The 72089-nt window shown below is 38.1% G+C and overlaps 2 protein-coding genes and 1 long non-coding RNA gene across 3 annotated transcripts; 2 read left to right on the top strand and 1 right to left on the bottom strand.

Moving 5' to 3' along the window:
* Positions 1–23045: 23045 nt before the first annotated feature.
* Positions 23046–47863, top strand: LOC119083393. Its single transcript, XR_005088853.1, has 3 exons — positions 23046–23055; positions 35927–35940; positions 47409–47863. It is a non-coding gene; the product is annotated as an uncharacterized LOC119083393 (long non-coding RNA).
* Positions 47864–52767: 4904 nt separating this feature from the next.
* Positions 52768–55031, bottom strand: LOC119083394 (sprT-like domain-containing protein Spartan). The gene is made up of 4 exons (XM_037193110.1): positions 54836–55031; positions 54425–54763; positions 54035–54347; positions 52768–53238 (listed from the first exon to the last, which is right to left on the bottom strand). The coding sequence occupies exons 1-4, from the start codon at positions 54854–54856 to the stop codon at positions 53063–53065; spliced, it is 849 nt and encodes a 282-aa protein (XP_037049005.1). The 5' UTR covers positions 54857–55031; the 3' UTR covers positions 52768–53062.
* Positions 55032–59376: 4345 nt separating this feature from the next.
* Positions 59377–65314, top strand: LOC119083392 (protein FAM151B). Its single transcript, XM_037193108.1, has 6 exons — positions 59377–59583; positions 59664–59768; positions 64267–64517; positions 64581–64790; positions 64855–65079; positions 65153–65314. Exons 1-6 carry the CDS (start codon positions 59544–59546, stop codon positions 65276–65278), a joined length of 957 nt encoding a protein of 318 aa, XP_037049003.1. The 5' UTR covers positions 59377–59543; the 3' UTR covers positions 65279–65314.
* Positions 65315–72089: the final 6775 nt, after the last annotated feature.

Below are 72089 nucleotides of genomic sequence, written 5' to 3'. Positions count from 1 at the left end.
CCAACTTCCAAAACAGCCGCTCCACAATTTAAAACATTTTCCAGACCCTCAAAAAAACGCATAAAACCCACCCTATCACCTCCCAATGAAAAGTTAGAAAAAAACTTTCTTCTGCAACTTTGTTCACCGCAATAAACGGAACATTTCTTCTTCCCCCACCGACGCTCCATCTCTCAAAATAACCGAGTTATTCCGATTCTGCCATTTTCCACCTCCCCACAGTCATAACTTCACTATCTCCGAACAGACTTTTCACCGGACCACGTTTTCTCCACGTTTCAGACCATTCCCTACAACATATCAAAAAGTGTTTTTTTTTTTTTTTTTTTTTTTGCTCTGAACTTTCATTTTGACGGTAAATAGCGGACAAACAGAAAGACAGACAAACATCTCGTCATTATAATATAGTACTAGTCTGCATCCTGTGGCACTTCGTGCCACGTCGCATCCTAGCAAGCTAGACCGGGCAGACACCTGTTAGAGACTAACACCTGTTACAGACAAACAGAGAAATTAGAGACGAACATCTATTCGAAAGCAACTCTAAGTCTGCTAAAGAGCTATACGAAAATAGCTTCGCTCCGCTCAAACATTCTTATGAAAAGTTAGTCCAAAACATCACCTTCTTCTTTTGTAATGCCTAATATCGTCTTTTCATTATTTATTTATTTTTCATGCCAGGGGGCTGCCGCCCCCTGGACCCCCGCAATCACCACTCTCACACCTTTTCGAACAAAACACCTCTTCCCGTGTCACACTCCCACATTTTTACAGTTATGTTAGCCCGAAACAATAACTTCTTCTTTTGTAACGCTTAATATCGTCTTTCCATTATTTATATTTTTCATGCCAAGGGGCTGCCGCCCCCTGGACCCCCGCAATCACCACTCTTACACCTTTTCGAACAAAACACCTCTTCCCGTGTTACACTCTGCTGAAAACCATCAATTTTTGGTGAATCCCGTACCCTTCTACAACTCATGCCACAACTCCTGTTTCAATACCGAACAACTTTGCCGAAGAAACTACCTTTCCATCTGCTTCACACAAAAAGTTACAAAAATCTAGGGGGTGGTCACTCACACACAAAAGCGTACACTGTGGTCACATTCAGACAACAACTCTTTCAATAACCAACAACTTTGTCGAAGAAACCAACTTTCCATCTGCTTCACACAAAAAGTTACAAAAATCGAGGGGGTGGTCACTCACACACAAAAGAGGACACTGTGGTCACTTTCAGACGACAACTCTTTCGATAACCAACAACTTTGCCGAAGAAACCAACTCTCCATTTGCTTCACATAAAAAGTTACAAAAATCGAGGGGGTGGTCACTCACACACAAAAGTGTACACTGTGGTCACTTCTGCACAACCACTGTTTCAATACCCAACAACTTTGCCGAAGAAACGAACTCTCTATCTGCTTCACAGCCAAAGATACAAAAATCGAGGGGGTGGTCACTCACACACAAAAGCGTACACCGTGGTTACTTCTATTCAACCACACCACTCACCTCTCAAACCCATACAACTTTCCCCGAAAACAAATCCATTTCACCGAAAGAAAAACTCAAAATCATCATCGATCACTGTACGTTGGAGTAGCTCAAAAATGGCCCACTTGGAGAGCTGTCACTCGCTCGAAATTGATCCGAATTTCCTAAATTTTTTTTTCATCGATTCGTACAATCCATACCTTTCATTGAAACTCTCACACGCCCCTCTAGCTTCTAAAACAGCCGCTCCGCAATTACAAACGTGTTCCCGTTGGTGGTCAAACACCCTACTTACCACCTTAACTCCAACAAATTGAATCCAATTTTTTTCCAGTTTTTTTTCTTCGCTTCGTACCATCAATACCTTTCATTTGAGCCCGCTCACGCCTCACCACCTTCCAAAACAGCCGCTCCACAATTTAAAACATTTTCCAGACCCTCAAAAAAACGCATAAAATCCACTCTACCACCTCCTGATGAAAAGTTAGAAAAAAACTTTCTTCAGCAACTTTGTTCCCCGCAATAAATGGAACATTTCTTCTTCCCCAACCGATGCTCCATCTCTCAACATGACCGAGTTATATCGATTCTGCCATTTTCCACCTCCGCACAGTCATAACTTCACTATCTCCGAACAGACTTTTCACCGGACCACGTTTTCTCCACGTTTCAGACCATTCCCTACAACATATCAAAAAGTGTTTTTTTTTTTTTTTTTTTTGCTCTGAACTTTCATTTTGACGGTAAATAGCGGACAAACAGACAGACAGAAAGAAAGAAAGAAAGACAAACATCCCGTCGTTATAATATAGTACTAGTCTGCATCCTGTGGCACTTCGTGCCACGTCGCATCCTAGCAAGCTAGACCGGGCAGACACCTGTTAGAGACTAACATCTATTCGAAAGCAACTCTAAGTCTGCTAAAGAGCTATACGAAAATCGCTTCGCTCCGCTCAAACATTCTTAGTTAGTCCAAAACATCACCTTCTTCTTTTGTAACGCCTAATATCGTCTTTTCTTTATTTATTTTTCATGCCAGGGGGCTGCCGCCCCCTGGACCCCCGCAATCCCCATTCTTACACCTTTTCGAACTAAACACCTCTTCCCGTGATACTCTCTGCTCAAAACCATCGATTTTTGGTGAATCCCGTAACCTCCTACAACTCACGCCACAACTACTGTTTCAATACCGAACAACTTTGCCGAAGAAACTAACTTTCCATCTGCTTCACACAAACAGTTACAAAAATCGAGGGGGTGGTCACTCACACACAAAAGCGTACACTGTGGTCACATTCAGACAACAACTCTTTCCATAACCAATAACTTTGCCGAAGAAACCAACTCTCCATCTGCTTCACACAAAAAGTTGCAAAAATCGAGGGGGTGGTCACTCACACACAAAAGCGTACACTGTGGTCACTTCCATACAACCACTCTTTCAATACCCAACAACTTTGCCGAAGAAACCATCCTCCCATCTGCTTCACACAAAAAGTTACAAAAATCGAGGGGGTGGTCACTCACACACAAAAGCGTACACTGTGGTCACTTCTGCACAAACACTCTCTCAATTAACAACAACTTTGCCGAAAAAACCAACTTTCCATCTGCTTCACATAAAAAGTTACAAAAATCGAGGGGGTGGTCACTATTACCTAAAAGCGTACACTGTGGTCACTTCCATACAACCACTCTTTCAATACCCAACAACTTTGTCGAAGAAACCAACTCTCTATCTGCTTCACATAAAAAGTTACAAAAATCGAGGGGGTGGTCACTCACACACAAAAGCGGACACTGTGGTCACTTTCAGTAGACAACTCTTTCGATAACCAACAACTTTGCCGAAGAAACCAACTTTCCATCTGCTTCACATAAAAAGTTAAAAAAAATCGAGGGGTGGTCACTCACACACAAAAGCGTACACTGTGGTCACTTTCAGACGACAACTCTTTCGATAACCAATAACTTTGTCGAAGAAACCAACTTTCCATCTGCTTCACATCAAAAGTCACAAAAATCGAGGGGGTGGTCACTCACACACAAAAGTGGACACTGTGGTCACTTTCAGACGACAACTCTTTCGATAACCAATAACTTTGTCGAAGAAACCAACTTTCCATATGCTTCACATCAAAAGTCACAAAAATCGAGGGGTAGGTCACTAATACCTAAAAGCGTACACTGTGGTCACTTCCATACAACCACTCTTTCAATACCGACCAACTTTGTCGAAGAAACGAACTCTCTATCTGCTTCACAGCCAAAGATACAAAAATCGAGGGGGTGGTCACTCACACACAAAAGCGTACACTGTGGTCACTTCTATTCAACCACACCACTCACCTTTAGAACTCATTCAACTTTCCCCAAAAACAAATCCATTTATCCCAAAGAAAAACTCAAAATCATCATCGATCACTGTACGTTGGAGTAGCTAAAAAATGACCCACTTGGAGAGCTGTCACTCGCTCGAAATTGATCCGAATTTCCTAAATTTTTTTTTCCTCGATTCGTAGGATTGTTACCTTTCGTTGAAACCCTCACACGCCCCTCTAGCTTCTAAAACAGCCGCACCGCAATTACAAACGTGTTCCCGTTGGTGGTCAAACACCCTACTTACCACCTTAATTCCAACAAATTGAATCCAATTTTTTTCCACTTTTTTTCCTTCGCTTCGTACCATCAATACCTTTCATTTGAGCCCGCTCACGCCTCACCACCTGCCAAAACAGTCGCTCCACAATTTAAAACATTTTCCAGACCCTCAAAAAAACCCATAAAATCCACTCTACCACCTCCCGATGAAAAGTTAGAAAAAAACTTTCTTCTGCAACTTTGTTCACCGCAATAAATTGAACATTTCTTGTTCCCCACCCGACGCTCCATCTCTCAAAATAACCGAGTTATTCCGATTCTCCCATTTTCCACCTCCCCACAGTCATAACTTCACTATCTCCGAACAGACTTTTCACCGGACCACGTTTTCTCCACGTTTCAGACCATTCCCTACAACATATCAAAAAGTGTTTTTTTTTTTTTTTTTTTTTTGCTCTGAACTTTTGTTTTGACGGTAAATAGCGGACAAACAGACAAACATCCCGTCGTTATAATATAGTACTAGACCGGGCAGACACCTGTTAGAGACTAACACCTGTTACAGAAAAACAGAGAAATTAGAGACGAACATCTATCTGCTAAAGAGCTATACGAAAATCGCTTCGCTCCGCTCAAACATTCTTATGAAAAGTTAGTCCAAAACATCACATTCTTCTTTTGTAATGCCTAATATCGTCTTTTCATTATTTATTTTTCATGCCAGGGGGCTGCCGCCCCTGGACCCCCGCAATCACCACTCTTACACCTTTTCGAACAAAACACCTCCTCCCGTGTTACCGAACAATTTTGCCGAAGAAACTAATTTTCCATTTGCTTCATTAAAAAGTTAAAAAATCACTCACACACAAAAGCGGACACTGTGGTAACTTTCAGACGACAACTCTTTCGATAACCAATAACTTTGCCGAAGAAACCAACTTTCCATCTGCTTCACATAAAAAGTTACAAAAATCGAGGGGGTGGTTACTCACACACAAAAGCGTACACTGTGGTCACTTTCAGACGACAACTCTTTCGATAACCAATAACTTTGCCGAAGAAACCAACTTTCCATCTGCTTCACACAAAAAGTTACAAAAATCGAGTGGGTGGTCACTCACACACAAAAGTGTACACTGTGGTCCCTTCCATACAGCCACTCTTTCGATAACCAATAACTTTGCCGAAGAAACCAACTTTCCATCTGCTTCACATAAAAAGTTACAAAAATCGAGGGGGTGGTCACTATTACCTAAAAGCGTACACTGTGGTCACTTTCAGTAGACAACTCTTTCGATAACCAACAACTTTGCCGAAGAAACCAACTTTCCATCTGCTTCACATAAAAAGTTACAAAAATCGAGGGGGTGGTCACTATTACCTAAAAGCGTACACTGTGGTCACTTTCAGACGACAACACTTTCGATAACCAACAACTTTGTCGAAGAAACCAACTCTCCATCTTCTTCACAGCCAAAGATACAAAAATCGAGTGGGTGGTCACTCACACACAAAAGCGGACACTGTGGTCACTTCCATACAACCACTCTTTCAATAATCAACAACTTTGCCGAAGAAACCAACTTTCCATCTGCTTCACATAAAAAGTTACAAAAATCGAGGGGGTGGTCACTCACACACAAAAGCGTACACTGTGATCACTTCCATTCAACCACTCATTCAATACCCAACAACTTTGCCGAAGAAACCAACTTTCCATCTGCTTCACATAAAAAGTTACAAAAATCGAGGGGGTGGTCACTATTACCTAAAAGCGTACACTGTGGTCACTTTCAGACGACAACACTTTCGATAACCAACAACTTTGTCGAAGAAACCAACTCTCCATCTTCTTCACAGCCAAAGATACAAAAATCGAGTGGGTGGTCACTCACACACAAAAGCGGACACTGTGGTCACTTCCATACAACCACTCTTTCAATAATCAACAACTTTGCCGAAGAAACCAACTTTCCATCTGCTTCACATAAAAAGTTACAAAAATCGAGGGGGTGGTCACTCACACACAAAAGCGTACACTGTGATCACTTCCATTCAACCACTCATTCAATACCCAACAACTTTGCCGAAGAAACCAACTTTCCATCTGCTTCACATAAAACGTTACAAAAATCGAGGGGGTGGTCACTCACACACAAAAGCGGACACTGTGGTCACTTTCAGACGACAACCCTTTCGATAACCAATAACTTTGCCGAAGAAACCAACTTTCCATCTGCTTCACATAAAAAGTTACAAAAATCGAGGGGGTGGTCACTCAAACACAAAAGCGTACACTGCGGTCACTTCCATACAACCACTCTTTCAATAACCAACAACTTTGCCGAAGAAACCAACTCTCTATCTGCTTCACAGCCAAAGATACAAAAATCGAGGGGGTGGTCACTCAAACACAAAAGCGTACACCGTGTTCACTTCTATTCAACCACACCACTCACCTCTCAAACCCATACAACTTTCCCCAAAAACAAATCCATTTCACCCAAAGAAAAACTCAAAATCATCATCGATCACTGTACGTTGGAGTAGCTCAAAAATGACCCACTTGGAGAGCTGTCACTCGCTCGAAATTGATCCGAATTTCCTAAATTTTTTTTTCCTCGATTCGTAGGATTGTTACCTTTCGTTGAAACCCTCACACGCCCCTCTAGCTTCTAAAACAGCCGCTCCGCAATTACAAACGTGTTCCCGTTGGTGGGCAAACACCCTACTTACCACCTTAACTCCAACAAATTGAATCCAATTTTTTTTCAGTTTTTTTTCTTCGCTTCGTACCATCAATACCTTTCATTTGAGCCCGCTCACGCCTCACCACCTTCCAAAACAGCCGCTCCACAATTTAAAACATTTTCCAGACCCTCAAAAAAACCCATAAAATCCACTCTACCACCTCCCGATGAAAAGTTAGAAAAAAACTTTCTTCTGCAACTTTGTTCCCCGCAATAAACGGAACATTTCTTCTTCCCCCACCGACGCTCCATCTCTCAAAATAACCGAGTTATTCCGATTCTCCCATTTTCCACCTCCCCACAGTCATAACTTCACTATCTCCGAACAGACTTTTCACCGGACCACGTTTTCTCCACGTTTCAGACCATTCCCTACAACATATCAAAAAGTGTTTTTTTTTTTTTTTTTTTTTTTGCTCTGAACTTTCATTTTGACGGTAAATAGCGGACAAACAGACAGAAAGAAAGAAAGAAAGACAAACATCTCGTCGTTATAATATAGTACTAGTCTGCATCCTGTGGCACTTCGTGCCACGTCGCATCCTAGCAAGCTAGACCGGGCAGACACCTGTTAGAGACTAACACCTGTTACAGACAAACAGAGAAATTAGAGACGAACATCTATCTGCTAAAGAGCTATACGAAAATCGCTTCGCTCCGCTCAAACATGCTTATGAAAAGTTAGTACAAAACATCACCTTCTTCTTTTGTAATGCCTAATATCGTCTTTTCATTATTTATTTTTCATGCCAGGGGGCTGCCGCCCCCTGGACCCCCGCAATCTCCTATAATACACCTTTTCATGCAAAACACCTCATCCCGTGTGACACTCCCACATTTTTACAGTTAACTTAGCCCGCAACAACACCTTCATCTTTTGTAACGCCTAATATCGTCTTTTTATTATTTATTTTTCATGCCAGGGGGCTGCCGCCCCCTGGACCCCCGCAATCACCACTCTTACACCTTTTCGAACTAAACACCTCTTCCCGTGTGACACTCCCACATTTTTACAGTTAACTTAGCCCGCAACAACACCTTCTTCTTTTGTAACGCCTAACATCGTCTTTCCATTATTTATATTTTTCATGCCAAGAGGCTGCCGCCCCCTGGTCCCCGCAATCACCACTCTTACACCTTTTCGAACAAAACACCTCTTCCCGTGTTACACTCTGCTGAAAACCATCAATTTTTGGTGAATCCCGTACCCTTCTACAACTCATGCCACAACTACTGTTTCAATACCGAACAACTTTGCCGAAGAAACTACCTTTCCAAATGCTTCACACAAAAAGTTACAAAAATCTAGGGGGTGGTCACTCACACACAAAAGCGTACACTGTGGTCACATTCAGACAACAACTCTTTCAATAACCAACAACTTTGCCGAAGAAACCAACTTTCCATCTGCTTCACACAAAAAGTTACAAAAATCGAGGGGGTGGTCACTCAAACAGAAAAGCGTACACTGTGGTCACCTTCAAACGACAACACTTTCGATAACCAATAACTTTGCCGAAGAAACCATCCTTCCATCTGCTTCACACAAAAAGTTACAAAAATCTAGGGGGTGGTCACTCACACACAAAAGCGTACACTGTGGTCACATTCAGACAACAACTCTTTCAATAACCAACAACTTTGTCGAAGAAACCAACTTTGTGCCACGTCGCATCCTAGCAAGCTAGACCGGGCAGACACCTGTTAGAGACTAACACCTGTTACAGACAAACAGAGAAATTAGAGACAAACATCTATTCGAAAGCAACTCTAAGTCTGCTAAAGAGCTATACGAAAATAGCTTCGCTCCGCTCAAACATTCTTATGAAAAGTTAGTCCAAAACATCACCTTCATCTTTTGTAACGCCTAATATCGTCTTTTTATTATTTATTTTTCATGCCAGGGGGCTGCCGCCCCTGGACCCCCGCAATCACCACTCTTACACCTTTTCGAACTAAACACCTCTTCCCGTGTGACACTCCCACATTTTTACAGTTAACTTAGCCCGCAACAACACCTTCTTCTTTTGTAACGCCTAACATCGTCTTTCCATTATTTATATTTTTCATGCCAAGAGGCTGCCGCCCCCTGGTCCCCGCAATCACCACTCTTACACCTTTTCGAACAAAACACCTCTTCCCGTGTTACACTCTGCTGAAAACCATCAATTTTTGGTGAATCCCGTACCCTTCTACAACTCATGCCACAACTCCTGTTTCAATACCGAACAACTTTGCCGAAGAAACTACCTTTCCAAATGCTTCACACAAAAAGTTACAAAAATCTAGGGGGTGGTCACTCACACACAAAAGCGTACACTGTGGTCACATTCAGACAACAACTCTTTCAATAACCAACAACTTTGCCGAAGAAACCAACTTTCCATCTGCTTCACATAAAAAGTTACAAAAATCGAGGGGGTGGTCACTCACACACAAAAGCGTACACTGTGGTCACTTCCATACAACCAGTCTTTCAATAACCAACAACTTTGCCGAAGAAACCAACTTTCCATCTGCTTCACACAAAAAGTTACAAAAATCGAGGGGGTGGTCACTATTACTTAAAAGCGTACACTGTGATCACTTCCATACAACCACTCTTTCAATGCCCAACAACTTTGCCGAAGAAACGAAGCTTCCATCTGCTTCACACAAAAAGTTACAAAAATCGAGGGGGTGGTCACTCCCACACAAAAGCGTACACTGTGGTCACTTCCATACAACCACTCTTTCAATAACCAACAACTTTGCCGAAGAAACCAACTTTCCATCTGCTTCACATAAAAAGTTACAAAAATCGAGGGGGTGGTCACTCACACACAAAAGCGGACACTGTGGTCACTTTCAAACGACAACTCTTTCGATAACCAACAACTTTGCCGAAGAAACCATCCCTCCATCTGATTCACACAAAAAGTTACAAAAATCGAGGGGGTGGTCACTATTACCTAAAAGCGTACACTGTGGTCACTTCCATACAACCACTTTTTCAATAACCAACAACTTTGCCGAAGAAACCAACTCTCTATCTGCTTCACAGCCAAAGATACAAAAATCGAGGGGGTGGTCACTCAAACACAAAAGCGTACACCGTGTTCACTTCTATTCAACCACACCACTCACCTCTCAAACCCATTCAACTTTCCCCAAAAACAAATCCATTTCACCCAAAGAAAAACTCAAAATCATCATCGATCACTGTACGTTGGAGTAGCTCAAAAATGGCCCACTTGAAGAGCTGTCACTCGCTCGAAATTGATCCGAATTTCCTAAATTTTTTTTTCCTCGATTCGTACAATCCATACCTTTCGTTGAAACCCTCACACGCCCGTCTAGCTTCCAAAACAGCCGCTCCACAATTTAAAACATTTTCCAGACCCTCAAAAAAACGCATAAAATCCACTCTATCACCTCCCGATGAAAAGTTAGAAAAAAACTTTCTTCTGCAACTTTGTTCCCCGCAATAAACGGAACATTTCTTCTTCCCCCACCGACGCTTCATCTCTCAAAATGACCGAGTTATATCGATTCTGCCATTTTCCACCTCCCCACAGTCATAACTTCACTATCTCCGAGAAGACTTTTCACCGGACCACGTTTTCTCCACGTTTCAGACCATTCCCTACAACATATCAAAAAGTGTTTTTTTTTTTTTTTTTTTTGCTCTGAACTTTCGTTTTGACGGTAAATAGCGGACAAACAGACAGAAAGAAAGAAAGAAAGAAAGACAAACATCCCGTCGTTATAATATGTTACTAGTCTGCATCCTGTGGCACTTCGTGCCACGTCGCATCCTAGCAAGCTAGACCGGGCAGACACCTGTTAGAGACTAACACCTCTTACAGACAAACAGACAAAGACCTATTAGAGACAAACATCTATTCGAAAGCAACTCTAAGTCTGCTAAAGAGCTATACGAAAATAGCTTCGCTCCGCTCAAACATTCTTATGAAAAGTTAGTCCAAAACATCACCTTCTTCTTTTGTAATGCCTAATATCGTCTTTTCATTATTTATTTATTTTTCATGCCAGGGGGCTGCCGCCCCCTGGACCCCCGCAATCACCACTCTCACACCTTTTCGAACAAACCACCTCTTCCCGTGTCACACTCCCACATTTTTACAGTTAAGTTAGCCCGAAACAATAACTTCTTCTTTTGTAACGCCTAATATCGTCTTTCCATTATTTATATTTTTCATGCCAAGGGGCTGCCGCCCCCTGGACCCCGCAATCACCACTCTTACACCTTTTCGAACAAAACACCTCTTCCCGTGTTACACTCTGCTGAAAACCATCAATTTTTGGTGAATCCCGTACCCTGCTACAACTCATGCCACAACTCCTGTTTCAATACCGAACAACTTTGCCGAAGAAACCAACTTTCCATCTGCTTCACACAAAAAGTAACAAAAATCGAGGGGGTGGTCACTCACACACAAAAGCGTACACTGTGGTCACTTCTGCACAAACACTCTCTCAATTAACAACAACTTTGCCGAAGAAACCAACTTTCCATCTGCTTCACATAAAAAGTTACAAAAATCGAGGGGTCGGTCACTCACACACAAAAGCGGACACTGTGGTCACTTTCAGACGACAACTCTTTCGATAACCAATAACTTTGCCGAAGAAACCAACTTTCCATCTGCTTCACATAAAAAGTTACAAAAATCTAGGGGGTGGTCACTCTCACACAAAAGTGTACACTGTGGTCACTTCCATACAACCACTCCTTCAATACCCAACAACTTTGCCGAAGAAACCAACTTTCCATCTGCTTCACACAAAAAGTTACAAAAATCGAGGGGGTGGTCACTCACACACGAAAGCGTACACTGTGGTCACATTCAGACAACAACATTTTCAATAACCAACAACTTTGCCGAAGAAACAAACTTTCCATCTGCTTCACATAAAAAGTTAAAACAGATCGAGGGGGTGGTCACTCACACACAAAAGCGTACGCTGTGGTCACTTCCATAGAACCACTCTTTCAATACCCAACAACTTTGCCGAAAAAACCAACTTTCCATCTGCTTCACACAAAAAGTTACAAAAATCGAGGGGGTGGTCACTCACACACAAAAGTGTACACTGTGGTCACTTTCAGACGACAACTCTTTCGATAACCAATAACTTTGCCGAAGAAACCAACTTTCCATGTGCTTCACATAAAAAGTTACAAAAATCGAGGGGGTGGTCACTCACACACAAAAGCGTACACTGTGGTCACTTCCATACAACCACTCTTTCAATACCCAACAACTTTGTCGAAGAAACCAACTTTCCATCTGCTTCACACACAAAATTACAAAAATCGAGGGGGTGGTCACTCAAACACAAAAGCGTACACTGTGGTCACTTCCATACAACCACTCTTTCAATACCCAACAACTTTGCCGAAGAAACCAACTCTCCATCTGCTTCACACAAAAAGTTACAAAAATCGAGGGGGTGGTCACTATTACCTAAAAGCGTACACCGTGTTCACTTCTATTCAACCACACCACTCACCTCTACAACTCATTCAACTTTTCCCGAAAACAAATCCATGTTACCCAAAGAAAAACTAAAAATCATCATCGATCACTGTACGTTGGAGTAGCTCAAAAATGGCCCACTTGGAGAGCTGTCACTCGCTCGAAATTGATCCGAATTTCCTAAATTTTTTTTTCCTCGATTCGTACAATCCATACCTTTCATTGAAACTCTCACACGCCCCTCTATCTTCTAAAGCAGCCGCTCCGCAATTACAAACGTGTTCCCGTTGGTGGTCAAACACCCTACTTACCACCTTAACTCCAACAAATTGACCCCAATTTTTTTCCAGTTTTTTTTCTTCGCTTCGTACCATCAATACCTGTCATTTGAGCCCGCTCACGCCTCACCACCTTCCAAAACAGCCGCTCCACAATTTAAAACATTTTCCAGACCCTCAAAAAAACGCATAAAATCCACTCTACCACCTCCCGATGAAAAGTTAGAAAAAAACTTTCTTCTGCAACTTTGTTCCCCGCAATAAACGGAACATTTCTTCTTCCCCCACCGACGCTCCATCTCTCAAACTAACCGAGTTATATCGATTCTCCCATTTTCCACCTCCCCACAGTCATAACTTCACTATCTCCGAACAGACTTTTCACCGGACCACGTTTTCTCCACGTTTCAGACCATTCCCTACAACATATCAAAAAGTGTTTTTTTTTTTTTTTTTTTTTTTTGCTCTGAACTTTCATTTTGACGGTAAATAGCGGACAAACAGAAAGACAGACATCTCGTCGTTATAATATAGTATAATATAGTATATGTTGATTCTTGCTCCCATTGTTATACTGCTGGCCAATCTCGACAAGACTCCAACCTTCTTTGCCACTTTTTTGCTAACATATTCCACGTTTTCCTTGAAATCCAGTTTGTGATCGATCATGACCCCAAGATATTTGATGTAATTCACAAATTCTAACTCCATCAACCATAATTCTGTTCACTGCCGATGCCATTGAAGAATTCCTTAGTACCATCACCTTTGTCTTGGACACGTTGAGTTTGAGTTTGTTCAGCCGCAACCATTGATTGATTTTGTCTAGTTCACAATTCATACTGTAGCTGAGTTCATCGATGTTGGTTCCGTGTAGGTATATCAGTGTATCATCCGCGAACAGATTTATGAAGGCGTTCGTCAGGTGGGATGGCATGTCGTTGATATATAAGATGAATAAAATCGCTCCCAGAACTGAGCCTTGAGGCACTCCAAGCTTGTTTGGCGTGGTGTTTGACAAGTGTCCCTCCACCTTCGTTCTTTGCCTTCTATTGTTTAGGTAGCCTTCAAACCATGCTAACGCTTTCGGCGAGAATCCTAAAACTTTTAATTTTCCAAGAACCTTCCTCTGTCGATCGTCTCAAACGCACGCTTTAGGTCCAGAAAAACCGCCAGGATAATATCGCCATTTGAACTAATGTCTTTCCACTTCGCTAGGACGAAGTTTAATGCAGTCTCGCAGGAGTGTTTCGCCCTGTATCCGGATTGGAATTTCGATAAAATGTCGTTGTCCTCGATGTACGATATCAACTGATCTTTGACTACTGTTTCCAATAGCTTCTCCAACGTTGGCAGCATGTTTACAGGACGGTAGTCTTCTGCTCTTTTAGGTTGAGTGACTTTAGGTACAGGTACCACCGTAGATACTTTCCAACAGTCCGGCATCGTTTCTTCCAATGAATGATTGATTATGCTGGTTACTGATTCCGCTATGATAGGCCAGGCGTCCAACAATATTTTCGGGCTAATGTGGTAGATGTCCTTTTTATTGCTCATTTTCCTTAAACACATTTCCAGATTGGTTGCATTTACATTTTTCAGCTCGAAACTGGGCAAGGCCGGTGTTATCTGATCATTTTCCTGACGCCAATCCCCTTGTTAATTTCTTCTACACTGTTTACATAGAATTCGTTTAATTTATTCGCTATTTCCTTCGTCTCTTGTATGTTAACACCGTCAATATTGACTGTCCCGATTTCTGCGCACCGTTTGCCATTCAGAAGGGTTTTCAGTATTTTCCAAGTCTCCTTCGAATCTCCACTTGCCTTATCCAATTTCTTTTCAGTGTAACGTTGCTTTTTATTTCTAATCGCAGGGGAGGGCTGTATTACCCACTTGTCAAATAACAACTTGGAACCTCGTAAGTACAATGCTTTAGGTGATTAGGCAATTAATGTAAAATTTTTATTTCAATTCATTCTACAATGTACATTATTATGTCGGCATAGTGAAATTCATACAAAAATTAAATCAACGTCACTGGACGAAATAGATTTCTTCCAACGGCGTGCTTTTCGGAATACTTGAGATTACACACATTGCATTTCCGTGTTGGATGGCTAAGGGAACGCGCTGAAACAGGAAGTGTTTCGCTTTTGGTTCACCAGATATTCGAATGAGATCGCGGCCAATTTTGTTCAGAAGGTCAATCGATTCTTTAGCCCAGGGCCCAAATGATTCAACAGCAAATGCGACGAAGTGATAGCTTCGTTCAATCCTGGAATATTTCGTGTGTTTGCGAACAGCGGCCTTCTCAGATGCCATACCCGGTTGCTTCGTCCTGCCAATCATGTTAGATTTTGCCAATGAGTCGGCACAAGTGGCATCCCACACTAAGGCACGACCCTTTTCCCAGGCGGTGTATGTGATACCATCTGGGCGTTTCTTGCCATCGTCGCGTTATGGACCTTAAAACAACTTTAACGGAACAAAAAAAAACGTCAAGTGTAAGAGGAAAATGTTCAAAATTGAACTTTCAGCTTTATTAAATTTGTACAAATTTTGACAGAAATGCAGCGCTCACACAGTGTCCTACTTTCCTACTTTGTCCTACATTTTGAAAATTCGTCCCACTTGTCCTACTGCCCTGCGAAGGACATTTTTGCTAAACCATTCTCATACATTTTTATAAAAATAAAATTTTTATTCGGTTTCTACTGTAGTCTGCAGTCGAATTTAATGACCAAGGTACATGGAGAGTCAACTTGTTCGTGAAAACCACAATCTCCCTAATAATCTGTTAAAGAGCTTATCTTAGAGTAGATCTGGTAGATTCGGATAAAGACACGAGAATTCCTCTCCTGTGACTAACATTTTCCTTCTCGTTCGTGGAATGAACAATTTTGCGACAATGTGTGAATGGTATTGTTGTAAAGGTTGATCGGATTCACACATTGTATGAATAATTCCCAAAATTGTTCGACTTTGAGAAGTAGAATATAAAACATAGTCAACAAATGAATCTTGTTCAATGTAGTCATATTTGACTGTTCATGATATTGGATATTGTTGAGTTTGTAAAAAAATTTAAGTTTTCATCATTCCGAAAGTAATCCGTAAAAGTCTTAAAATTAGTGATTGTCAGCACAAAGAAGTCAAGTCTGAGGAACAAGAAAGGTAGAATGTATATTAGTTAGGTCGGGCACCGAAATACAAATAGAAACTATGAAGAAGTCCTATCACTTTTGATGTGAAAATATTGTTTTACATGTCCTACCGAAGGACAGGAAATTTTTAGTGAGTTTTAAGTTAAGGACCACTGGAAATGTATTTTTAGTGAGTCGTCAAAGTTCGTCAACCATGAAAAATTGTGTGAATTGCTCGAAGAGGCTAAAATTGTTGGGAATGTTGAAGACATTCCAAAAAGTAAAAGTATCTGAACATCGCTATTAAAGTGTTTTTTGGTGTGTGTGGCTATTTGGCCGAAAATTGAGCAAAATGATTGTCAAAATTATTTGAATAGTTCATGTCGAGCAGCAAGTGACGCTAATTAGTAGATTGAATAGTTTCTTTAACTTCAACCGAAGCAAATGGCATTTACTGCTGGTGAATATTTTATACAAAGTCCTCAATCGAACGAAATCATTCAAATCGTGTCTTTTTGCTTTGCGGTCTTGGATACATAAACATACCTCCTATGTTGTTTAGCGGAACGAGATCGTTTCGAGTTCAGTTTAGCTCTAAATTGTTCAACATTCGCAAACGAGACATACAATCTTCCTACAAAATCAACAAGATAGTCAGCTGTGACTAATAGCGGATACATTACCGAAAATATAACAACATAATAACAAGCGAATATTTGACGAAATTTCATGAGATAGAAATCAACGGATTGTATGGAAAATGCTAACGAGTACCAGTGACGAAAGTCCCCTTACAGTCAAAAAATGTTGATTTGCGTGGAGGACCTCGCGTCGAAACGTGGGAACTCTCTTTTCCGAAAAAAAGAAGAATTTTTCACGTAATTCCGAGATATCGGCGAATGAAGGCTCAAATTCTTTCCACCTCAATAACTTCCCAGATATGTCTTGTACAGCATTAGTCTGGCAGAAGCGAAGGAGTCGACAGTGTTATGTGTTACCATGGTCACGAACTGAAATTGGGTTGGGCAAAAAGAGTCATGGAACGAAGTATGCTCGGTAATACGTTCGGGAGATAGAATGATAAATCAATTTTGAACAGAAAACAAAAAGGCGTTGATGTCATTGAGTCTCTTAAGTGTAGCTGGACAGTATGGCGCGAATGACAAATGAACATTGGACCAAAACCACTGGACTGGAGACCACCTACGCAAAATATAGGGACAGACTACCAGAGAGCTGGACAAATTCAATCAAGAGAATAGCAGGCACAAATTATTGATAAAATTTTTGCTTTAAGATACCTAAAATGGTATCAGTTGTTTTGGAAAGAATCCACAGGGACTTGCGTCACAATTTACTCTGTTAAGGTTTTTTTTTTGACTGATTACACTTGAATTTTGGAGTGATGTGGCTGCTCTATTTATATTTTATTGACACGTAGATTCGAGAACTCCAATTGAGATGGTAATTGCAATTCGTAGTTCGTCGTTGGTTCTGTTGGTAACAATTATGTTCTTTAATTTCGGACCATCCATCGAGGATTTTTTTCCTGTTTCACACAATACTGTGAGTAGACCCAATATACTAAGAATGTTTTGTTAAAATGAAAACTATTTTTTCTTTATCCCAAGAAAAACTTTTTCATCCTCGAACGCGTTAATTGTAGAACGAACAGCAGTAAAGCATCGGCTATCCGATGTCTCGTCAAATACATTGACCGAAATCATATAAAAGCATTACTAATACTAAATCTAACTGGACCAGTTTCTGGTCTATGGCTCCACGGAACCATTTCGTACAAATATAACACGTACATGAAAATTGCAAATGAATTGTGGGACGATCTGTGCGGCTGGTTGGCTGGCAAACATAAATCTTTCTTTTTGGACTTTTTACGGCCACTGTATTTGAAATACTCAAATTTCAATCATTCGTGTCCCTATTCGGAATTTATATTAGCAAAAGCAGATAATATTTCCGCTCAGCATCTGGCATTTCCACAAATAATGCCGGCTGGGCGATATCGAGTGGACTTTAATGTGACGCATGGTGGCCGGAAAAACATTTTGTATAGCGGCTCCATCTATTTCGCCATTTCGGATCATCGCATTGAGATTGTTTGAAAATAATTAGTGTACGTTCTTCTATCCGGTATGATCACCCCGGTAAAGTGCATAGAATGCTCTTACCGTGCAAAAACTTGCTAGAACAACAATCTTACAAGCAAGGACCTAATTTTCTGAATTAACAAAAATAATTTACACTAACGATTGTTTCCCTTCACGCTATTGCTGTAAACATTGAATTTGTTTGTATATTACGCCACTTTTATTAAATGTTTGAAAACATGCACCGCAGCAAAAGGTAATCTTGTAACGAAGGCACATGTCGTTAGCACCGCCACCATTTTGTACCCAGACCTTACCAGAGGAGATGCTGAAATGACGGCTGGGACGCCGTTTCAATTGATCGTGGCATCGTTAGAAAGGTATGACCTCTGCCATAAGATAAACATTAATTTTGTAATTTAAAGTCGGATTAGCTCAGTTTATTCTTTTATAAAGAATAAACTGAGCTAATCCGACTTTAAAATACCAAATTATTGAAGAAACTAATCAAAAACTACAAAAATAAACATTAATTTCGATCAAAATACTTCCACTCACTGAACTTTTGTGACAAAACGGTTTAACGACATGTCCTGCAAGGCAAGTTATAATATTTAAAAAAAAAGGTTTAGGACGGGTGCACGAAATTTCATGAAAAAAAAAAATTGTATGGGGAAGGAACCCGGCTGATTTTGTTGAATGTTTTGATTAATTTAATATTTGAATTACATTCCATAATTTACATCAATTTCCATTAATTTATATTCGATTTCTGCTTGGGCAAAAGATAAAAGATTTCTTCAAGATCATTGGTTGATGGCAACGTTCCTAGTACAGACATAGCTTTGCCGCGTTGTATATCAAAACTAATTCTTTGTTTAAGATATAACGTTGACCTCTTTTCGTTTGTTGCTATTGAAATTCTTTTACCCAAATCATCAATGAATTTTTTGGCGTATGGATCCCATGGACCCATTGTTTCGAAGCCAGCTGGAACGAAAATGTATTGACCGAGTAATGATCGATATAGTGAGATTTTCTTTTCTTCAGCTGTTAACGCAACCCAACCAACGTTTCGTGATGTGTATTTAATGTATGATTTAGCGACAGCATCTCCACAAGTTTCGTCCCAAAGCAAACATTTACCGGCTGACCAAGGAATTAATGTTATACCATCCGGACGCTTCCGTCTTCTCTTACAGTTCCTGGAGGTTCTCGAAGTGCTGGTATTCCAGCAGACACCAGGCCTCTACGAATCGTTTCATTGAAAGAATGATGTCGAGGATGACGACCAGAGGATTTTAAACAACTTAAACTAGGTCTCTGAATCGATGTGCGTTTTTAGTTTTTGAGTGTATTTCGGAAAAGCTTATTTTTTGTTGAGGACTGTGTGAAAATGAAATCTCATCTCTTGAATGTGTGTGTTTGCACCTCTATGGTGTAAAATCGAAATCAGTTTTTTCGTGGGTTCTATTCCTTTCATTCGTTCCACAAGAATACCGACATTCTTGACAATTATATAAACCAATTCAAAGTTTCTAGTTTGTTCGACTGTTATTTTCTGGAGCATAGTCTTCTTTTAACCGAAAAAGTATTGTCTCGGTAGGATATGTTCCAAGGAATGTAGTCACATTGCCAAGAAAGTCGCCAAAAAAAAATATTTACGAAAGCTAGGCTATGGTGTAACGCAAATGCATTGTTTATGTGTCTGAATCTCATATCGAACACACGTATGCCGTGGTAGAGCTGCCGATGAAAATTTAATGCCTGACACCTACAACCAGACGATGTAAAAGTAGCTGAGTTGTGAGTACCAGGGGTACATACCAGGTCACTAGCTCAAAAATTTATCATCTTGAATGTTAGCCATCCAATTCGGAAAAGGAACAAGTGGATCTGAATCGGAATGAAAATAGGAACGATGATAATGATCCGAACCGATATTATCTCAATCCATAATAACACTAGAATAAGTCCAGGTGTGCCTGAACCAAATTTAAACAAAAATGTTTGCACCTCTGATTTTTCTTCTTATTTCCCTTTTTTGGGTCATAACAAACAACTTTTGTTCGAGGGGTTGGTTGGCACAGCGGGCGCTTTTCGAAAAAATTCCGAAAACGTCAACTGAAGTCCATTATTTGGCCGTTTCCAGCACTTTTAATAACTGTTGTGGGCTAAATGACTTATTATATAAATTTTAGTAAGTCATCTGATCATTGAAAGTGATCAAGAATACTGTCTAGTAGTTATAAGAACTTAAGGTGCCACTAAATGTGACAATTATGATGGGATTCTTCGATATATGTGAGCAGCGCTCCAAAATTTCGGAGTAGCCGTACGTAACAGCATTGTAGGACCAATCAGAGTTCAATATGACAACAGTTTCCTAATGTTAGTATCTTTTCGATGTCTTTGAGGTACATAAAAGCGATTCTCCATTTAAATTTTATATTTTTCGTTACGAAAGTGTCGGCTTTGGTGGTTTCGGTTTCACGGAGGTCCTTTAACTTAGCTACATTTTTTCTTTAGTGTTGCAATATTGGACACAAAGACGACTAGATAACATCACAAAATGTTTTAATATGTTCGGAATGGCTAGAAAAATGTATGACAAAAAATGTCACTCGAATCTTCAAAAAATATAGACGTATAGGCACACCGTGAAGTATTTAGATGAAATTTTCAACCGATTCAACTATTCGTTAATTTTGGAAACTACTTCCCTCTTTGTAATGCAAGAACAAAACCTTTTCAGTTAGAATTTTTACTTCGAATGAACTAATTTCGGAATTTATATTTGAGCTATGTGATTAAACAATGGCTATCAGCATTAATCTTCGGAAATAGTGAACCTAATTTGTACAACCTTTACAAAACAAATATTCGTCATAGGTATACGTTAAAAAAACAAAGTCGTTAGATTCAATTTAAGAGTTAACAGTTTTAAATTTTCAATAGCAAATAAATATATATATAATCATAAATTATAATATAAAATAAATCTCCTCCAAGTTGCGACCTGACTCGAAAGTACCGATGATACTAGCCGCATTCCCCCTCAGAGTCAATTCGCCAAAACTTTGAACAGCTTATATGGAATCGGGATTCAACCCGACGGCGACCCAATAAAGCTATGGCTCAAAGGAATCGTCGTTCAATTCTGATAATATCGTGGAACAACTTTTTTCACGAAAATTTTTTGTTGTGCTGTCATGGTCCTTAGAAAATGTTTCTCCGAAGTGGTCGCGAAAATCGTTTTTTATCAATTACTCCAACATGCGAAATGTGAATAATGTCAAATTATGCACGTTTATAAAGGTCAATGAGCTGAATGTTATTGACCAACAAACGCCGATGTTCGGCCCACCCAGCCGCCGCAACAAGTGAAAAACCTCGAGAAAACAGAAATTTTTGAATGGCTCTGGGTGGCTGGGAAAGTTAGTAGCAGGAAACTCTAACCCGTAGATTTGTAGCTTGCTTCAAGCTCTATCAATTGACACCCCGCTCGACGATACCAGGGCCTAATTTCTAGAATTTTTTTAGAAAATTTTAAAAAATGTAGAAATTTTAGAACGTTTTAGAAATTTCTAGAATTTGTAGAATTTTATAGAATTTTCAAGAAATTTTTCTAGAAATTTCTACAATTTCTAAAACTTTTACAAATGTAAGTTTGTTATAAATTGGAAAAATTCTAAAAATTGTAGAATATAAGAAAAATGCATGAACCATGAAGCGTACGCTTTTGTCAAACCCCCCCTCTCCCCTTAAGAGTGTGCGTAATTTGTGAATGGCCCCTTTTACAAATGTAAATTTTTTATAAATTAGAAAAATTCTAAAAAATTGTAGAATATAAGAAAAAATCTACAATATTCTGTAATTTCTGCAAATTCTAAAATTTTTAGAAAATTGTACAGTCGAGGAAATTTAGATTTCGGGTTTTCCAAAGGTATTAATCTTATTTAACCCACACTTTATCCCACAACAATGGAATCCACAAATTTAAATTTAGTTAACACAACGGTCACAATGACGGCGCTGCAGTCACGATTTCAAAATGTGATATAGGGTGGATAAACTAAATTTTGGTTTTGGTTACATTTTCTCTTGGTTTTTAATTATTACATCAGGCTTCTAAATTAAGAGTACCTTTATGCAATATAAACCGTTTGAGTTTGAAAAAAGATGTTTTGTGTCAGTGAACGATATAGGAAAGCGTTCAGTACGTCTCAACATACAAAAGAACGTAAAATATAATTGTACATTTAGCCACCCTACGTCCGTCATCGCTTCTATTGTCTTCAAAAACATATTGTGTGCTTGTCATGATAATTATCAGACGTTTGTTTATTTATGTGTCTCATCTAAAATGCTGGCCAGCAAAATTTTGATCATTAAATTCAACGGCAAAATTGATCTAAATGTTAAAGTAATTGTGAATAATAGTGAAGTTAATGTGGTTTAGTTTTCTCTTCATAAAGGAATTTGCATCAGTTCGATGTAAAGTGCGGAGCACCATTGGAAAAAAAACTTGTCGCTGAAGAATGATCAAAAAGTTGCTGGACGCAATAGCTTCAACTAATGCTTTGCAGGATATAGAATCGAAATTAGAGAAACACCAAGAGCCGTCCATTTGAAATCTTCATCATCATCATTTCAACTAAAGGTTTTTTTTAACGAAACGGAAGTTCGCTCGCAGATTCGGATCGGAACATCTCATTCGTTTTCGCTAAAGCTCGTAGCCGTCATTAATCATGATTCCCATGAAGAATCGCCAAAAATACAAAATTGGCAAGGGATGAAGAAACGCCGGCAAAAACAAAGAATGATAAATTTGTCTTTGTTGCGTTTCTTCACACTTTGGCGATTCTTCGTGGTGATTAAACAAATCCTTGGAAATTTATCCTTTTACGAAATTTATCTAAAAGGCGTTATTTGTTCGAAGCTAGTGAATCTATCCTTTTATAAAAGTTACGAAATGCTGCCTGGTTCGATCCTAAGGAAACTCTTATTTTACGTCAGGTAACGGCATCTTGTTCGACACGGTGAGCTTGAAAAATTTTTTATTCGACCTCCCGTGGACATGGGATATTTTTATGGGAATATGCTCAGGGACCTCCCAGGATGACGAAATGACTATTCCCAAAATATTTCGATGGGAAAATTTTGAGATAGGGCGACCCAAATTTGGAGTCAGGCACACTGGAAAAAATATTCCGTGGAAGTAATACGTAAGTCATTTTTTGGATGCGACATCCACTTCTGTGCAATCAGCGACATCTCTGCTTTCCATAGATACCATATACACCATGTCCCGTATCCCTTGAGTATGATCAATAACGTATTTTATCTATTGAAGTACGAATTCAAGCATATTTTTCGATTGTTCAAGAAAAAATACGCAAAACTTAACAAAACACACCCACACAAACAAAATATACACAAAGCATTAGTCGACACAAGCTTAAAATTAGTTCCGTTGAAGCTGTTGTATAAAATGACTGAAAAACATAACAAAAATCGCGAAAAATTGTGTTTGTTTTGCTTAGAAAAAGCTCCAAAATGTGCTAAACGTTCCTTTGCAAAGATATTTCCAAAAGGTGAACTCGAAGTCCTGATTAATTCGCATTTTAAGTACAACGCTTATGACAAACGCTTGCCGAATGCCATTTGCCAAGGATGTCGGCAAAAATTGTACAGAGTAAAAAAAGGCTCTCTGGCATCGATAAAATGCCCAGATTTGAAACCATTTTACAATGAGAAGTTTCGAATAGCCGAAAAGTCCTGGATGCCCTGTAATTGCAGGATTTGCGAAATTGTACAGACACCTTTGATTCAACCATCCACTGGAGATAAATTTGTTGTTCATCGTCGTAAAATTCGAAAACCGTTCGATTGTGAGTTATACCTTCCGGTTGTTAAAAAAAAATAAAATAAAAACGAAGAACATTGTCCTCCATAGGGATGCATCGGAAGGAAGCAACAAAAAAAGTTTGCAGCAAATGTTATGGCAAACTTAAACAAGGAACAATGCACAAATGCAGCAGATCATCTTTATTGAAAAACGTGACTTCGATTATTAGAAAGACAAAAGTGTCTGATCATGTTGTTTCCGCTTTATTGAAAGATAAAGCAAAAGAAGCTAAGAATGGGAGTTTATCCATATCTGGAACAGTGGGAAGACCTTTAACGCTTTCTTTAAGATCTGCAAAAAAAACAATGCCCAAAGACAATGTTTTGTCAGTGAAAGACATTCAAACATTGCAATCAAATTTGGGACTATCGCAAAGAGATACGCTACAAGTTGCGTCCGTTATCCGTACTACGACCAAAAATAGGAAGGCGATTGAAGTGAATCTTAAACAGAAGCTTAAACTTGGACTACACTCGGTGGACACGTTTTTCACTACCAAACGATTCGATTTTACAAAAATAAAAGCAAACAAAGAAGTTCTAACCAGTCAAGATGCTGTCTACTGCAACAATCTATCTGGATTGATTGAGGCCATAAAACAGAACCGTTGTACCTCTTTTCCTCACCTAAAAATTGGTATCGACGCAGGAGCTGGTTCTCTGAAACTGACTTTGTCAGTTCAATCAAAATTGAACGATTCAACGACTTCGAGCTCTCGGCAGAAGTATGTGGATGGTATCGTATCAAAAAAATTCTTGGACTCAGGTGTTAAAAATTTTTCGTTATTGGCATTGCTCCATCTGTACAGGAAAACTACAAAAATGTTTCTCTGTTGTGGTCTGCGATCAATATCAATTCGGTCAATGCTACGTTTGCTGTGGATCTGAAACTGGCTAACATAATATGCGGCCTGATGCCTCATAGCAGTACTCACCCATGTACTTATTGCCACGCTTCGAAGGAAAGCTTGGATAAATCTGCCGATCCAAGAACAATTGAAAATATATTTGAAAACTGCGTCTTGTGGCGCGCATCAGGAGGTCAACGTACTGAAGCGAAGAAATTTATGAATTGCGTTGAATCTCCACTATTCACGCGAAATGACACTGATACCCCCATTCTACATATTATACCTCCGCCAGAACTTCATTTACTCTTAGGTGTCGTTAACACTATTTTCAACCATATGCTACGCGAATATGAAGATGAAGCTATGAAATGGGCCTCCCTTTGTCATGTTCAACGTCAAATAACAAATGGAGGAACTGGCTTCAATGGCAATGGATGCAAGACGTTGCTACAGAAGGTTGACATACTACGGTCCAATTGTTCCATTGGTTGCATCAAATTCGTTCAAGTCCTTAGTGACTTTCAACAAGTTGTCAAATCTTGCTTCGGAAACACTTTGGACCCAGACTACATTTCATACATTGAAAAATTTAAACAAAGCTATTTAGACTTGGGAGTAAATGTGACGCCGAAAGTCCATTCGGTATTCTACCATGTTAAAGAATTTTGTTCCCAAAAGCAGGAGGCATTAGGCTTTTATTGTGAGCAATCCGTAGAAGCGACACATTTTGAATTTAATAAAGTATGGAAAAAGTACATGGTCGGTGGTGGTCATCCCAAATTCAGTGAACAATTGTTAAAAGCAGTGTGTGAATTCAATAGCCTCCACATGTAACCATATATTTAAAAATGAATTTATTTTTTATTTTGTTAAGTTTTGCGTATTTTTTCTTGAACAAGTCATACTCAAGGGATACGGGACATGGTGTATATGGTATCTATGGAAAGCAGAGATGTCGCTGATTGCACAGAAGTGGATGTCGCATCCAAAAAATGACTTACGTATTACTTCCACGGAATATTTTTTCCAGTGTGCCTGACTCCAAATTTGGGTCGCCCTATCTCAAAATTTTCCCATCGAAATATTTTGGTAATAGTCATTTCGTCATCCTGGGAGGTCCCTGAGCATATTCCCATAAAAATATCCCATGTCCACGGGAGGTCGAATAAAAATTTTTTCAAGCTCACCGTGTCGATCCTAGGGAATTCATACTTTAACAAAAGATCCCGAGGACACTATCATTTTACGAAAGATAATGTAGAGACATTTCAAAAACGTATTTTTACACTTTGGCGTTTCCTCACACTCTGGCGATTTTTCTCTTCTTCTCTTCACACTCTATCGATTTTTCTTGGCAATTCATCATTATGAGGTTCCGAGCCTACGCTGAAATTGTAGCCTATATTTCTGCGTTTCGAAATTTTTGATCGCTGATATCTTTTTTCGAGAGCCCTTTTTGAAAAATGTACGACCACATTTTCGAGTAAAAATATGTCAGCTTTGAATAAAAAATAAAATTGTCTGTGAAAGTTCCATTTGCTTTGGAACTTTCACAGACAATTTTATTTTTTATTCAAAGCTGACATATTTTTACTCGAAAATGTGGTCGTACATTTTTCAAAAAGGGCTCTCGTAAAAAGATATCAGCGATCAAAAATTTCGAAACGCAGAAATGTAGGCTATAATTTCAGCGTAGGCTCGGAACCTCTTATGGTTGATTTGTTAAATCAACAAGAAAAATCGCCATAATGTGAAGAAAAACCAAGAAATATCGCCAAAGAGTAAAGAAACTCCAAGGATCATAGAGAATTGAAAATTTGTCTTTATGGCGTTTCTTCACACTTCTGAGACTTTTCTTGATGATTTAACAAATCAACTAAATATGATGAATTGTCAAGAAAAATTGCCAAAGTGTGAAGAAACTCCAAAATATGACAAATCGCCAAATAATACAATATTGTCGATTTGACTATAACTTTTATTTAGAAAAAGATTGTACGGGACAGCAATGAAAGTAAATAGATAGGTATGGCCAAACGTTCAAATTTGTTCTAGCTGGAGCACATACGGACTTGCATGGCGCCACCTCAAACAAACTCATTTCTAGTGCAAATTTCCACTAGAAATGAGTTAGTTTGAGGTGGCGCCATGCAAATCCGTATGTGCTCCGACTTGTATGGACTGGCCATACCTACTTATCTACTTTCATTGCGGGACAGTATGTACTGCATATCATATAATTCCTCTCTCTTGTGTTTATCTGTGTTCTACGAAGCCAAAATATAATTTCGGACTACAAGTAAACCGTCTCGACCAGTAGTTATTTTCCTAAGTTCTAGGGATGGGAGACGTTCCAAATTATCGATAATATCAATCGAAAAAAATTATCGATAATCGATTAATCATATCGTTATCGATAATTTAATAATTATCGATAATTATCAAAATATCGAAATTCGATAATTATCAAAATATCGAAATTCGGTAATAATCAAAATATCGATATTTTGATATTTACCTGAAAATTCATGACAATATACTTTGCAATTACATGTTATTGGGGAAAGTTACAGATTCGATATGCAAATACATTTATGGTGCGTCTTTATGTGCATTAAATAAGAAGAGTGGTGGAATTCGGCCTATTGCTGTTGGTATTGCTTTACGAAGACTGGTGTCTAAACTATGTTGCGCTCATGTTCGTGATGACCTTGGTGATTACTTACGTCCGAAACAAATAGGTTTTGGTACCCCACAAGGATGCGAAGCAGGTGTACATGCAACGAGAGCTTTTGCAGAGAATGAGAAGAATTTTCAGAAAATACTACTCAAGATTGATTATAAAAATGCATTCAATTCATTCGAAAGAGACGCGCTGTTGTCAGAAGTCCGTACTGTTACACCATCATTATTCAAATATCTCTGACAATGTTACGCGAACACGTCTTATCTCTCATTCAATTCAGTAATTATCGATTCACAAGTTGGGGCACAGCAGGGTGATCCTACTGGTCCATTGACATTCTGTCTGGCAATTCACCCAATAATCGAAAAGCTCAAATCTGAACTGAATTTATGGTACCTTGATGACGGCACCTTGGGTGATTATGCGGATATGGTTCTGGCAGATTTTACCTTGCTGATTGAATTATCAAAGAAAATTGGGCTAGAAATCAATCCTTCAAAATGTGAAATATTTTTCTGTTCTGGAGTAGTTGATGACGAAGTTGTAAAGAAATTTCAGTCAGTGGCACCTGGAATTCGTGTGACATCGAAAGAAGAGCTAAACCTTTTGGGTGCTCCAATTCTTGATGAAGGCTTCAACAAAATGTCGACAGAAATTTCGAATAGGATGCACGTTATGTTCGATCGATTGAAAAATTTAAATTCACACACTGCGTACGTTTTACTGAAACATTGTTTTGCAATACCGAAATTGACGTATTTCATGCGCACAACGCCCACTTGGAAATTCAGAAACTTTTTATTAACAATTGATAACGGGCTCAGACAAACACTAGAAACAATCATGAACGTTAGCCTAAATGAGACACAGTGGTTGCAAGCATCATTACCAGTCAAATTTGGTGGCCTAGGTATTCGGCGTTTTCAAGATATTTCATTTCCTGCCTTCCTCAGCTCAATCCATGGAGTAAGCGTTCTTGTCTCTCATATTTTACAAAATCCAGATGAAAACCTTACTTACATTGCGAATGATGCATTACTGGAATGGAACTCTTTCAACAGTGAGATTCCTGAGGCAAAAGAGTATCAGAAAAACTGGGACTTAATAAACACGAAGCGTATAATCACCGAAAACTTAACATTCACACTGCCATTGGACATAGCAAGATTTAATGCGCTTCAACACAAAGAATCGAACGCTTGGTTGAATGCGTATCCGTCTCCAAACATAGGAACTTTCATGGACAACAGCACATTCCGTATATGTATTGCTCTTCGTCTGGGTTGCAAAGTTTGCGAAAAGTTTACTTGCTCTTGTGGTTCAATCGTTCATGAAAATGGATTACACGCTCTAAGTTGTCCAAAGAACACCGCAAGCTGGATTGCAAAACATGGAGAAATGAACCATATCATTCATCGGTCTTTAACGTGTATCAATGTGCCTTCGAAATTGGAACCGACTGGGCTTTCGAGAGACGATGGGAAAAGACCCGATGGTATTACATTAATTCCATGGGAAAAAGGACAGTCAATGGTTTGGGACGCCACTTGTATCGATACAGTAGCTGACAGTTACATACACCTATCTCTAACGCAATCAGGTTCAGCAGCAGAATTTGCGCAAAATCGAAAGCATGGGCTCTATTCGTATATAAAATCTCAAAATTATAAGTTCGTAGCATTTGCAGTGGAATCTTTCGGACCATGGTCAAGCGATTCGATCAATTTAATTAAACAAATCGGCAAGAAATTAATTCAAACGACTGGAGATCGCCGCTCAAAGAATTTCCTAATTCAGCGAATTTCTTTGGCAATTCAAAGGGGAAATGCCAGCTGTGTCCAAAATATCCTTCCGTCTTCAAATGCATTAAGCGAGATTTATTATTTATAAACGAAATATAAATATTTGTACTTGTTGCCAGATTGAGAAATAAACATCAAAATATCACCATGACAATATACCGATATATCGGAATATACCGGAATATATCGATAAATATCGGATTTTCGGACCGAAATATCGATATATCGAATTATCGATATCTTGATAATTATCAAAATATCAATAATTATCGATTATCGATATTTTTTTTGATAATTTTCGATAAAAAAACTCGATAATTATCGATTATCGATAATCGATAATTATCGATAATCATTCTCATTATCACCCATGCCTACTAAGTTCCTAATGAGTGCAAAAAGGCTATTTCAACATTAGTTAGGAAAGCATAATTTTTATGTGAATGTTTCTGAGGTTTTCAATCTTAATATTTTCATGAAGTTACAAATAATCCACAGAAAATTTTATTATCCTAGAACGAGGTCGGAAATACATCAAATAAATCAAATAGAAAACAGACTTGGAAATTGTTATTTTGTCTAAAAGTTGATATTAAAATTCTTTGGAAATCGTAAATCGCATAATTGCATGAGCAGGCATCTCAGGGTTATAAATCAGGAACTTTGAAGTTCGTCATATATTCATATTCTTATCTTATTCCTGACCAGATTCTGTTTTCATGATTGAGCTCAATCATGAGCTTCACTTATACAAAGAGTTGAATTGATTTCCTATGCCAAATTGTAATTTGGCGAAAAAGAATGTTCCGAATCTGCGTTTCGTTAAAAAAAAGCCTTTAGTTGAAATGATGATTGTGAAGATTTCAAATGGACGGCTCTTGGTGTTTCTCTAATTTTTATTCTATATCCTGCAAAGCATTAATTGTAGCTACTGCGTCCAGCAACTTTTTGATCATTCTTCAGCGACAAGTTTTTTTTTTTCTAATGGTGCTCCGCACTTTACATCGAACTGATGCAAATTCTTTTATGAAGAGAAAACAAAACCACATTAACTTCACTATTATTCACAATTATTTTAACATTTAGATCAATTTTGCCGTTGAATTTAATGATCAAAATTTTGCTGGCCAGCATTTTAGATGAGACACATAAATAAACAAACGTCTGATACATATCATGACAAGCACACAATATGTTTTTGAAGACAATAGAAGCGATGACGGACGTAGGGTGGCTAAATGTACAATTATATTTTACGTTCTTTTGTATGTTGAGACGTACTGAACGCTTTCCTATATCGTTCACTGATACAAAACATCTTTTTTCAAACTCAAACGGTTTATATTGCATAAAGGTACTCTTAATTTAGAAGCCTGATGTAATAATTAAAAACCAAGAGAAAATGTAACCAAAACCAAAATTTAGTTTATCCACCCTATATCACATTTTGAAATCGTGACTGCAGCGCCGTCATTGCGACCGCTGAGTTAACTAAATTTAAATTTGTGGATTCCATTGTTGTGGGATAAAGTGTGGGTTAAATAAGATTAATACCTTTGGAAAACCCGAAAACTAAATTTCTTTGACTGTAGAATTTTTTAGAAAGTTTCAAAAAACTTTTTCTAGAAAATATGCCTTGCTGCCATACACACCCAGATAGAAATGGAGTAGATTTTTTACAATGTATCTCAACCCATCAAATTTTGGAAAATCATCGAACTTTAAAGTTCCCCAAATAACGTTTTTTCGAACGAATTTTATTATTTATAGGTTTACGAGATAATAGTTAGTAAAACTAACTTGATACAGCCTGAAGATATCTCATAGAATTTTTTTCTAAAATTTACCTCATCAATTATTTGAAAATAGTAAATCGACCTCAAAATTGTTTTCCTGATTAGTTCCTGTTTCACCAACTCACATATATGTAAAAAATATTGCAGTTTACAATATAAGTGGATATAGTGCCTGGATGCAAAGTATACTGAGGAAAAAGTAGTTACCTGCTATGCATGTTTTTTGCGGTCACCCATCTAAGTACTAACCGCGCCGAGTGATGCTTAACCCGAGAAACTAACTGAAACCTATGCTATTGATGTGCTAACTTTACTTGTGCTATGACATGTTTTTATTTTGAAGCGTTGTTATTACAATATGGACTGTGTAGCTATATTATTCGATCACAACGAATGTTTGAACAAAACTTATGAAATATGAATGTAAACATTTGCTAGCATTTACTAATCAGCATTTTTTTCATTTTATGGAACAATTTTGGTTGTCATAATTGTTTAGAAATAGCGAAAAACAACCAAATTGTAGGTAACTTAATTGTTTTCAAAGAAAGAAAAACCAACAAAATTTGTTCAAGTATTTTTTGGACAACCTAAAGCCGAAAAATTAAAAATTGAAAGAAAAACGACCGAAAATTTGACATCATTCTTCTGGGCTTCCAAATCGAAATCTTGAACACCGAGTATTTTCAGTTTTTCAGTTTTTTGCAAAGGGAGCTAGCACATTTCTATTTTAAAAATGTTGGTTTAAGAAAATGTTGATACGCAAGTATAAAAAATCACAATCACAATGAAGCGGTAAACAAGTCGCAAAAAAAAAGATTGAAAAGAAATATTAAAAGAATTTCCAACGAAGCCAAAGATTGAATTGAATTGAATTAGCAGCCTTTGTCAACCCAAGCGGGTTTTGGCTGACTCTACTAACTTCCTCCACTCGTTCCTGTCCTCGGCCAGACTTCTCCAATCCGCGACCCCCAATGATCTAGTATCTTCGACCACACTGTCTATCCATCTCTTCCGTGGCCGCCCTCTCGGTCTACGTCCTTCAAATTTTCTGTCGAGGGCTTTCTTGGCAGTTCGGTCATCATTCATGCTAGCCACATGCCCGCCCATCGGAGCCTCGCTGATTTTACTGCAGCTGTGATGAAATTCTTCCCAAAAATTTCTGACAATTCCATATTCGTTCGTCTTCTCCAACCACCTGCTTCATGTACTGGTCCACATATCGATCTTAAGATTCTTCGTTCAAAGCAGTTCAGCATCTGCTCTTGTTTGGATGTCATGGACCACGTCTCACAACCATACATGACGATGGGTCGAACTACAGTTTTATAGAGTCGGAGTTTTGTTGCACGGGATACAAGTGAGCTTTTGAACAGGTGTTTCAGTGCATAGAAGCTTCTGCTTCCTTGCGTAATTCTCATTTTGATCTCCTCTATATCACTGGTTACGTTAAATGTCGAACCTAAATACTTGAATGACTGCACGACTTCAAAATTATACGTATCCATGGTCACGTTTTGCCCCACACGAGATCCTTGACTGCGCTCTAGTGCCATATACTTGGTTTTCTCTTCATTTACCACAAGTCCAACTTTACACGCTTCTCTTTCCATTTCTATGAAAGGGACTGCTAGTGTCCCCCTTCCTATCAGGTCAGCATCGTCAGCGAAAGCCGTTAGCTGATTACTCGTATAGAAGATGGTGCCAGTCCAGTTCATTGACATGGCTCTCACAACTTTCTCTAACGCCAAGTTAAACAAAATAGTTGAGAGCTTGTCACCTTGCCTAAGTCCTGTTTCAATAGAGAAGGCATCGGAAAGCGTGTTGTCGACCAGGATCTTGCATCTCGTATCGGTAAGCGTCGCTTTGGTTAAGTTGATGAGTTTGGTTGGGATGCCAAATTCATTCATAATATCGAACAAAGCCTGTATATCTATGGAATCGTATGCTTGTTTGAAGTCTATGAACAGTTGGTGAATATTAATGTTGAACTCCCATGCTTTTTCCATTATTTGCCTCAAAGTGAAAATCTGATCCGTGGTACAACCGTTGGTACAATATTTCTGCCAGGATTTTATATGATACGTTCAGCAGACATATTCCTCTATAATTTCCACATTCCAATTTGCTTCCTTTCTTATGAATCGGTATTAACAGACCAATTTGCCATGCATCAGGAAGCTTTTCTTCTTCCCACACCTTTTCTGTTATCTGGTGTATTCGATGCCACAGTTCCGATCCTGCTGCTTGGATCAGTTCAGCCGGTATGTTATCCTCACCAGGTGATTTCCGTGTTTTCAGTCTGTTAACTGCTTCCATTACCTCCCCATAAGATGGTGCTTCAATGAGTGGCTCCTCCGCACGTTGGTACGCGTTTTGCCTAGCTCGTGGTATTGGTGGTTTGTTCAGCAAATTCTGGAAATAATCTTTCTACCTCCGTATTATACCATCTGTATCACCAAGTAATTGTCCGTCAGGACTTGCAGGCTAAGTCGTGTTCTTCGCTGGGTCGCTTGGAGTCGGGCGTTTTTCTTGGCTTCTACAACAGCTTTACATTCATCATCGAACCACACACTATGTCTTCGCGAGGTGACCTCACCTAGAATTTCGTTTGGGGCGGCTGCGACGATATCAACGTTTCGATGGGCCAACTCATTCATGTCATTCCCTCCAGAGTCGGTTTCATTAATGAGCTGCTCATGCTCTACTTTCCTCTTGAATTTTTCACTTGTTACTTCATCCTTTAGCTTGTCTACATTAAATATCGGGCGTACGTCTCTTCTCCTACCATTCAATCGTGGCCACTTGCATCTCAAAGTTATTTTAACAAGGGCATGGTCTGATTCGTGGGTAGTTCCTCTGTAGCTCCGGACATTAATGATGTTCTGGCTAAAGCGTTTATCTATCAGCACGTGATTTATTTGGGTCTGTGTTCTGTTGTCGCTTGAGGTCCAGGTTACTTTGTGTATGTCCTTTCTCTGGAACTGCGTACTCTTTATTACCAGACCGTTGGATATTGCAAAATTAGCCACTCTACATCCATTGTCATTACTTTCGTCGTGTAGGCTGTGGATTCCGGCTACACTGACGAAGCATGATTCTCGTCCTACTTGGGCATTAAAGTCTCCCAAAGGTACAATAACGTCTGATGCTGGGATCGATGCAATAATGCGTTCCAATTCATCATAGAACGCATCTTTGGTCTCGTCTTCCTGCATTTCTGTCGGAGCGTGGACGTTAAGTAGGGTCATTTTGAATTTGTCTGTTCTAATCCGAAGTGTGCACATATACATGTTTACTGGCACAAAATCTAGAACCAGATGATCGATACTTTTGTTGACGAAGAAACCTGTTCCGAATTCATGTCGATTGTTGCTTGTTCCACTGAAGTAGAAACAGTATTGTGACATGTAATGGATACCACTGTCTATCCATCTAGTCTCTTGCACCGCTGCTATCTTTATTTTGTATTTTATCAGATCTGCGAGCGTGCTTTGTATTGCGCCTCTCGCAAATAGGCTTCTAACGTTCCATGTTGCCATTACTAAATCATTGTCCTTGTTTCGTTGCTGGGGTCGTCGTCGTTGAATCCGTCCGTTTATCCGAGGCCTTTGTAGAGTTTCTTGAACTATGATTCTTTTACAAGGAGGAGGCGTTAAAACTTCGCTCAACCTACTAAGATGACCCTGACGGGTAACGAGTAATTTCGCGCCGCGCGAGATTACACATATTATAGTGGAATTTCGCGCCCATACATTTTTCAATGGCTAACTTAATTTAGAGAATTTTTACGAGTACCTGGCGATAAATTGGCGGTAGATTCAGTTGAGTATCAGGCACATAAATTTTGGAGATGCGAATTTTATTCTAACACCCCAGAGCTTTGTATCAGGGATACCGGTATCCTTAGAAAGTGTGGATTTTCCTTTTACAAAACGTTAGGATACCGGTATCCCAACTGAGATACACGTATTTTGTATCAAGGATACCGGTATCCCGACATAGAAAGTGTGGATTTTCCTTTTACAAAACGTTAGGATACCGGTATCCCAACTGAGATACACGTATTTTGTATCAAGGATACCGGTATCCCGACATAGAAAGTGTGGATTTTCCTTTTACAAAACGTTAGGATACCAGTATCCCAACTGAGATACACGTATTTTGTATCAAGGATACCGGTATACCGACATAGAAAGTGTGGATTTTCCTTTTACAAAACGTTAGGATACCGGTATCACAACTGAGATACACGTATTTTGTATCAAGGATACCGGTATCCCGACATAGAAAGTGTGGATTTTCCTTTTACAAAACTTTAGGATACCGGTATTCCAACTGAGATACACGTATTTTGTATCAAGGATACCGGTATCCCGACATAGAAAGTGTGCATTTTCCTTTTACAAAACGTTATGATACCGGTATTCCAACTGAGATACACGTATTTTCTATCAAGGATACCGGTATCCCGACATAGAAAGTGTGGATTTTCCTTTTACAAAACGTTAGGATACCGGTATCCCAACTGAGATACACATATTTTGCATCAAGGATACCGGTATCCTTACTCAGAAAAAGTGGATTTTCCTTTTACAAAATGTTAGGATGCCTGCATCGCAACTGAGACGTTGCGAGATTCCTACCAGCAAGAAATTCCTTATGGGCGCGAAATTACACTGTAGTGTAATTTCGCGCCCATACGGCGCGAAATTACTACTAGCCCCCTGACGACCCGTAGGCAAATCATCATGGGTTGTTGATAGTAATCCAGCTAACTAGGACTGTGCATGCTGCCGTTGTCTCTTGCTGTTGAGATCCTCCGCCACCATGCTCTGTCGCCATCCTATCTTGATAGCGCCTAACTGTCTCCGGCCCTCTCTTTACGTAGCGTTAAGGTACTACCCGAAGACAGCCCCCTAATCCTTTTGCTTAGTGACCCGCACTACTACACCAGGGTTGGTTACCTAATCGTTCATGGGGTTGCTCACTGTAACAGGTGTCACCACGGGTAGGATAGGATTTAGGAGTAGGTGGACAGAGGCTAAGGTACATAAGGAGTACTATATTACGCGTAACACACCATTCGACACCCGAAGCCAAAGATTATGATTTTCAAAAGCCGCGTTCTCAAAAAAAGCGTGGAACCGACTAGGAACTGTCATCTTATGTATTCTTAGTGCCCGACGGTTTTCACGAATGTCAGTCACTTTTACTTCTACTTCACTAACTGTTCTTCATTTTTAACGAATACTATTTGCTTCGACTCGCAAAACTCTGAGACTTTACAGAAAAGCCAAAATTTCTGCCATAGGTCGAGAGATATACGCAAAATACACCACCTATCAATCTAAACACCTCGTTGGCTGGAGCAAGCCCCCATTTCCTCCAAAAGGCCAAGAAAAGATATGTACGAGACTCACAGTGAACGACATCTCAAATGTCTCACTGTCATTTTTTTTTCAGAGAATGTCATTGTGAATTTGCAATGACACAATAAAATTCTCAGAAAAATTTGACAGTGAGACATTTGAGATGTCGTTCACTGTAGTCTAGAGATGAGCGGGCCGACGTTTTTTCAATACCCGACCCGACCCGGCCCGATCCAATTTTTTGAACCCGAGCCCGACCCGACCCGAGACTTTTCTCTTCGCGGCCCGACCCAACCCGACCCGAAAAAATCATCGGCCCGACGTGACCCGACTTTTTTTTACTATATGAAATTTAATGAAAAATCATTTTCTACGCATAAAAGCTTTGCAATAATCTTATACGCGAAGTAAAATAATAAAATAAGTTAGTGTTTCATGCTTTATAGGCTTTTATTGGCTTACTTTAAATTTGTATTTCTAAGTCGGGCCGGCCCGAATTTTTGTCTTCAAAGCCCGACCCGACCCGGCCCGAATGAATTTTCAAAACCCGGACCCGAACCCGATCGGGCCGGTTCGGGTCGGGTCGGGCCGATGTATTTCGGGCGGCCCGCTCATCTCTACTGTAGTCGCACTTACTTTAAGATGTGTTCCTTTCACATGAATATGAGTCCCATACAATTGCTGAATATAGGGCAAACAGCTATATTTTTTACTTCTAAAATATGGGGTCTGTACCCTCATAATAAAGCATACAGCTATGTTATGCGTAATGTACCGATAATATGTGTTTCTAGTCCATATTATGGGTATACAGCTTATATTATAGGCACATTAACCATATCAAGCAACTATGGGCTCAGTTACCATAATAGCATGGATCTTATGGATATTATGGATTATGGAATATAGGTATTATAAGGCATATAGTTATAATATCCGGCACTTGTAACAGCAATTCTCGAAAAAACTTTTTTTTCAGTGCAGTTGGAAGTTTTTCATTTAAAAATTTTGAGCCGGTTTGAAGGTTTTGGCGTAATAAAAGCCACAATTAGTAACAACGTAGAAGAAGTGCAGCTTACAAGAAACAAAAATTGCTAAAATTGAGGTACTGTTCCATCCTAGCCAATTAAAAATTTCTGAAATATTCAGTATAATTGTGTGAAACAAATAAAAAATTAATCAACCGAAGAAGCCAACAGATTATGGGTATTTGATATAGATTTTGTAGTCTCATAGATTTCTGTGTCTCCGAGGAGTTGGTCATGACAAAACCGCGGACACTCTGACTTCCAGGGTTAGCCGGATCAAATGTACCCAAAGAAGAAATCAGTTGTATGCGTAGAACCAAGCGAGAAGTTAAATAATAGTTAAATGTCTTTTTTCAGGTATGAAAAAATCAGTTATTCTAATTGAAATTCAAGTTGAATTCTAATTTTAAAAATTCAAATCGTAGATTTTTTATTCAGACTTGCCCTTTTTTAATCATACATCTTTCACACCCGAATATACTAATATAGCTAATTTCCAATAAAAACTGTATCTCATTCTGCATATTTTCTTACTGATTTTACTAATATTTTCAAAGAATGTAACTTCAATATCAAGCTTTATGTCTGCGACCCAATTTAGTCTTTTGAAGAGATCTGAAACGTTTACAGATCTGTATTGAAACAGTAAAACACAGATTGGTATCGAGTCTATAGTTCAGAAAAAAAACTTTGTTGAAACAATAAATTAGCTCTCCAAAATTACAAAAGCATAAAAATCTCGCTCGCTCTGCTCGCGACTACAACTTCCACCTATTTGACACAATTCTAAAAATTTGAAACACAATTCTAAAGGAAAATCTTACATAAAAATCATTTTCACATTGTCTAAAACTCCTCAAAATCAGGATCCTGCACCCAACGACCAAATAAAATTCGACGTGTCTGCAACAGCTTTTGTGCCAGCACAATATCAATAGTTGACAATCGAACTCAAAAATATATCCAAAAGACGGTTTTCAGAAGAAAAAATCCGAAGTGAAACGTTTTTATAAAAATTAGTCGAAATATGCGCCTTTTTCAGTAAAAATAGGCGCCTTTTGGTAAAAAGTGCACCCCAGTCCAAAATCCTTATTTTAGGCTCTGATTAACCTGTTACAGACGACAAGCACATCTTATTCTCCTTCTTTTTCAGCCTGTTTGTATCCACTGCTGGATGTAGTAGATCTTCCTGAATTTCTTTGCATTTCGAACGGTACATACATTGCCACTTGTTGCCATTTATATGAGAATTATTTTTGCTTTTCGTTTTAGATTATATTCGTCACAATATTACATTCAACAGGGAACAAGAGAAGAATGTATAGTTGTGATAAATATGCTCTGTAAACGTGCTTTTTCGCTATCATAGTGTGCGTTCGCATAAATGGAAATGGAAAGCAAATTTTCTCGTGTGATGACGTCATACTGTTAAAATACATAGATATTTTTGTATTAAACATCCATGAGGAATTTTTATACGACGCATTTGCTGTATAAGCAATAGATATCTTTCATTTGTGTTCCAGGTTTCAGTTTCTTCCAACTGTCAAATCTATAGTAAGTATAATTTATTGCGTAGTCTAATAGTTTTCTAATAATTAATTGAAATTAGTTTACTTGCACACTCAATAAACTTGCACTAACGTCAGTCATAGGTGTTTTATTTAAATTGCGATATGTTTTTTGATCTAAAATGAAGTGCTCGTTGAATGTAGTCTACAACTATAACACACTTTCATCCTATAACAACAGCATCTTTGCAAGTGCAAAACCTTGCTTTATGTTTTTGAATTTATCCACGGCAGAGTTACTCTGTCGTGATTTATCGCTTTAATTATGGGATTTCGATGACAATATTTATTTATCTAGAAATTAATCAGCGTGACAATTGATCACAAATAAGTATTCAGTCAAAAAGTGTCAAAAGTCAAAAGTGAGTTCAAGCAAATGTGGAAGAAACTCGAAAAAGACATAAAAGTATTCACTCGTTTACACAGATGTTTAATATGTTTTGGAGATATTATTGTACTAGGTAGATCCCAGAACTGTCTGAACTTCTCAATAGCATTTTTATTGGTAACGATTTATTGATTTATTTTACTGAAACACTGCCCGTGTTAACAAGGAGCGCGGAATGGTTGCCTTTAAAGTTTTTAATCACAATTTTTAATAATAGTGAACGTGTTACGTACGATGTACATTCTTTTGTACGACCCATTACTTACAGTCAAGAGAATAACCAATGAATCATTTGGGAATTTTTTCTCGACAGAAATATATCGAATCTATTAACTGTACGTATAGTGTGCCTTTATGCGCCCCTCGGTTGGCCAGCAACGATCTTAGCACTATCTTTTTTTTCGAATTGTAATTAATTTCGTTAACTCGAAAATTGTTACAAAATTAAAATTTTGCTAAATTTTTCGAAGTGTTCTATACAAAATCTAGGCTTCTGCATCTACATATGTTTGATGAAATTAATAATAGTGGAATATTATAGAGTGTTAAATGAATTATTTCTGAAAAATTGCCTATAATCAATTTCTTAATGTGCTTTGGTGCTTTGCTAGGGTAACTAGGGTAATCGAAAAAAATGTAGTACTACTTTAATCGAAGTATGCGAATATTTCCATACCTTTTTTTATAATGTCATTGCAAAATTACCATTAAAGCTGCTAATGGTATTATTGGTACAAAAAAACTACTCTATTTGATGTGGTAAAACCTCTATTACCCTGCTAGGTGCTTTGGTTTAAGGCATGTAGGCTGTTGCTTGTGTATCTATTGTTCAGTTCAAAATGCGTTCACCCAACCAACAGTTAATTAATGCTAATTGAAATGAAGGGAGTTACGGGAAATGTTAACAGCCCATCGAAAACAATCAATAATCGATACGAAAAATCATAAACCAAATCTTTAACTTGTCACATACGGCTAATCATCCGTTATCGATAATGACGACATTAAAAAGCTATGGGTAATATAGTCCTTTATATTGTAAAAGGCATGTTAAACACTTTGAAGTACAAGATTTGAAATCAACAGATTAAAATTTTGATCGATGGAAGCAATGAACCTGATAATAATAATGGTCATTTGTTTACCGTCTCTAACAGGTTAAAATTTCAATTCAAAATTGTTGGTGAGATGATACGAAGCGTAAATTTAATATATTAAAGTTTTCTTTAGTAATTTTTCGCATCGTTTGCTTCATATTGTGATTGTAAACATTTCCTGCAACTTCAAGTTGTCAATGATATCATTCAGTTCTTATTCCTATTTCTTTGAATTCCAACTAAACCGCCATATAAATAAATTAAAACTGACTTTAAAAATTGTGTATTTTATCCTCTAGACTTACGAGCGTTACAAATTTTCCTTAAGTAAATGCATAAAATCTATGTGCTTATACTTATTACCGGTTTCTGGATTTTGTGGGTTGACTGTCAAGGTGGTGGAGGAGGAGGAGGCGGTGGCGGCGGCGGTGGCGGACGTAGTGGTAAAATAATAATTTATAATTATGATCCGAAGAATTCTCTTCGCTGAGTTTTCTTGATCGCTCGAATTAATTAAAAATGTTTGGCCAAAAGAATAGTTAGCTCCTATGTTTCGTTTAATCGTCCCTTTCCCTTAGAGTAATTATAATTACTCTAAGATCTTAAGTGAAATGGTTTATAGACACTAGGTCCTACCTGTTGGGTGGGTCAGATCCCTTGACTGCTTGTATGAGCTTCTCAATAGTACTTTTATTGACAATGATTTATTGATTTATTTCAATGAAATGTAATTTTGTATAATGTAAAATTCCACAGTAAAAAATGGCGTATGTTTACAATAAAATTTAAACGTCACACTCATTACTTTTGGTTCTGCTTATTCGGTTTTGTCTTAACAAAGAGCAGAAAAGGCTTCTTTTGAGAACTACTCCCAGATTATTGAACCTATACCATCCATTTTCGAACTTGAACGGATGATTTCAATACTTCATCGAATAAAAAAACGTTTTTGAAAATCCGTTGTGATTTACTCAAGTTATCGTGTTAACAAGTAGCAGAAAATTGTTACATTACACGTTTTTTAATCACATTTCAATACATTTTTAATCATAGTGAACGTGTTACGTACGGTGTATTTTCTTTTGTAAAGCCCATGACTTACAGTCAAGGGAATTAATAAAAGGTCTAAGAAATGACTTTTTTCCACAATTAAGTTCCAAACAAAAAAAAAATTATCGATGGAAATAGCTATTTTGCTAACTACAATTATTAAACGTTAAGCTCGTGCAGAATCAACATCAGCTGAACTTCACCAGCTGATCAACAAACATACTCTACTTCTATAGTATACAATCAAGGCAGCACTCTAGCAATATCACACCGATTGTTTACAACATTTGGAGGCCTAAAATCACTCAGTGTGCCTTGCGAATTTCATTATGTATTCGTTATATGCACTTATGTGTTTATTATATATGTGTTTGTAATACACCTATCACATAAGTGCGCAGTGGAAGCGTGCTGGGCTCATAACCTGTTGGAATTTCACGGATTCCAATCCGGACTTATAATAAAACTAAGATGTTCACACTTTGAACGTTTATTAGAGAGTGACTTGTTCTATGAACAAAGCATCGTATTTATACCTAATTCTAAGTCTACTACGTTGATATCCATTTCATTAGGCTACTATTCTAGTGTGTCTCCTCGAGTGTTCGACTTGAACGAGTTATATTAATTGTATAACTCCAACACTCCCACTCAATTCATATACCTCGTACATGAATCCAATACTCGACCATAGACCATTGTACCGCATCGACCATTGTACCGCATCGACCATTTGTACTGAATCGACCATTTTACCTCATCGACCATTGTACCGCATCGACCATTGTACCGCATCGACCATTTGTACTGCATCGACCACTTTATTGCTTGTGAGATTGAACTGCTCACCCAGTCTTGGCTGACCACTCAGCTCCTTGTGAGATTGGACTGCTCACCCAGTTGTGACTAGCTCCTCAGACGAAAGCCACGTCATACTTGGAATTTACCGCCACTGAGGGATATACTGCCCACTCAGTCATTCGCTGTTGCTACTAATGAATTCTCTGTTGCTACCCATCAGCAACCCATCATTGACCTCATGCAACCATGTGAGATTTGACTGCTCACCCATTTTGTCCGGAGTTATTTTGTCCTAGAGCCGTAACTATGCTACAAGACCGGTGGCGGAGTAAAATTCCAAGTATGGCGGTTAGTATGTCGTTTCGTCTGAGGAGGCAGTCGCAGTGTGGTGGCAGTAAACTCCAAGTATGGCGGTTAATATGGCATCGTTTCATCTGAGAAGATGATCACTGGCAAACTGGGTGAGCAGTCAAATCTCACATGGTTGTGTATTAACGGATAAGAAAAGCAGTGTACCAATTGCAGATCGATAAATGTCAGGTCGTTTCACCGCATCATGAATTTCAACTCTTTTGAGACAAAATATAAATCATCCACGTGTGATACAGCATACAGCCTTTCAAATTCGCAGCGATCTAGTTGAATGACTAGCCTCATACAAGATGTTTGTTGGTAGTCATGCATATCATGATTGGTATCGCTGTAAAGCTTACACCTCAGGCTAAACAGCAACTATATTTTTGTGTTCAAACGAGTCACCAGTAGGGTCCAAACAGTCTTCGAAGCATCCCGCAGGTCCCAAAAAAACGAAAAATCGATCTAATTCAAAATTTTCCCATCGATTTATTTTGGGAATAGTCATTTCGTCATCCTGGGAGGCCCCTGAGCACATTCCCATAAAAATATCCCATGTCCACGAGAGGTCGAATAATTTTTTTTAAGCTCACCGTGATATTGCTAGAGCAATGAAAACACATTCTAAACATAGATGACCTTAACGTATGTATGCAATGTATGTATCTTGCTTTTCAATTCTTTTGGATACAAAGGTATTGTTTTTGTCGACCAGCTGGAGATGTTCAGCTGTTGCTGAGTCTGCACAAGCTTTACGTTTAATAATTGTAATTAGTAAATGGGTTGCGGAATAGATGTGAGATCGTATACGGAAAACCCCCATTTACTAACGTGTTAGCAACAAGATTTTATGTACAGCAGTAAGATCCTCTTTTTATACAAACGTCAATTTCCGCACTAGTGCGTAAATATGTGGGAAAATGTATGTGATCTAAAAATAGGAATTTTCTGAAATATGAAAATCCATCATATGCCAAAAAAAAGTTACAACTATTTTTATAAATCATTTTGAAAGTCACTAACTGAGTCTAACATTCGAATCGCAATACAGTGTTTCATCGTTGTATTTCGATTCGAAATTTCGCGTTTTTACTGTATTAATTGATTAATTTCTATTCAAAAGTTCGTAGAAAATCTTCTCAACTGTTTGAGCAACATCCGTTAAAATCTGGACAACTATTAATTTAATTAATCGATAAAACAACGATTAATGAGTTCTAAATTAAACCACAACAGATTTTAGATTTCAACATTTAATTCTTCTAAAAGACAATATACATTTCGCATGCAACGCATGCATTATCAAGTCTTGTATAATTCGAACTAAAACAACTCTCGTCAAAGTCATACACAGTCAGATCATTATTAGTTATCACAGACTAACAGATTCAGCTAACTTACTGGACGCGTACTTCGTATGCGGACAAGGTTCATTGTAAAAATTAGGACTAATCAACTCAGTGAGAACATTAATGTGCTTATTGATCGTCTTGTGAACATCGTTAATTAATGTCGTGATCGGGTCGTCGTCAATGACGTCATACGGACCATTATCAATGAGACTTTGTACTCTCTCGTCATAAGTTTGTTTGTTCATGATAACATTGTTGTTTCTTCATGATAACAACATTGTTGTTTTCATGAACAAACAAACTTATGACGAGAGAGTACAAAGTCTCATTGATAATGGTCCGTATGACGTCATTGACGACGACCCGATCACGACATTAATTAACGATGTTCACAAGACGATCAATAAGCACATTAACGTTCTCACTGAGTTCATTAGTCCTAATTTTTACAATGAACCTCGCCCGCATACGAAGTACGCGTCCAGTAAGTTAGCTGAATCTGTTAGATACCAGCTTAAGAATCGAAATCCGCACATTCCGATTTTACATTGTACAGCGAAGCTGCATAAAGATCCGCCTGATAAAATGAGACCGATTTCTTCTAATATCGATGCCCCGTGCGAACGTATCGCTAAATGGTTAGTCAAACAGTTTAGTCAAATGACACCTCCGAAAAGCTTTTCTGTTAAGAACGCCACAGAATTTACTAACAAGCTGAAAAATGTTAAGATTGGGAAGAACGAGATGATGGCTTCGTACGACGTTGAATCCCTTTATCCCAGCATCCCAGTTGAAGAGTCGATTAGTTTGTTGAAAAAATGGCTGATATCGAATGGAATAGCTGAACCGTCAGGCCCGGACTGGCTCAAAAAAGCCCTTCGGGGAAAAAGTCAAAAGGCCCTTCCGTTCGGGCGACTTTTTCCAATTAGGCCCTCGATTCTTATGATTGAAAATTTTGTGTAATTTCCACAGTGTAAGTGAATCACACAGTTCCGCCACATCACACGAACAATTGGGACATTTGCCTAGGGCGCACCGATTTGGCGGTGCAAAATTAAAAAAAAAAAAAAGATTGTGGAAATAGCTCAAAGAAACATTTTCGAGGGGAATTTAAAAAGTTTTTTTATTTTTAAAAGCGAAAAAAAGGCTGCAATTTAAAAATGTACAACCAACGAAAAATTTATTTAAAAAATTTCGCTTTGTGTTATTTTTCTTTGAATTCCAATCGAAATTTTCCTACTGAGACCTTTCTCTCAATTTTTTCTTCGACTTCCTACTGAGGCCTTTCTGTTAATTTTTTCTTAGATTTCCTACTGAGGCCTTTCTGTTAATTTTTCTTCGATTTCCAAACAAAATATTCCTACTGAGGCCTTTCTCTCAATTTTTTCTTCGATTTCCTACTGAGGCCTTTCTGTTAATTAGACTCGCACGATACGAAGTAAATCGTGAGAGTCTTTATGTTTTGCCCACCATCGTGTAAGTAAGTGAAATAATCGAAAACGGCCTATATCGTAGTGGGCAATTATTATCAGTATGATATTATAAGACGATTGAGCCATGTCCGTCCGTCCGTCCGTCCGTCCGTCCGTCTGTCCGTCCGTCCGTCCGTCTGTCCGTCCGTCCGTCCGTCCGTCCGTCCGTCCGTCCGTCCGTCCGTCCGTCCGTCCGTCCGTCTGTCTGTCCGTGTGTCGTAACTTTAGAAAAATATGAAAGCTTCTCGCGCAACGACACACATCACTCCATTCAGATTTTTAGTCCCGACCGAATTCACTCTGCCCAACTACCATTCTCACGTATGTCTGATATGTGATAAAGGGTGAGCCTTTTCGATCAGAACTCAAATATTTATATTTGAAAGTTGTCAGTAGTGTTGCTGTAAATTTCTGTAATAAATTCAATTACGCAATATATGGAAATATTGCGAAATCACATAATGGTGTGATAGTTGACATTCAATAGTTGACTATCAAATGTCGAACAATCTAGTAGCTAGCGGATCATACATTTTAATCAGTCAATATATGACGCTCGTCCAGTTAACATCTCCGCCAAAAAATTCTCCCTCAACTATCAACTATTGATAGTTGTCTATCAATATTGGATAGGTAGAATGTTTAACGGTGATGTCAACTGGACAAGAGTCACGAATTGACTGATTAAAATGTATGATCCGCTCGTCCAGTTAACATCTCCACTAAAACATTCTTCCTCAACTATTGATAGTCAACTATCAATAGTTGATAGTTGAAAGAGAATGTTTTAGCGGAGATGTTAACCAGGCGAGCGTCAAGACTTGACTGATTAAAATGTATGATCCGCTTGCGCCTACGTTGTTCGACATTTGACTATCAATATTTAACTATTAATAGTAAGTACTCTTCATATTATGTGATTTCACAATTGTACCATTTTCGAAATTTAATTTATGTAATAAGGACTACTGTGATTGTATTAGCAGTTACACTCAACTATACTAAATGTGTGGAAATATTGCGAAAATTGTAGTTTCGGAACGTGCGAGTCTATTGCTAACGCGCCTGCCGCGTCAATCTCCTCTTGTTTTTTCTTAGATTTCCTACTGAGGCCTTTCTGTTAATTTTTCTTTGATTTCCAAACAAAATATTCCTACTGAGGCCTTTCTCTCAATTTTTTCTTCGATTTCTTACTGAGGCCTTTCTCTCAATTTTTTCTTCGATTTCTTACTGAGGCCTTCTCTCAATTTTTTCTTCGATTTCTTACTGAGACCTTTCTCTCAATTTTTTCTTCGATTTCCTACTGAGGCCTTTCTCTCAATTTTTTCTTCGATTTCTTACTGAGGCCTTTCTGTTAATTTTTCTTCGATTTCCAAACAAAATATTCCTACTGAGGCCTTTCTCTCAATTTTTTCTTCGATTTCTTACTGAGGCCTTTCTCTCAATTTTTTCTTCGATTTCTTACTGAGGCCTTTCTCTCAATTTTTTCTTCGATTTCTTACTGAGACCTTTCTCTCAATTTTTTCTTCGATTTCCTACTGAGGCCTTTCTCTCAATTTTTTCTTCGATTTCTTACTGAGGCCTTTCTGTTAATTTTTTCTTAGATTTCCTACTGAGGCCTTTCTGTTAATTTTTCTTCGATTTCCAAACAAAATATTCCTACTGAGGCCTTTCTCTCAATTTTTTCTTCGATTTCTTACTGAGGCCTTTCTCTCAATTTTTTCTTCGATTTCTTACTGAGGCCTTTCTCTCAATTTTTTCTTCGATTTCCTACTGAGGCCTTTCTGTTAATTTTTCTTCGATTTCCAACCAAAATTTTCCTACTGAGGCCTTACTCTCAATTTTTTCTTCGATTTCCTACTGAGGCCTTTCTGTTAATTTTTTCTTCGATTTACAATCGAAATTTTCCTACTGAGGCATTTCTGGAAAACAAACAGAAAGGCCTCAGTGGAAAAATTTCGATTGGGAAACATAGAAAAAATTGAAAGAAAGGCCTCAGTAGGAAATCGAAGAAAAAATTTTGATTGGAAATCGAAGAAAGAATTAACGGAAAGGCCTCAGTAAAAAAATTTCGGTAGGAAATTAAAGATTTTGTCTATGTTCGCTAAAATGGACTTCATTTGTTTGAACAATAAGTGGCTGAAATTCAAAAAAGGCCTCGTCGGGACTTCGCCCGACTAAGGCAAAAGGCCCTTCGGGAATCGCCCGAACGCCCAGTATGGCCAGTCCAGGCCTGTGAACCATATATAGATATGTATATTGATCTCACACGTCTATGTATGGAACAAAACTACTTCATGTTTCGAGGGAAGATCTATAAACAACGATATGGCACAGCAATGGGCAATTCTCTGTCAAGTTTTATTGCAGAAATTTTCATGGCTGACTTCGAGATGAAAGCTAGCAAAGATGACAAGTTTCCGAGGATTTGGATCAGGTTCATTGACGATGTCTTCGTTATAATGAATAGGCGGAAAATTAAGCCCACTATGGATTGGCTCAATTCTCTGAAAGACTCCAATGAAGTAGAACAGAATAATGTCCTTCCATTCCTGGATGTCTTAGTCATCAACAACAACTCTAACATAGAATTCGACATTTACAGAAAGCCGACGTTTACTGGTAGAATCATCACGAGTGATTCATTCCACAATTATAGACACAAAATGGCTGCTCTGCATTCCATGGCTAACCGTATGACATCGATTCCTGTAAATGAAGAAAGATACACAGCTGAAATGAATCGTATCGTTGAAATTGGCAAGATCAATGGATACCCGAGAAGCACTGTTAGTAACATCATAAAGCGACATGAACTCATCAAACAACGGATGGATGCGTCAATACTGTTTACGAAAGTAAAAGACGAGGAAACGAAACGCGTAGTTCTGCCGTATTTTCATCATACCACCGATGAATTATCCCGAATTTATCGTGATTGTGGATTCCAAGCAGTGAATAAGAATTCTTACAGCGTACAGAAACTAATAGGTAGTGCCAAGGACAAAATTCCTGATTTGCTGAAATCTAGAATATACGAGATTGGATGTCAATTGGATGTGATTACAAATACTTAGGAAAGACTGAACGAAACCCCACGATTCGTTACAATGAGCATGACTACTGCTATGCGAAATGTGATATGAAAAGTGCAGTTGCTAAACATTTAATTGAACACAAACATGTGACAGATATTTCTAATGTTAAGTTGATTCAACCAGTGAATGGAAGAAACACTTGTGCTTTCGAGTGTTATGAAAAAATTCAGATCATTAAGGACGGTAGAGTTAAACTTTTGATGAATCAAAATGATGGCAACGTCAACTCGATTTTGTTTAATTTAATTTAGATACACGGTCAGATGTTAGTGTGATGCATTTGTTTCGTCCGTATATCTATGACTGTATTGATTATGTGTGTTGACGAAACATAGTCTGTGATAACGAATAATGATCTGACTGTGTATGACTTTGACGAGAGTTGTTTTAGTTCGAATTATACAAGACTTGATAATGCATGCGTTGCATGCGAAATGTATACTGTCTTTTAGAAGAATTAAATGTTGAAATCTAAAATCTGTTGTGGTTTAATTTAGAACTCATTAATCGTTGTTTTATCGATTAATTAAATTAATAGGCGTTTTTACTGATTTTCAAAATGTTGTAACTTTTTTTGGCATATGATACTAAACAAAGTATCTTATAATAACGTACTCAACTGATAAAAAATTAAAATTTTTGTTGTTTGGGACTTAATTAATGAAATTGGTATGATCTGATCATTCTGACTTTTCCGTCACACAGGTGGTTCATTCAGATCAAGCTGTATAACCGAAGAATGTCGAGAAAGAGAACGCCGTCTAGTGTTTATTTTTCTTGGAGGCACTGGTCTCTTCCTTCTAGCATATTTACTATGCAAATGTTCGACAGGCAGTTCGTATGTGAACAATGAAACATTTGTAAGTTCGAATCCTGATCAAGATCCGGAATGTGGGCAAAATCACTTTCCAATGCTAAACCTTACGAAAAGCGATCATCTGAATATCTTCCGAAACGGTACGTGGTCGAGCCGTTACTATCAGTATGAAAAATGGCATGGTCCATTCGAATTAACATTGTCGTTTGATCCCCAGTCAAGACTATTGAAAGGTTGGGGTTGGGACAATATCGGAAAGTTTTCTATAATTGGCCAATATTCGTGCGAAACCCTTCGAATGGGTATAACAAAAACTTATGTTAAAGATACTGGCAATAGAAAGGAAAATTTGGGTCACTCTGTGACTATTCAATTGACTGGAAACGCACGAACTGGATTATTCACCGGTAAATGGTATGTGAAAACAAGTAAATACCAGGGAGAAGATAAGTTTGACCTGCGGCTTGTTAGAGAGTGTGCATATTATGAAAATGTTTAAGTGATGCCTATGTAGACAATTTTTGTGTACTCCAAAATAAATTTTGGTAAATAAATGTCACGCTGTTGTAATCAGCAGTAAATACGTTTCTTTTTTACTTCATGGAGCTTGTTGGCGATACTTTTGATCTACGTTAGGACTCGCAGTATAAACGTCGCAGTATACAATCCATCTCATAAAGGAAATCAAATCGACTCTAAATGAAGTTGCGTATTAAAGTTTTATACAAACGAGCGAGGGGGAAACCACTATTTTGTGATTAACATGGTTGATCAGTTGATCTGTTAATCAGAAACATAAGTTTTGTGAATCCAAACTAATTGTATTATTTATTAAATGCGCAAAAAAAGACTGCTCACAATAATGACGCAGCCAGTAAAAAAGCGATCTTTTCTTAAAAAAATTAAATTTACAATAAATAAAACGGTTAATTGGTGATTAACATTGATTAACCGCTATATTTCACGTTTATTTGTAGTTTTGCGACGATTTCCCTGGTCAAATGCTGTAAATCAACAATTCATCATCATGATAATCACTGGTTAATCACATCAATGAAAAAGAATGGTTTCCCCCTCGTAAACGAGCTTTAAGTGGAATCTACACATGACTAAATTGTTGCCTACATTTGGGGGGGGGGGGAATTATTATTATTTTCATGATAATTTTCAGACGTCCCACATGTCCGATTTGTCCGACTTTTCAACATTTGTCCGACTTTGTACGATTTGTCCGACTTTTTCATAAAAAATTGTCCAACTTTGTCCGACTTCTCTTCAAAAATAAAAATTTATGAGACTTTTTCTTCAAGATAAAATTTGTTAGTAACATTAAATGCTACTGATGCAAACTCGAAAAAATTCGCTCGCTCCGCTCGCATTTAGTTGTTTACAAATTTTCACATTGTACATGTAACTATAAAATTAAGGCAGTAAATATATTACTGTATTGACTTGTTATGTTGACTACATAGAGGTACCATAGAGGTTGACTCACATATTTACAATTTTGTATACGTTAACTTACAATCAACAGACAATCGAATTTATAAGTTATTTACATTCGCTAAACCGAACTGGTGTGCATACGTTATTTTGCACCAGCTGGTCCCATTTGAAATTGTATGTGACCAGCTGGTGCAAAATAACGTATGCACAATAGTTCGGTTTACCGATTGTATATTCCTTCTGACTTATAACATCTAAGTTATAAGTTGTAGGTCGACAGGGAGGTTGTTGAACCATGATTGAGTAGTAAGACTTCAGGAAGTGACATGCATCTGTTTAAATGTCCATAAAGTTCAGACAGAAATCCAAAATAGTTTTTAAAAAGCCTGCGATGTAGACCCGAAGCAGGATCTATTGGAGAGTTTTTGCAGCGAAGCAAACTCGCTAGAGGTATTTTTTATCTTTATCTGTATAAGTACAATTTATCCAAAGTATATAAACATACTGAAGGTAATGCAAATACACAAAAACTCACGGAACCCTACTTTCGGGTGAATATAATTTTTATAATGTTGGCCCTAGGCTGCATCTTTATACTCAACACAAAAACTCCAAACATCACGCAAGCAACATAACGCGTCTTATATTCATCCGAAACTTAGGTTCCGTAAAATTTGTGATCCGCTGAGCATTTGCATTACCTTCAGTATGTTTATATACTTTGCGATTTATCGACGAGAAATTGTCCGATTTTGTACTTTATTGAAAAAATACAGGTACTTTTCCTTAGAAAATGTCCGATTTAGTCCGACTTTTTAGCGAAAATATGTCCGATTTTGTCCGACTTTTTCAAGAAAAATGTCCGACTTGTTTTAAAGTGGACACCCCGACAATCAGTGGGACGTCTGATAATTTTGGACTCGCATCTTTTTTGAAAAAAGTACGACCATCGTTTGGTGTTAAAATGTATTAGCTTTCGTAAAATTTAAATGTTTGTTGAAATGTTGAGTTTTCTCGGACGCCAATAGACATCAATACACACCAATAGTACACAATACTTGCCAATAGAAGAAAATTGTACGGCAATACATGTGGATGTGGAAAGAGCTCTGTATCACTTAAGGAGTTGTATTAGCGCTGAACCCTACCTCCTGATCATCAACTGTTTGTAGACACTGGCTCTATTCGCTCTGACTATTAGTTGCCCTTGCAAGAATGAATGAATTTTTTGTCGAGCACTGTCAAGCTGTGAAAGTTTCCTATTCCGTTTTCATTTGTTTTTCGTTTGCAATTTGGCTCGGTTTCATGCAATTTTTTGATGAATAAATGAAATGACACAAGGATATTCAATGCAGTTGACTGAATGATTGAGTGTGAGGTATTTCTTTTCTTTTTGTATTTTGAACGAATTTTTGCTTAGTTCTCACTGTGTGGCTTCGTGCGTGGGAGTTTTATAGTAACTTTCTATTTGAGTCCAAACTTTCCATCATAAGATGGCAACAAATCTTCATGGTAAATTTTCAACACTCAATCGAGAATTTACTGCTTTTCTTTTATTTTAACGCCCTCTATGATATCCAGAGGAAAATTTGCCTTAACGTCCTCGAGAGAGCGGAACGACTATTTTCGACCTAATGCCCCGGACTATTCGGTGAGTATCGCCTAACATCTTGTTGACATATGCCGCAAATTATTATTTGTTTATAACACCAGGCACTATCGGAATTCAGTGACCATTTTTTTGCTGAACATTTTCGATAATTCTCTTAATTTTCCTAATCTTTCTAGAGGATTCGGTTGGATTTGTCTGTTTTCAGCACCGATTCTCAAAAGAAGAAGTTTTCAAAAAGAGTTCTGGTTAATTTCAAGGACACTTCTATATGATTAGATTTTCCATAATTAGCCCGAATCCCTTCAAAATCGGAAGCCCATTGTTCAGATAATCGAGAAACGTTTATCAAACAAAAAATACTCACGGGTTCATTCGAACTTTCAATAAAAACGAATTATAATTTTCAATTCATAGAAAAATAAACACTGAATTAGCAACTGTATCCGAATAAGATATACTTCAAACAAAAACAAAAAATCTCGTTAACAAAAAATAGAAGAAAACTTCGTCATTTTTTCTTACTTTAGCTAAGAACACAAAAAAAAGTTAGAGATCAGCTCGTATAGAAATGGATAAAAAAAAGGTTTCGGTAGTAGCGTTCGATTTTCGATTAACAGAAACCGCAAAACTACACCCGCTCTCACATAGTAGAAATTTCGTATCGTAAAATTGCATCGATTTTCGAACGAACAATTAACTTCCCAGCCACATCATGGTGGAAGCATTTTCAACTCGGGTCTTCTTGGGCGTGCCATTGCTGTCTGTAACGGTATCAGCGTTCGGTTTCTGTGCATTTGCATTGCGCTCAACTGGTTCGGTTACTGCAACTTGAAGAAATTGGTTTTGCTGAGCAAGATGAACCCGGTGCACTGAAAAGTTTGTTTTTTCTCTCAATTAATTTCATTTCCTGTGGAACGTGAGGTAAAAAACGAGGTGACTGATGTGAGGAGCTGTTTTACCTAGTGTCACGACCGAGGGGTTAATAACTAGACGCGTGATTGATTTAATTGTCAAAATGAGCGCAAAATGCCTCGGTAACAAATTATATATCGCGCAGAGAGGCGTCTACTTTGAATTAAACAAACCAAACTACCTGAACCAGTAGTTTATCGTTCATTTCCGTAATTTCTTTTAAGGTCACGTTATGCTCGCTTACATCTGTGCGATGAGACCATAACCTGGCCTTTATTAGCTTTTGAAAGCTTTGAGAGTATTTTTGAATTCCCATAAAAGCTCATGTTCGTTGGAATCCAAAAAAAAGCTCAAAGCTTTTGACTTAGAACTGTCAAATCTCTAAAGGTAACAGAACAATGACCGATGAACTTGAGACACAACAGTGAATGAAAAGTTTAAAGTACAATCTTTGTGTGAATTTTATTGATGGAGCCGAGGCCGAGTGTCAGGGACGCCGAATTGTGTTTGGGAGTAGTGGTGCTCATACAACAAGCGAATCTGGGAGTAGTGGTGCTCTTTCAAGTAAAACTGGAAAGATGTAGTGGTGCTCATCATTCGAGTAGTGGTGCCCGAGCCTCGCTTGTCCTTAGAAGTCGGCGCCCCTGCCGAGTGTTCAATGAAAACACGAGCGCGTGACTTTTCTTTCTTGAGTGTTAACCTTGTCGGTCATATAGCCCAGTATAATCAATTATTTACTATTTCATGACTTACCTTCCGGTACTGGAACCAATTCAAAATTTCCTCCACAATTTTTCAGATGATACGACCACCACCATTGATCTTCGAAGTCGACAAGACTGCCCGTTTCAATCCGTATGAGGCCGAACTGTGGCGATCTCTTTCTGCATATTCCATTGCATCTCCACAGACGGTTATTATACAATGCAACTTCATTGTGATGATTGTGATGAATCGATACCGTGGCTCCAGTCTCTGCATTGATACGGTCCATTTCCTTTAGAAAATTTGGCCCATGATCATCGCATGAGTCTTTGATCGATAAAAATGCATGAATCATTTCATGCTGCGTTTTCGTGGAATAGAATGAAGAAAAGTTTGAAAAAGTCGCGTAATAGATGGATGGAACACAGATTCATTTACCAGTAACGTTTCGACTAAATCCCGTCTAGTGCGAAACTTCAACAGTTGCTCGTTTAACTCAATCACGATCCGCTTTTCATCCGTCTGTTCACGCGGCTCGTAAGTGAAACAAATTCCAGTATAATTTACGTCTGTTGTTACCCATTTTACCTCGACATGGTTTTTGGTTAGAAGACCAGCAAAGTGTCCTGTATCAAGTGATGCAAATAAATGTTGGAGATTTGGTGTCGGATCAGTCAATTCCAAACTCCGGTCGACAATATTTTTGGTGATGACATGAGGCTTCGACTTGCGCTTTTTAGGAACCAAACTGAGCTCAACAAAAATATCGCCTTTACGCTGAGGTAAACATTGCAGATTTTAAAGGTTATAGGAGGCTAAGGGATTCTTAGAACGATTCAATTGGCATACTTTTCTGGATCGTGTAATCATTGAAACTATTTTCTTCCTAATGAAGTATTTTGGACAAGATAAACACTTAAAAAAAAAACAAAACAAAATGCGAATCACTTAACACAACAATGATGCCCTTATACAATCAATTAAACTGATAACGAAAAAGCGCATCAGCTGGACCTCTAACGCGAATCAATTGTTGTTCACACAATAATACTATAGGGGTAAACAGTCACATTACAGTTCGCAAACTTCGTATACATCGTAATTCGTGGTAGTAGACATTAGGGGTAAACCATAATAATTTGCAAACTTTGTATATCGGTGTTATACACATAATTTCTCCGATCCGCTGACTGCTTGCATCACCTTCAGTCAAAGCACCTAGCAGGGTAATAGAAAAAAATATAGTAGTACTTTAATCGAAGTATGCGAATATTTCCATACTTTTTTTTTCTTAATGTCATTGCAAAATTACCATTAAGGCTGCTAATGGTATTATAGGTATCAAAATACTACTCTATTTGACATGTAAAAACCTCTATTACCCTGCTAGGTGCTTTGCTTCAGTGCATAAAAGTTCGCAATATTTAACATTTTGTAAATAACTTCTACTCCCATCGGTACATGTAAGACCGTAATAGCTATTTATGTGACAATAATCGTATGCTGGTATATTATTGCATTAGATGTCAGATTGCCAATCCGAGGCGAAGCCGAGGTTGGCAAGACATCGTGTGAGATAAAATACCAGCATACCAGCAATGAAGAAAATCGAATAAATACCGAAGATAATCTTAGTGTGACTTTAGTAAACCGTGACACTGACGATAAAGCCCCTTGCGAATCATTTATCGTACTAGTGAGATAAAATACGTTCATACGACATTGCACACTGGCGGCGGCGTAAGTTACAAATATCATCCCTTGAAATTGCAAAATTGAATGTCACTGTTGAATAAACGCGTGCTGTACTGTATCCAAAATATTCTGCTCTTACGAATAGGCTATTTGTTCGTACTGTGAAGCTATTCAAATTAAGGGACTGTACACTAAGTTGTTCATTTAATATGCCGAAGTATTAGTATTGGCACTTCCAATATGCTGAAGATAGCGTCAATTTTCTACGAAAAAACATAGAACACGATTTGTCATCCCCTTTTTCTCTAATTTTTCCAAATATTTTTGCGTAGAAATGGGAAGTTGGTACACATGTGGCGAGATAGAAGGAACGTTCGAATCACAGCTAGCACCAATGGGAGAGAATGCGAGAGAATTTCATACAATTTAATCTTTGCTGCTTGGGAAGTTCTATACAAAAAATTTATATAATATATAAAATAATATATATACAGTATAAAATATAAGTCGATGGGTAATATGTCAAAATTTGTATGTAGAAAGTGGAAAAACCAGTTGGTAAAGTTGAGGTAAAGTTTTGGAAACTATTTTTATAAGGAAGCGTAGGCTAGACAAAAACTGGTGTCGTCCGTAATAGCAAAGTATATTAATTCGGGCGCGATTAATAATTCATTTTAATATATAAAAAAAGACGTGCAGAGGATAAGGATTCTCAAAATTGTGATTTTTCAGCATGCACTCTGTTCGAAACTACCTAAAATATGGTTGTTTGAAAAACTCCTCTGGAACCGGTACTGAGTACCGGTTCCACGATTTCAGTACCGAGAACCGGTTCCAAAGAACCGGCCCGGTACTGCATTCCCTAAAGTGGGGAAGAAGCAGAATCAATCAGACTTAGATTCGTCATAGCTGGTGCTGAGACTCTTAGATATTTCATAATTTGCCACAACAGAAACATTAAAAAAACGTTTTTAGACCCGTACGAAGTACTGGGGTCTTATAGGTTTACGCATACGTTTGTAACACGTCGAATTGGACTCCCTGAGTAAGGGGAAACCTATTGTGGTTGTACATAGATGCCAAATCAGCGAAAAAAAACATAGCTAACGCCGACCCGTACGAAACACCTATTCGTGTCAAAAGCCTTTAAAATCACTTACATTATCCACTCTTTGCCTTGTTATACAAATAAATTGCCGGAGGCAATATAGACAGCCCCGTACGAAGACAAATTTCATAAATTCCTATTTAAACAGCTATGTACCGCTATATTTAACTATATTTCACTATAAATAAACATTTCACAGAAAAATATGATATTATATAGCTCTATATGTCTGTATATAGCTCAATATAGCTGTATATAGGTATATATAGATGTCCATATATGGAATCCCTGAAACCCCACACACATAACAAATTATTTCCATGTTAACAGAAACTCTCTAAGTACCATTTTTCCCAAGATATATCACTTTTAATAAAATCCAATATGGCCGCCGGCAGCCATTTTGTTAGGAGACCGGAAATAGTACAGATGCTTTACATTCGTTAATACCTTTCAAAAAAAAAAAATCATGAAATTCGGTCAAAATTTACTCGAGATATTGTCAAAATACACCACGTTCACTGTACTTCCGAGTAGCCAGATAAGAGCTCACTTCAAGAGACCTAGCTCACGCTCCGGAGAACATAATTTCATTAACTTTTTTTTCCCTGATTGGTACAGTCAATACCTATCTAATAAAGCTAAAACAGACGAAATATGTTCAAATGTAGCCGACCTACAAGCAAAAACTGCTTGCCGCCCTGTGCCTGTTTCACACCAAGGGGTCTAACTCACGAGTCGGTCATCCGATTTCCATAAACTTTTTTTTAGTCGATCGGTATTGTAAATACCTTTTATTTGACGTATCACTTACAAGTTTAACGTTTAAATGTCCGGAGATATCTTCGAAAAACCGTAAAGCACTTATTGGGCCACAGCTCGGGAGGGGTCGATCCAAAATCACTCATCTTCGAACTTAGCCTGTCTTTTGACATTACCAAACGAGAAAAAAAAGAATTTTCAAAATCGGATGCGTTTTACTCAAGTTATCGTGCAGACGGACAGACGGACAGACGGACAGACAGACGGACAGACGGACAGACGGACAGACAGACGGACAGACGGACAGACGGACAGACAGACGGACAGACAGACGGACAGACAGACGGACAGACGGACAGACAGACAGACGGACAGACGGACAGACGGACAGACGGACAGACAGACGGACAGACGGACAGACAGACGGACATTTTTTTTTCGCGGATTTGGCATCTCTAGACAACCACAATAGGTTTCCCCTTACTCAGGGAGTCCAATTCGACGTGTTACAAACGTATGCGTAAACCTATAAGACCCCAGTACTTCGTACGGGTCTAAAAATGTCCGTCTGTCCGTCTGTCTGCACGATAACTTGAGTAAAACACATCCGATTTCTAAAATTCTTTTTTTCTTTTTTTATCAAAAGAGAGGCTAAGTTCGAAGATGAGTGATTTTGGGTCGACCCCTCCCGAGCTGGGGCCTAATAAGTGCTTTACGGTTTTTCGACGATTTCTCCCGACATTCAAACGTTGCACTTGTATGTGATACGTCAAATGAAAGGTATTTAGAATACCGATCGACAAAAAAAAAGTTTATGGAAATCGGATGACCGACTCGTGAGTTAGACCCCTTGGTGTGAACCAGGCACAGGGCGGCAAGCAGGTTTTGCTTGTAGGTCGGCCAAATTTGAACATATTTCGTCTGTTTTCACTTTATTAGATAGGTATTGACCGTACCAATCAGGGAAAAAAATTTATGAAAGTTGACTTCGTACGGGGCTGTCTATATTGCCTCCGGCAATTTATTTGTGTATGATAACAAGAAAAAGACTGGGTAATGTAAGTAAAAATTACCTAACATCTAACATAGCTTTTCAGTAGAGAATGAAGTAAAAGAAATGAAGAGTTTCACAGTAAAGGCTTTTGATACGAATAGGTGTTTCGTACGGGTCGGCGTTAGCTATGTTTGTCATTGAAGATCGGCGCATTTCCTCAAGCAACAACTTATGCACCAAATCACATAATTACCTTTACTCTACAACAAACACTTTTCTGTTCACTATTTTCATACTTTAAGTATGGTTTCCACTCAACGAAAAGTACTCCGTGAGAGAGCCGTTAGATGCAAGCTGTCAAATAAACAAAGCAACAATCGAAGAAAAATTGGTAATTGGAAATCAAGCCTTACTCCAACATTAATGCATTCAAAATTCAAAAATTACACAAAAGAATACACAGTATTTTCACATGCGCATTCGTCGCAAAGGGATTTGCGAACAAAACTACTCTGGAAAAACGATTCGTCAATAACATTCGCTGACGTGAGTTGCCATAATGAAGAAGAAAAGTTCGGAACAAATCTCTAATTTTTCAGATTTTGTATAGATTTTCCAATGAATTAGTTTTCTTTTCATTTATTTCACCAACACTTTTCCCGAATTTCTCTCATAAATGAAAACCGTGCGACATTTTCAGTTATTTACATGGAACGCAGACTGAGTTCTCACTGCAATCTAATCGAAATAATTGCGCCTTTCGCATTCTCATTGCATAGCGCCATCTCGACGCAAAAACGATGACATTCAAAATCAGCTGATGTCCACTGGGAGTAGGAGTCTGCTTTGCATCATACTTGCTTGTCAACGACAATGGATATTTTTCTCGATAAAAAGTTGAGTGTTTCGTCTGCCTAAATGTATTGTTATGAGATAAGTAGCGTATTAATCATCGACTTTGAAGGGAGTACTCAGTGTCGTTGCATCTATCGAAGGAAATGTTCAATTTAATAGTTTTTCATGTGGTGATTCTTTTGGGTAAGACAGTGAGACAGTGTTGTTGTTTCATAACTTTTACAGGGAATTTTTTTTTTTTCATTTTCTTTCTGTTGTCACAGGCTTAATTGGTCCACCTACCGCAACAGCAATGAATAATAATTTGACGGCCATCACGTGGGCTCACGCTGTAAACAATCAATCACTTTTGAATAGTGTTCTTAGCAGTGAGTATGCCAACAATTCGTGGACACGTCCAATGAATTGCTGTATTTTTCGTTAACAACAGCTTTGTGTAGTATTGATGAAACCTGAAAAACCTGCAGACCATACTGTGTCTGTTAATTTTCGATAAATATTTTGTTGTTACAACATGTCCCAACCGAATTAGACAATCAATTTTTTGGCACGTTACGAGACGACCCTGAAATGGGTTACAGTATTGAGACCAGGCCGATGAGTCACCGTAAGCAAAGTTTCTGCGATGGCATGTGTTCCTTTTGTAGAAATTCGGATAGAGTTTTGGACTTTAGTACTTTAGTCAGTCATCACACCTGTTTATACAGAATGGTTCACAGATCATTGTCAATGTGTTATTCATCGTACAATAGCGTTGGAGCGAAAGGCCATTGCCAAATCGCTTTTAAATGATGTTAATGATCGGATCGGTGTAGATTGTAACATTTTGTTACAAAAAATTTAATTTTCTATTGGGAAGCTGTAAGAATTTCGGTCCACTCTAGCCGTCCCTTACTCCTTCGCATAAATTAATAAAATCTGTTGAATAACGGAAGTTGAAGTTTCAAAATTTTAAATTCTGGTTCTTGCTTTGGGACTGTTGGAACCGTATCATTCCTTAACTTCTACCTTTTATTCGTGTCCGGTAGGAGTGTGCGCTAGTTTAAAAATCAGAAAGTTAGATTCCCTAGATTACAAAAATCGATTTTTTTAAAAATTCATTTACAGCCTGCACAAAGTCGAAGAAAAGAAATTTTCGACCTTTGGTACGCCCACATATTTTGAGCTCTACCGAAAAATAGTTTTGAGAAGTTTGTTAGTCGAATCATTGTTTACTGCTAATTAAACTCCATTAAACCTGAAAATATAAAATTTGGAATGTTTGATGAGTAGCTAAAGTTCACCAAGAAAAATTGTTCGATTATGTTGCTCGAATGGACTGAAATTGTTGGGAATGACGTAGGCTGCAAAAAAAAGTTTTGGAAATTGTCTTTGAAATGTTTGGGGCGTGAGTGTCCATTTGGCCTAAAATTGAGGCAAAATGACTAAATGAAGAAAATTGAATTCTCGACCTATGCGGCCCAGAAAAACAATATTTTTGTTTGAAATCATTGAATTTAATGACTGCAGTTACATTACGACCAAAAACTTACAGTCTGTGAGTTTCTACACGTTTTCAAAAAATTTGACATTCGGCCGAATAACCACTCACACCACAAATAGTTCAGTGATGAATTGCAAGTGTTTTATTTTTTGGATTGTCTACGTCATTCCCAACAACCTAAGGTAATTTAATAAATAATCGAACAATTTTCCTTATCCATTTAAGAAATGTTTAAGTTCAGACAATTTGCCATGGTCAGCAAACTTTAACGACTCGCCGAAAACACATTTTCCTTGAAGCAAAACAACTAAAGATATAAAATTTTCGACAACAATTTTCCAAATGTCATGTTTTCGGGCTAATAAGAGATTATGGAAAGGAAATCGGTAATTCATTACCGGTAATACCGAATTACCGAAAACCGGTTTTATAAGTTTGATTACCGGTTATTTACCGAAATCTTTTGAAGCTTCGAAAACACTCTTTCGAACTATAATTTACTTATTAGGCTTGATTTCCACTCACAAAAAACTACTCCGTTTAGCTAAACCACGCCTTATTTCTATTGTTTAAACTGTGAATGGAGAAAAACGGAGTGCTTTTTTCGTAAGTGGAAATCAAGACTAACGTATGGTTTCCACTCAACAAAAAGTATCCCGTGTGAGAGCCGTGAGAGAACGAGCTGTCAAGTAAACAAAGCAAAAAATGGAAAAAAAATCAATTTTGTCTCTCACATGGAGTACTATTTCAGTAAGTGGAAATCAAGAATTAAGGCCTCACAGTCATCTGTGTTGTCTCAGTGTACGTGACAGTTGCCATTTATAACAATATGCTCTATTGTATGCAATGCCAACTATAACATGTACACGGAGGCAAATCGGAATGAAAACGGATGACTGTGAATTCAGACTTATTCTCATTAAAAATTAAAATGTTTTCAACAAACTATGACTCAAGTGTGATAGAACGACTGACAAAATCTATGCTGAGAAATTCCATTTGAAATTTCGGCCAATTTATAGTGGGCACATTTTTTGGTCTAAGAAATCTTGAGTACAACTAGTGTTTATCTACGTGGAAGAACTCTAGCTCAAAGAAGCGTTAAAGCCGACCGATCAATGAATTGATGAACCAATCGTACCAATCGTGAACCACTTTTATATTTTATTCACATCGTACACGAATTAAACCTAAAGCTTGTGCAGAATCAGCAACATCTCCAGCTGGTCGACAAAGACAAAGTCCTTTCTATCGAAAGTGTTCAGCTTAGCTAGCATGCTTAGCTTTACTCGAATATCCAATCGCCCAAAACCACTAACAGTTGAGGTGTGACGCAAGTCCTGTTATCCACTTACAAAAGAACTGATATCGGTGTAGGTGACGCTTACAGGTTCGACACGCAAAAAGGTATGCGTCACAAATGGCAGCTGATGAGGAAAGTACGCGAAAGTTTTATCAACAAAAATTTACCAGAAAAATTTTAGGAAGAAAATTATAATAAAAAAGTTTGCGTCAAAAAGTGGCAGATGATTCGGCTTTCTTCCGTTTGAATTCCATTTTTAGGAATTTATTTCACAATTTTTAAAATTTTCCTTCCTTCCTAAAATTTTTCTGGTAAATTTTTGTTGATAAAACTTTCGCGTACTTTCCTCATCAGCTGCCATTTGTGACGCATACCTTTTTGCGTGTCGAACCTGTAAGCGTCACCTACACCGATATCAGTTCTTTTGTAAGTGGATAACAGGACTTGCGTCACACCTCCACTGTAAGTGGTTTTGGGCGATATCAGCTCATTTGTAAGTTGTGCTTTTTTAGAATTTGGTCGCAGATAATAGACAATCATATTGTGCAGTTTGAACGAAAATATCATAGATCCCAAATACGCGACTTTTTAGGAAAACCATGAAACACGTATCGACTAGAATCTAAAACTCTATAACTTTGTCTTTTACTCGAGGTTTCTATCTGCCGTATTTTCCGAGTTATGGCTGACATAGCTCGCACTTAAAACGCTCATAGCTCCCAAATAGACGACTTTTTAGGAAAACCATGAAACACGTATCGACTAGAATCTAAAACTCTATAACTTTGTCTTTTACACGAGGTTTCTATCTGCCGTATTTTCCGAGTTATGGATGACATAGCTCGCACTTAAAACGCTCATAGATCCCAAATACGCGACTTTTTAGGAAAACCATGAAACACGTATCGACTAGAATCTAAAACTCTATAACTTTGTCTTTTACACGAGGTTTCTATCTGCAGTATTTTCCGAGTTATGGCTGACATAGCTCGCACTTAAAACGCTCATAGCTTCCAAATAGACGACTTTTTTGGAAAACCATGAAACACGTATCGACTAGAATCTAAAACTCTATAAATTTGTCTTTTAAACGAACTTTCTATCTGCCATATTTTCTGAGTTATAGGCCCCATAGCTCAATACCTTAAAACGCTCATAGCTTCGAAATTATAAGCTTTTATAAAAATTCCTTCAAATTAGTTTCTTAGAATTACGTCCTTAACATACCCTGAAAATTTCAGCCAAATCCACCGGTAAATTAAAAAGTTTCGCCGTAACAAAGTAACAAAGTAACAAAGGTTGGTAAAATTCATCAATTTCAAAATGCATGAAAATCCATTTCTTCATACAAATTTCTACAAATTTCCAAGTTTTGAAATTTAATATCTTGGCTAAATCTTAACCTTATGAGGCGTGTGATAGCTCGTTGAACTCGTATGGACGCACAGATTATGAATAAAATACTTTGGGGGTAGTAGGAGCAAAGGGAGAAAAGTCAAAAAGTTCGTGTATATGTTCCTCAGTCCTGCGGAAAAAAAATTTTGTCAAATTTTACAGTGTGAACGGACTTGCGTCACGGCCCTTCACTAACGTAGGGCCATGATACAGCGTTGAAGTTCATTCGTTGTTAGCTAGTTCATTCGAAATGGTTTTCTTTTGCCAACGTTTTCGACTATGGTTGTTTATGAAACCCGAGTTACCTTTCGTATAATAATTTCGTGTCTGATTTTCCTCCTACGCACTGCACTTAACGGCGAGTGCACGAATATTCGCTTGTTATGTAAAATATCGTTGGACAATTACCGGTGAACTGATAATACTCCTTCGGGTATTACCGATAACCACACCAAAATTTTACTTCTTCGCACACTCCTACTGTCCAGTCCATTGCTTCACATATCTGACGTGTCGTATTGTTCGTTTCATTTGATTCAAATAAATCATCAATACCGAGCATGACTCTCCATTCCCTTCCAATTTCATTCAGTCAATGAACTACCAAACTGCATAGAGACTAACAGACAGCATTGGCCTGCGTATCGAACACTTGCCTAAAAAAATGATTTTTTTTTTGCCTTAGGTGACATTCAATTCATCGAAGCAGACATTGTGCTAGGAACATTAATAAATGATACGACTCATACACAACAGCCAATCATGGCCCATCCGCCAGCCAACACATCTGACATATCACTCGATCAATTTCTCACCCAAATACTCGATTTCAATAAGGCAAAAGATGTGGACAGCAAAAAAGGGGTGAAATTAGACTTCAAATCGATTGACGTATTCGAAGGATCATTGGCTCTACTGCGCAGCCTCTGGGAAAGTGTAAGTGCAGAAAATTTCACGGTAAAAGTTCGGTTAACTTCAAATCGTTTCTAAAATCAAAAGATGAACTATCCGGTGTGGATCAATGCCGACATTCTTCCCGGTCCAGTGAGTAGTACAGGAACACCGGTCGATGCCGATCGATTTTTGACGGGATGCAAATCACTGACGTCTTCCGTTTTGAGCATTGGATGGACAACGCGATGGGGGAATGATTTCACTGAGGGTACATACAATGACACGCAAATCGATGGCATGATAGACGCAATTAAGGTAACCATTTTGCGCTGTTTGACGAAATGAACCGAAAAATTAAAAAAAAAAATCAAATAAAAAGGAGAACCAAATCATCGGCTCCAATCATTCCATTACATTTCCGGTACGGGCTGGAATAGCTGCACAAAGCCAACAGAATTTGCATCGACTAGTTGATGCGGTCAACGAGAAAAATGACGTAACGCTGACGATATGGTCGTCTGCTGGTGACTCTGTCAACGTCGATTCGCTGAGAAAATTGATATTCTCGTTCGGTGTGGACAAAGTTTATGTGGACGTACCGGAGGTAAATTAATCTCGAATTCATCGAACGTTCGTTGCGCGTTACTCACTTTCTCTGTTTTCTCGGATATTTTTAGGAGTTACTGAAACAATTGGATCTGGGGAATGCACCTGCCCGAGCTTCGTCACTAATTCATTTCGGAATGATTACGGTCGTCATGTTGTTAACCAGTTTTATGTTTAGCAATTGTCAGTTCTCGTAGATTTTTGACGAATACATTTGATAAATTTGAAGCGACCAATTGTTGAACTCATTTTTCGCAGCTGGAATATCAATCGACTCTGAATTGATGACTGATGAGCTTCAAAACCGCACTACATGACCGAGAGACGATTCTCTAATTTTGTATGGAGCAGACAGGTTTACTTCTCTTCTAATTGCCCATTGAGGATTCCCGAATGTAGTGACATGACTCTCGTGACCTTTCCACGCCTTAACCGAACAATTTTCGGTTGATTTTTTCTCGCCAAAAAATCCGTATTATACACCGAAGGCGAAACTCGACATCTGAAGCGCTTTGCAGAGCATATAAATCGTCAAAATATCGTCAAACACCAAGTTCTTACCCATTCTAAGTTTAAAAGTTCGCGCTACTCGACTATTGTTAATAGCTAACAAAGCACGCCCCTCTGTAACGAAATATCTGTTGAATGGCTATTGTCTAAACAATCTTCATTAATTTGTTCTCGTTGGTGCCGGGTGGCAAGATCAGTTTTATTTTCTGCTTAAGTGCGTTTTTTATTGAACTACAAAAATGTCGTCGTCGTTGTCGTCGTCAGTTAGTGTGACTCATGTGACTGATGGTTACGTGGGGTATAAACATTTAAATCATCATGAGCTACTTCCATGTCCAACATGCGTTTCACAATTGAACAGTGGGAATGTAAAACCGCATTTCTGCGGTGGTTCGTTTGGATGTGCACCCGAATTCGAAGCGCAAAATCCGGCATTGGACTCAGCAAAAGATCCAGCCGGAATGGACGATAAGTTGAAGCAAAATGACGAGAAAAGTGTCGTGCAATCGAAGCAAAATTATGAGAAAAGTGCCGAGCAAACGAAGGAAAATGACGAGAAAAATGTCATGAACAATCGTGAACCAAAAGATGGAACATCACGAGAGTGTTAGCCGTTGCGCGAGTGCGAAAAATAAATCCGAAATTGAAAAAATTGTTCGGAAAAGAAATTTAAATCGCTCGAATGCGAAGAATTTTTATATAAAAGATTGTGTGCTACCACAAAAACGTTTTTGAACTTATTTTAAGTTGAGTAATCGAATTAAGTGGACTTTTAAAGTGAAACACAAATGATTGTTTTTGCATATCGAATCTTTCCAAGACCATCAAACACATTTTCCATCGTCTAATTTCCGTTACAAATAAGGTCATTGATACCTGACCCTACGAATCATTGATGGCCATTATTGTTTTTCGATTAAACTAAAGCATCAGACGAAGTCGTAATTAATATAGCACACGATAAAGAGCGACATTTGCCATAGAAATTTGTATATTGCAAGTGCAATTACATGATTTGTATGAAAAGTTGCTATCGGAAAATTAGTTTATTTTGGCCTTTGAAAATTATCAATTCAATCGGTTGGAATCTGTGATAAATTTGGGTCACAAACGAACATATTCGACATATTCACTTACGTAGGCGACTATTGTACCTCTAGTTACTGTGAGAGAAAAAAAAAGTGATTCTCGAACAGAATAGATCAGTGTCAAATAACGGTTTCTTCTCTCAAAATGGTGTCAAATGAGTTGTCAATTTCACAAAGCTAACCTCAAACAATGAAATTTTTGTAACATTGTGGTTAGCTTTGTGAAAATGACAGCTCATTTGACATCTCAAACGACATTGACAATGATCTATTGCATTATTCGTAGATATCGAAAACGTCTTGGTTCTTGTCACAAGAATATGTCGAGAAAAAAAATGACTTCGTGCGCCTGAAGTTCTTTAAGGTGATGTTACTTTGTTCAATATGTTGTTTGCCATGAAAAGTTGTAGAACCAAAAAAAAAAAATCCGGAAAATTGAAAATGGTATTTCCAGCCGGAAAAGCCGCCGTTTATGTGAAAACGATTTTAAAACGTACGAAATTATTGGATCAAATTTAGCTACATTCATCGTGTCACTACTTATGCATGTTTTGTGTCTTTGGAAAGCTGAGGCCGGGGAAATCAGGTTTTTGGTGTTTCCGTTGCTTTTCAATTACAAAGGAACCGTTACAAATTTGTAGTCGGACAAGTGGTAGATGAAACGACTGTAGTTTTACAAATAAATTTGAGACCAAGGAAAATAGTGCTGGGAAGAAAGATGAACGGTAAGTTTTGTGAATTGTTGTACAATTATTAAACGTAAAGCATGTGCAGAATCAGCAACAGCTGAACATCTCCAGCTGATCGACAAAGACAATACCTTTGTATCGAAAACAATTCAAAGGCAAGCTACATACAGTGCATGCATTACGTCAAAGTCATCTGTGTGCGCACATAACACGTATGACTGTAGTAAACTTGTTGTTTAGAATGTGTTTTGATTGTATATTGTACAAGCAGGAGTGTATGTTTATTGATCAGCTGGTGATACTCAAAATACTGTTTATGTTTGGCTATACATTTGAAACTAGATTACAGAGGAACAGGTACAAGTTTGCCGAAATAGCCAAATCTTTCCGCTACTTTCAACTGCTCATATCTCAGTGTAAGTGAATTTTAAATGCAATAAGTCTTAATTTGGACTGGAAGCACGGGCACTTTTAAGCTTTTCGAGTTCTTACACACTTTTTTTCTTCTGTTTATTCCAAGATCATTACTTTTCAAAAAGGTGTGTATACACACTTAACAGATAGTACTGAATCTATAAAGGGATTCTGCCATACAATTTAAGTGCAGAAATTCGTATTAGTTACTAAATTATAAAACCAAATAGACTACGCCAAAATGAGTTTTTTTCTCAATTTTTTTACATAAAGCAGCTAAAAATTGAAAATAAAGATACCCGTGTCTCGTCTTTTGACGAAAAAACTTGAAACCGGAAAGATTTTTTATTTTATAAATTCCTGAAATATGTGATTTGCGCCATTTTCCACCCAAATTCCACATAAGGTCTTAAGTTTGCCACTTTGCAATTACAGTAGTATGAGTAGTATTGTTCACTCAGTTCATCCAGTTTTGACTGATTCACTGAACTTTGTTTTGATGAAATGTCAAATCGGGACAGTAAATTTTTAATCTCAAACTTAATCTCAAGTTTGTGTCGAAAATTTGTGGTATTTCGCGTAAAACAAAGTGATTCAGTTTAAATTTCGCACAGAAAATAGTTCCCAGTGTGGTCATGCTAGTGTCTTAAACAGAATTTAGGACAAATTCTCCGAAATAATTTTAAAGACAAATTAATTTGGTCAAACATTGTGGGTGTTGTGAAAATCTCATTTTTAAAAGTAATTTGGTGTGAATTGTGCCATTCAGTGTTCAATTCCTTAATTTTATGTGCCTAGAAATTGCCTGCAATACGTTTCGTGCTAATTCAGTCGGTAAAATGTGAAGAAAACATACAAAAATATGTTGCTATTCAGGTAAACAAAATTCTTGACATGTCTGTTGTGAAGATAGTCGTAAGTGACACCACAAAACTGAAATTTTTTTGTCCGTTAATTTAAAAAATGATTTTTTTGGCGGATATGCTTTCATTTGAATGTGTGCATGATTCCGGTAAAATAAAATAATGATAAAGTCACCACTAGTGTGCCGGAAGTGTGCTAAAATTTGGAATGAAAAGTCACTTGGGTGGATCAAACGCGTTACAAGGGCAGCACTTTTATTTCTTCAAAAAATGTTTGCTTCTTCCCCAGTACCGGACTGGCAATCGGGCATAACCGGTTGAAACCGGTTCAAACTAGTTTGAAACTGGATAAATCCAGTTATAAGTGGTTTTAAACTGGTTAAAACTGGTTTAATCTAGTTAAAACCGGTTATGCCCGATTGCCAGTCCGGGAATGTTCTTCCCCAATTCGCGATGTTCTTAATAAGAGTGCGTTGAAATTTCCTTTTCGGTTCATTCGAGCATTCATTAAAAATTCAAATTCTGATGTGCAAAAAATGGGAAATTGGGAATGGCCGTATCACAAATTCCCCATAAAATATGTAAAAAATAGGAAAATGGAAATGGCCGTAGAACAAATTCCCAGAAAATGTGTAAAAAATGGGAAAATGGAAATGGCCGTAGAACAAATTCCCAGAAAATGTGCAAAAAATGGGAAAGTGGGAATGGCCGTAGAACGAATTCCCAGAAAATTTGCAAAAAATGGTAGAAATAATATCCCAAAAAATGTGCAAAAAATGGGAATTTGTTCTACGGCCATTCTTATTTTCCCATTTTTTGCACATTTTCGGGGAATTTGTTCTACGGCCATTCTTATTTTCCAATTTTTTAAACATTTTTGACATTGTTTAATGTTATTGGCAAGTTAAAAAAAATGGATTTTAAAACCCACCAAATGTCGGTGCTTCCACCTAGCTATTATTACACATACATAAGGACCTAATCTTAACGTTCAACGTTTTGTAAATGGAATATTCCTTCTACAAAATGTGAAAAAATGACCAATCCCTGTAGAAACGGTAGCTTCCTAACTGCTCGTCATTTCTTCAAGGAACTTGACGTTTCTTCAGAAAGTCATCGCTTTGATTTTTTTCTTCTTGTTGCAAGTGTGTATTTCACACACGTTTGTGTGTGCACAAAAAGTGTGTAAAGTACACTCATTTACAAAGTTCAGGCAGGAACGGTTCATTTTCGAAACGTCAAATACACTGCATGAAAATGAACTCAAATGAACACTGAGCATGCCGGGGTGAGGGGTACTGCTCTTGATTTGATCAGAAGTTATCTCAGCGGGAGGAAACAATTCACGGTGTGCAGTGGAGTTAATAGTGAACTGATTGATGTGACGATTGGAGTTCCACAAGGTGGTGTTTTGTCACCCTTGCTTTTCATTATAAACGATTTCTTTAAACTACCGATGCATTCTGCTCCCTTTGGGTTTGCCGATGACACCAATATGTTTGTCTCTTCTGCTGTCGTCGTTCGCAACGTTGCGGATCTGTCCGGTGACTTGCGGATTATTTTGGAGTATTTCCGCGTAAACAAGTTGACCCTCAATCTGAGCAAAACGAAGCTGGTCCATTTTCGTAAGCCGCATGTGAAAGTAGACGATCATGTAATGTTGACTTTTCATGATATTGAGATGAAGGTTTTTCCATCTGTCAAATGCCTCGGCTTAACCCTAGACCAGTTCGTTAACTGGGATGAACATGTTTCTGGTTTGTGCTCGATTGTGTCCAGGCGAATCGGTGTTCTCAAACGTCTTCGATTTCTTCCCAAGAAGGTCCTTCGCCTGATCTACTGTTCATTGCCATTTGACCTATTGCGTTGGTGTGTGGGGCTCCGCTAAGAAGTCATTAATCGATCAGCTTCATGTTCTACACAAGGAAGCGCTTAAAGCCACCCATCGATTGCCTATGAGGTACTCGACCGAGCTGCTGTTTATGACACAGTTCCCTAATATGTTAACGATACCACGAATGTACGAATTGGCAGTCTGTAAGTTCGTGTTTTGTTGTGTCAATGAATTAAAGCATCATTCAATCCTGTTCTCACGTAATCTTAATCGTTATGACACAAGGCATTCTTATTTACTGAAGAAGCCTAAGGTTTCGTCGAATTATGGCAAGCGATGCCTGCTTTATTCCGGACCGACGTTGTTTAATGGTCTTCCAACGACGATAAGAAATTCTTTTACGTTCAATCAATTTTGTCGTTCATTGAAAGCATACTTGTTAACGCGCTTGTGAACTTGAATTAATCCTTATTTCCACAATCGAAAAAACGGAAGTTTTTTTTAGCTAATTCCATTTTTGTTTTTTGTTTATTATTTGCGTGCTACCTCTTACCTCATGGTATTTTTTTACCCTTGCTAGGAATTTTTTTGATGGGGCATTTGATCAGGGCACATATATACACAAAATTTAGACAGGAAAATGCGTCCGATTTCAGGTATGTTTTCAAAAGAATCCCTCTTAACTGAACATGGCTGTATTTTCATGGGCGATAAGTTTGCCGTAAAACGTTAAAAAGAAAATGAAAATGTCTGCGTTCGCTCATTTTAATGCCATAAAAAAAAACTGCTAAAATAATACGGTTCTCCTCGTCCTCCTTCAGAACCATATTGCAATAAAGAAGTATCAAGTGACTTTTAAATAAAATCAACACCGCCAACAACAACAATAAACCAGCAACACCATAAATGCATTATCACGAAACTACATTCACAATTTTTATTTAACCCGTAACATGTGTGGTTAAGTACTATATTATAACGACGAGATGTTTGTCTTTCTTTCTTTCTTTCTGTCTGTTTGTCCGCTATTTACCGTCAAAATGAAAGTTCAGAGCAAAAAAAAAAAAAAAAAAAAAACACTTTTTGATATGTTGTAGGGAATGGTCTGAAACGTGGAGAAAACGTGGTCCGGTGAAAAGTCTGTTCGGAGATAGTGAAGTTATGACTGTGGGGAGGTGGAAAATGGGAGAATCGGAATAACTCGGTTATTTTGAGAGATGGAGCGTCGGTGGGGGAAGAAGAAATGTTCCGTTTATTGCGGGGAACAAAGTTGCAGAAGAAAGTTTTTTTCTAACTTTTCATCGGGAGGTGGTAGAGTGGATTTTATGGGTTTTTTTGAGGGTCTGGAAAATGTTTTAAATTGTGGAGCGGCTGTTTTGGAAGGTGGTGAGGCGTGTGAGACCTCAAATGAAAGGTATTGATGGTACGAAGCGAAGAAAAAAAACTGAAAAAAAATTGGATTCAATTTGTTGGAGTTAAGGTGGTAAGTAGGGTGTTTGCCCACCAACGGGAACACGTTTGTAATTGCGGAGCGGCTGTTTTAGAAGCTAGAGGGGCGTGTGAGGGTTTCAACGAAAGGTAACAATCCTACGAATCGAGGAAAAAAAAAT

This window comes from Bradysia coprophila, unplaced genomic scaffold, assembly GCF_014529535.1.
Source record: "Bradysia coprophila strain Holo2 unplaced genomic scaffold, BU_Bcop_v1 contig_601, whole genome shotgun sequence".
Classification (NCBI taxonomy): Eukaryota; Metazoa; Arthropoda; class Insecta; order Diptera; family Sciaridae; genus Bradysia; species Bradysia coprophila.
Note: the sequence above shows the minus strand (reverse complement) of the source record. Positions and strands in the feature narration are given on the sequence as shown.

Coding starts and splice junctions, on each gene's coding strand:
- LOC119083394 (XM_037193110.1), bottom strand. CDS start 54,856: ATGATTACACGATCCAGAAAA. Junction 54,764..54,835: donor TGATTACACGATCCAGAAAA/GTATGCCAATTG, acceptor TGTTTACCTCAG/CGTAAAGGCGATATTTTTGT. Junction 54,348..54,424: donor ATTTAGTCGAAACGTTACTG/GTAAATGAATCT, acceptor ACGAAAACGCAG/CATGAAATGATTCATGCATT.
- LOC119083392 (XM_037193108.1), top strand. CDS start 59,544: ATGTTCAATTTAATAGTTTTTCATGTGGTGATTCTTTTGG. Junction 59,769..64,266: donor TTTGAATAGTGTTCTTAGCA/GTGAGTATGCCA, acceptor TTTTTGCCTTAG/GTGACATTCAATTCATCGAA. Junction 65,080..65,152: donor TTTATGTGGACGTACCGGAG/GTAAATTAATCT, acceptor GGATATTTTTAG/GAGTTACTGAAACAATTGGA.